Raw genomic sequence first — 65586 nt, 5'->3', positions numbered from 1 at the left:
ACATGGATGACAATCTCTTTTGGATCTTGTCAAGTTCTTCTTTATGCTTCCCACCATTTGTGTGGACCTCGACAAAGTATGCAGTTTATTGCCCTTGTGTTTGCCGAGGATGCGCCGGCCCTCGAGTTTCCTGAGTTGTGGGAGGGGGTAGATGTTTGTCTCTGGGCATCACCTCCTCCACTTCTTCTATGATATTTATTAATGGTGTTGGACGATACTCGTGAGCCGTTCTCTGTACCCTTTGGAGAGCTTGGAGACGGACTGTTAGAGCGTGTTGACGTCCCACTTGAATCCTTCTCGGATTGACGACGCTTCCCGACTGAGTAGTCCATCAATCTCTCAGCAGCACACATAGCAGCAGCGAGGGTATCAATATTCTGCCTCAAAATCTCTCGCTGCGCCCATTCCTTTAACCCGTTGACAAAGTTGAACACACGATCTTTCTCATTCATGTCTGTGATGTCCAACATTATCGCCGAGTATTCCTTAACATAGTTGCGAACAGAACCCTTCTGGCGGCACTCTTGCAACTTCATCCGTGCAACAAACGCTGTGTTGACGGGGTAGAATTGTTCTTTGAGTTCCTCTTTGAACTCCGCCCATGTATCAATCTTGATCCTTCCTGCTTCGATGTCTGCGTGCTTGGTGCGCCACCACAGCTTAGCATCTTCGGACAAGTACATGATGGCAGTATCCACCTTCTGATCGTCACTTAGTTGACATATTCGGAAGTACTGCTCCATGTCGAAGAGGAAGTTATCAACTTCTTTCGCATCTCTAGCGCCACTGTAGTCGCGAGGTTTGGGCGGCTTTATCTTCGCCGCACCAACACCCAGTGCGTCTCTGCCCACAGCGCGCGTTAAGGTAGCACATTTCTCAAGTGCTTCGTCGGCTTTTCCTTGAACAAATTGCAATTGTTCGCGGAGGGCATCTCTGTCAGCCATCAATTTCACAATTTGCTCGGCTTGCTCGTGTACAATGACTTGGAGCTCGGCCCATTTGTCCGCCTTCTCCTCGAGCCAAGCGAGCCTTTCTTCTACGAATTCCATCTTCGTGTAGCCCTCCTTGGTGCCTACACGGGTTGCTTGCGACGAGGTTTGAGCCTCGGCTCTGATACCAACTGTCACGGTCCGGGAGTTTGGACCCCGAAACGTGCGGCGCGCTCTAGCCTTTTGGCGGAAAGAACGCTAGCCTTGAGCGGAAGAGGGGCTTGTGAGCACAAAGCAACACAAGCGGGCAATAAAATCTCAGGAGCACTCACGTCTATCTGGGCGACGGAGTGCGGGTGGTCGGGGCTTGTGACGGTTGATACTTCAAAGCGGGCACAAGCGGGTCCGAACCACGAGTCCTTAGTGCATCAAGTTGGGTTGGAGGGGAGCTAATATGCAAGTAAGACACAATATCTATAAAGGTCTAACAACAAACAAGCATAAAAGCAAGGCAACACTTGGTAGAAGGCTTCAAGATTTCATTAATCATTCGCTCTCTAAAGAGCTTTAAATGACATACAAGGAGAATCCCTAGTGAACACTGATCTGACAGTAACACAATAATGGAACCTCAAGCTAAGAAAACATAACCTAAACTCTAGGAAAGCACTTAAATGGAATCTAATACATCAAAAGGAGTTGGATTCTAACACCAAGTCAGGGTCGTGTTAAGGTAAACTGTGACGCACATCTTGGTTTTGTTACAGGGCAGGGCGTGGTTATCAGAGATGAGCATGGGAATATTTTGGTTGATGTGTGCCACGAGCATGCTAGGTGGGGTGTGGAGTTAGCAGAGGCAACAACTTGTAGGTTTGCATTGGCACTTGCAAGAAGGTTGGGTTTTGACAGTGTGCAGCTTGAGAGTGACTCGATTAATGTGGTGCGAGCAAACAACAACAAGGCAGTGCATATTTGTTTTCCTCTCTTGTTCTCTTCTTTCTCAATCTCTTCCTCGCTCTCTTCTTTCTCTTTTTCTTTTTTCTTCTTTTCTTTTTGTTTCCTTTTCCTGCTCTAGTTTGGTTCCCTCATATCTCCAATAGTAAAATTTAATTCAGTTGCATTGATTCTTTTACGTAATTTTTTAAATTAATAATTTTAATATAATTTGTTTCATGTTGACTAAACCCATTAATAAAAAAAATGATAGATTTATTGTTGCATGTAATAGAATGTAGTTAGGAGCTGCATCATAAATACTTTTCCTCCGTATTTTTTTTATTCATTTAGAAATAATACAACATAATTATTTCCATTTGTTTTCTTCTCTAGATTTTTCTCTCTATTCAGATAAAATCAACATGGTATCAAAGCAAAAATAGCTCAAATCTTCCGCAAATTTCTTCCGCTATTTTTGATTGCTGCTTTAATGGAGTTTTGATGTTATACTGTTGATTGATTCGATTTTTTTTCCTGCATTTTCAGGTATGATTTTTTGGTTGTTCGTCATTTAATGCTTGATTGAGGTTGTAATTTTTGTTGCAATTGTTCTTGCATCTGTTCTTTGAGGTTGTTCACCTGATTTGTTTGAATATTTGTTTGATTGAGGTTGATATATTTTGTGGTTGAGGAATTTGATTCCTATGTTGTTTGTGATTTTGTCTAGATTGTTGTTATTAAGATACTATTGATATTTTTATATTGATTCTGAGGTTGTGAATCTTGAGGCTTCTGTTGAGGATATTGAATTATTAAGTGCATTCTTTATTTCTTTGTGGATTTTTTGGAGTAAGTTTTCTGATATAAGTATTGTTTGAGATTTGTGAAATTTTTTTAGGATAATTTTCTGTTAATCATGCCTCAGAATACACAACAGTTTGTTTTGGATCCTACTGTTGTACTTCGATGTGTGTAATATATTCATCCTTTTTATGTTTCAATTGAAACCTTAGTTTCTGATGTGTTTGATGGAAGTGGTTTTGGTGACTGGAAGAGGTCTATTGTCTTGAGTTTTTCCTCGAGAAACAAACTAAGATTCATTGATGGCAGTGTTGAGCAACCACCTACTACTGATCTAAACCATAAAGCTTGGTGTAGATGTAATGATCTGGTTCTAGGTTGGTTGTTGTTTGCCTTAGAGAAAAGTATAGCTAAGAGTATGTGGTATTGCAAGTCTACTAATGATCTTTGGGATGATCTTGAGGAGAGGTTTGGCCATACTTCCTTGATTGAGGTTGCAATTGTTGTTGCAATTGTTCTTGCATATGTTCTTTGAGGTTGTTCAACCGATTTGTTTAATTGAGGTTGATATATTTTTTTGTTGAGGAATTTGATTCCTATGTTGTTTGTGATTTTGTCTAGATTGTTGTTATTGAGCTACTGTTGATATTTTTAGATTGATTCTGAGGTTGTGAATCTTGAGGCTTCTGTTGAGGATATTGAATTATTGAGTGCATTCTTTATTTCTTTGTGGATTTTTGGGAGTAAGTTTTCTAATACAAGTATTGTTTGAGATTTGTGATATTTTTTATGATAATTTTCTGTTAATCATGCCTCAGAATACACAACAGTTTGTTTTGGATCCTACTGTTGTACTTGGATGTGTGTACTATATTCATCCTTTTCATACTTCGATTGAAACCATAGTTTCTGATGTGTTTGATGGAAGTGGTTTTGGTGATGACTGGAAGAGGTCTATTGTCTTGAGTTTGTCCTCGGGAAACAAACTAGGATTCATTGATGGCAGTGTTGAGCAACCACTTGCTACTGATATAAACCATAAATCTTGGTTTAGATGTAATGATCTGGTTCTAGGTTTGTTGTTGTTTGCCTTAGAGAAAAGTATAGCTAAGAGTGTATGGTATTGCAAGTCTACTAAGGATCTTTGGGATGATTTTGAGGAGAGGTTTGGCCATACTTCTGCTACATAACAATATGCTTTGTATCAGCAGTTATTTGATTTACAAAGATTAAGTCAGCTTGGGATGTAATAGACAGTAATGAACCTCTTCCTATATGTTCTTGTGCTTCCTGTACTAGTCTTATTACTACGAAATAGTGAAAGCCCAACAGGATTAGAGATTGATGATGTTTCTAGCTAATGAAACTCAATGACAAGTATGCTATGGCCAAGACTAATATTCTGATGCAACCTCTACCTATTATCACCATTGCATATCGATTGTGTGTTCAAGAAGAGAAACACAAAGAAAGGAGTGCAAGATCATCTACCTCTTTAGAACCTATGGCTTTTGCTGCTGGAAGGAAGTTCAATGGCAGGCCATATGACATAAATTTCAAACAGAATTCTATAGAGTCTTATAATCAGCCTTAGAATCAGAATAGCATGATGACTGGTAATAAGAGGCAGTGGTTTTGTGACCATTGCAAGATAACAGGACATGACATTGATAGGTGTTTCAAACTACGTGGCTATCCACCTGGGTGGAATAATGTGTGGAATAATAGCAAAGATTTTGGTCAACAAAACTTCAATAAAAACAAAAGAGTTGCTCATCTTGCTCAAGTTGGTGATTCAGACACCGAACAACCTCAACAGCCTGTAAACAATGTTGATTACTTGTGGACTCCTCAAATGGCAATAGAGCAATGCCGCAAGATCATGAATATTCTTGTCAAAAGAAGCAAGCACAAGAGTACACTGAGAAGGCTCTAGGGATATGATACTCTTATGGTGGCAATGTCTTATTTGCAAGTAAACTTTGCCTTATGTCTTTTGTTCCTGCTCTATGGGTCATTGATATTTATGGACACTTAGTTTAGCCCCCTCCAAAATTGACCTAATTCCATGGATTATGAGCCTTTTAGCTTTGGATTATTTTCAATTTCCAAATTTGAAATCGAAATAAGTCAAGGAGATTCCTATGAACCCTATAACACTCTGATAGGTTGTCGTACACCTGTCAAAAATAAATTCCTAACAAACCAACTAACAATATAGTAGGGTAAGTAGGGTCTAATCCACAGAGAGATGGCTATTTAATATAGCTTTCAAGGTATTGAGAAACTAAACTATGTCACGAAATTGGGATAGAAAAATAGTCTAAATTAAAATAGAAATAAAATAATTAATAAAAAGACCTAGGGTTATGGTTCACCATGTTTATCGCTCTAAATCTATCAAATATCAATAACAATTCAATCATTCAATTATATAGAGCAACTGCTAAGCCTACGGTCGGGTCTTAACGCTCTCAATTCAACATATGCAGTACGGTCGCTAACATAATCAGAATTGCTAATTGTAGGAAAACCTCTAAAAGTAAGATCTTTCGATTCAAACTCTTATTAACATGAATTAATCAAACAATTGATCAGGTTGTAAGATTAACAATAAAACACTATCAATGAGAGAAATTAATAATCAAAATATTAAAAACATCAATCAAGATTCATTGTATAAACATGGATTCCCAAACCCTAGAAATAAACTACTACTCTAGCATGAAATAAATAATAAAAACTAAATCTAATGAAGAAAGAATAATAAAAATAAAGAAATAAAATTACCTTTATAAATTAAAGTAAGAAATTCAAGAACAAATCCATGGAGGAATCCATGGAATTGTCCATGAAAAACTAGGGCTAGGGAGAAAACGAACGTAAAATAAAAAGTATAAAAAGGCATAAGGGAAAAATAATATCCCTTGAGTATTTATATTATCCTAAACCTAAATAAAAATAGGAAAATAAAAATAACAAAAGAAGTTTAATGATTGGTCAAATTTAAGAGTTGTAGTCCACATAAGACTCCTCGATCATCAAATGCGCGCACCACCCATCGGGCGATGGGTGGCTGATGGTTGGACGAGCTGCACAAGGGGGAGTTCGACCAGCGGCCGCTGGTTTTCCATCTCCCCAACCAGCAGCTCACGGCCGATCGCACAACACATCCATCGCCCGATGGCTGGGCGATGGATTGGCAGCTTCGCAGGATCAACTTCAAAGGCTTGTATCTCGAGATCAGGAATTGTATAGGGGCGTGCGATCAATCAATGGAAAGATCTTCAAGTCTAGTTTCTAATGCAATTTGAATTCATTCATTACAATCTGTAGAACTCAAGTTATGATCAAAAGAGTGACCAAAGGTCTGTTTTGCCACTTTGTAGACCATCGTTTTCCTTCGTTTCTAGCTTAAATTCATTTCCAAAAAGTGCATAACGACCCTTATGGATGCTATATTCATTCCTCATGCATATAAATCTTAAAATAATTTTGCACAAACATATATCCTTCATTGAACAACCTCAATTTATCGACTGTTCATCCTTTCATTGTCCGATTCTTCCAAAACCACTTCGAAAGCGTCCAAATAGTTATAGAAACAACCTGAAACATTAAAAAAACACAAACAAAGCGTAATAGAGCTCAAAAAGGACAACTTATGCAATTGCGGCCTAAAAAGCGATAAAAGACTCAAAAAGGAACTATAAAACTAGCATAATTGTGCCTATAAACTCTATATAAATGTGATTTATCACACTTAAGGCATGGCCATTCACAAGTAGAATAAGGAAAATGGGAAGCGGTTCAAACTCCGTAAAGGGAAGCGGTTTTAAACCCCTTGCGCTTGGGGGGGCTTCCCATTAGCCTTTTAAATGGGAAGCGGTTTGAACCGCTTCCCATTTGTAGTGAAAGGGAAGCGGTTTTGGTGCGAAATTGCTTCCCATTATGCCTTTAAAATTTAATTTTTTTATTTTGCTTTTTTCTCAGAAATTAATACACAACAACTAAACATATGTACAAAAATATATATTTCCATTGATAATTTGATGTCATATTACATTTTAATATTGTTTCCAAAAAAATTAAATTTTAATTAAAAAAAATCTATTGACCATCAAAAAAAAAAAAAAATTCTACTGAAGCCACCAGCCCACCACCGCCGTGGTATTCTCCCACCACCGCCATGGTATTCTGTCACCACCGTCGTGATGTTCTGCCGCCACCACCCTGCTATCACCACCGCAATCTAAAGCAAAAATGGACAAACAAAATAAAATAAAAAATCAAAATCAAAACACGAAAGACCAAAAAATTAGATAAAATAAAAATTGAACAATCTAATAAGGAAAGATCTAATTTAGATTAAAAAAATATATTCAAAAACTTTTAGAACTCAAAAACTTCAAAAAACTCAAAAACTTCATATAGAAGATGAAATTTGAAGGGAAAAAAAAACTAGATTGAAATTCTTACCATAAACTTAGATTTGAAAATCGGTGAGGGCTACTCGGCGGACTCGGTGTGGGCTGCTTAGGGTGCTAGGTGTGGGCTGCTCGGTGGTGCTCGGCGTCAGTGGTTATTGTGGTCGGTGTGGGTTTGGGTGAAGGCTGCTCGGTGGTGCTTGGCGGTGCTCGGGGTCGTGGATGTTGTCGGTGATAAAGAGGAGAGAGGAAAGGAGATGAGAAAGGAAAGAGGATGTGAGGGGAGAGGGGAGAGAGGAGATAGAAGTGAGGCATGAGGGGGAAAACTGAGAAATGAGAGGAGAGAGAGCGCGCGGCGTGAGAAAGAGGGAAGAGAGGAGAGAGAGCGTGGGAAATAGGGGGTTTTAATTTTTAGGGTTTTTTAGCAAATGGAAAGCGGTTTAATGTTCAAACCGCTTCCAATTACAATATTTGGAAGCGGATAACCCAAAACCGCTTCCCTTTTCAAATCTTAGGTTGTTTTTTTGGTGGGTTTTTGAAAGCGGAATTGAATAACCGCTTTCAATTTAGGGCTTCCCAATTAGATTTTCTACTAGTGATTTGGATTGTTGGAAGTGTCCACTTTGTCTTAAGTTATTAATTTAAAGACACTTCTTTCTAACACCTACCTCTTTTAATTTTCTCTTTGCCGATGTGGGCTTTTATATGACCGACATTGTTCTCTTTTTAATTCCTCTTTTATTTTCAAGCATTCAATTAATTTTTATACTCTAAATTTCTTCATTTTTTAAAAACAGTTTAAAGCATTAATAACATTGATATCTGAATAGATATAATTCAAGTAATTTTGTTTCATAGAAATATACGAAGTACACATATAAAAGTTGAAATAGTTTAAAGCATTAATAACATTGATATCTGAATAGATATAATTCAAGTAATTTTGTTTCATAGAAATATACGAAGTACACATATAAAATAAAGTTGTCTTTCAAATATGTATGTGTGTGTGGGGGGGGGGGGGGGTTGAGATCCAATGAGAAGGATCTTAAAATGAGAAGAATGAGAAGAAATCTTGATTGTGCAAATAAAACCCACGATTTGCATTCCACCTACGCGAAATGCACCTTTATAAAAAAAAATTATGCATATTTAGTACAAAAATTATGCACATTTGATTCAAAATATATGTACAAATTTAACTTTCAATATCTCTTCACAATAATGAACTTTCTCTACTCTCTCCATTCCAACTTATATAGTTAAGCTTTTTAATTTTTAGAGATGAAAAAGTAATTGCAGTTATGAGCAACGTGCAAATTCAATAATAAGTATATGAGAGAGTTTTGATCAATTTTTGTTTGTTATAAAATTTAGTAATTGACTTCTAGTTTTATGCTATTGAACCAAAAATATAAAATTGATAACAATAAAATTTCATAGATAGAATTGAATAGTGTAAATTAATCTTAGTTTAATTTATTGAAATAGTTTAGCAAAAATATATATTAGCAAAATTTATAAAACATGTTGTCCGGCCTGTGGGATCGACCCATACTAGCCAGTTGTTTGCTAACAACAAACAACCGTGCATTGGTATCATATATCTACCTAATCAAACTTACATTTTGTTTGATGATAGCAATTACAATCATAGACGAATTTTTCGTTTATATAGTCTGTGACCCACACACGTCGTTTAAAGGCTAAAATTTTTACGCACAAAGATGAAAATTTTATAACAGGCCTCGTGCATTTAATTAGCACCATTAGGCTTCCGGCAATTTGTTCTGATTTCTCCGTTTTTGCCAGTAAGAACACCCAATTGGCCGAATTTTACAATTGATGTGACAAAATCCTTGAAGAAGGTTTCCTTACTTGAACTATAATTTGCAACAATGGCGTCGGCCGGTCAACCCTTTCCGGTGTATAGTGCTTGATCTGAACTAAGAAGACCTCTTTGCTTCATCAAGTTGACAAAGTATTTATTGTCAAATTTAAATGGAGTTTCGTAGTCAATTGGTGCTGTGTTGTTATCCCCTCCTTGCTTAGGGAAATTTTTTCGCAACGACGCCGCATAAGCGGGGTCGATGTTCGTGTCCTCGTAGATACGTTTTCTATAGGATACACATCTTGCCATGCCAACCGTGTGACCACCTATACGTAACGAAAGTATAATAGTCCACAATCAAGTGTTAATAACACAATTATTCTTGGGGGATGGGATAGAAGTGTCAATTTGAATGTTTGGATCGGATTTGATGGGGTCGAGTCGGATCAATTTTAAAGTTGAGTCATGTGAAATTATTACCTCCATGCAAGTCGAAATCTGAATCGAAAATTTTTGGATCAGATCGTGTCGAATTAGGTGTGGTTTTGACAGCTCTAGATGGGGACTACTTTAACATTCAATATATATATATATATATATATATATATATATATATATGTATATATATAAAGCTAAACTTTTAGCCAGGTCACGAGGATGCGACTCTTGACATTCTAACTTTTCGCCAAGTGTCGCGCCACGTTGGATAGATTTAAATAGACCTCATAAGATAAAAAAAGGATAATTTAAAATTCTATTTGGATAGAATTTTAGGATTAAATTAGTTTTATTTTCGATAAAATACCAATATTTCAAATGTACAAATTCAATTATAATTTTATCAAAAAAATTATTAGATTATAATTCTTAAAAATTATCAAATAAATTATTTTTTGTATCATAATATTTTTCGGACTAAGGAAATAGTTCAAAGCGTTAAACATACATTTATAATATATACTAATCGGTTAAAATAATATACTTTACAATCTAGCAAATCGTATAAAGATTAAAAATTTATTTTATAATTCAATAAACAACCCGGGCATCGCACGGGGCACAAAACTAGTATATATATATATATATAATGGGGTCAAATGAGAAGTTTCTTAAAATAAGAAGGATTTTTGTGCATAATTTTTGTAATAAATGTGCATATTTTTTGAACTAAATGTGCCAAAAATAAATTAAAAAAATCGACTCAAATTTGATGTGCATATTTATATATACAACTAATAAAAATCACACTTCTTTCATTTTTAGATTAATCACAATAGTTAACTAATATAACTCATGCGTCAATGGCTCAATGCACAATGTATTTATATAGGCAATTATATATTATATTAGTAAGAAGTATTAAAATTAAAGTTGATGTAATGAAAATATGCGTAAAAACTAATCAAAAAGCAAAAATTCAAGTGATGTGTTTAGTAATCTAAAATGGAGGTAGTACATGATATCCATCGTTTAAATATACATTTTGCACTTTTTATTTCTGTTTTTTTTTTTTTTTAATTATTTTGGAATATCAGGATACTTGCAATGGACAACATTTACTAGTTAATAGTTAACAAGCATTAAGTTAAGACCACGTCTAAATGACAAGCAATTTAAAAGATAAAATACCTGTTAAAGCCACATATTCGTTCTTACTAACGCCTTTAGATTCAAAGGCAGCAAATTGTGCATCTAAACCAGAAAGAAAGAGAGGAACTACGGCGTCGGCCATTGCTTTATGTGCTTCTTTCGAATCTCTTCTCCCTAACGGCACTTGGTAACGTGGTCCTCCTAGCTGTAAATTAAATTAACCAATATAGACGAGTACTTAAGTAATTTAGGTAAAAAGTGTAACAATTCATAGCAAAAATTAATTTGAGTAAAATAAATTGTAAATAACAAAAAGAAGATATAACTTTGATAAAGCATGCATAAATCACATTTTAGAACTAAGGTAGTATGCAGGGGCGGAGCCCGGGGGGGCTGGTGGAGGCCCGACCCCCGTGGCCCAACAAGTAATATATGTAATACTACCTCTGTTACACATTATTTGCAACGATTTGACATAAAGTAGAAAGGAAAAATATTTAATCGTTGCAAATAATATGTAACAGAGGTAGTATATAGTATGGCCCCTCTAGAATAATTAATATATAACTAATATTTGTCCTACATATCATGATGTTAGTGATAGCCTAGTTGTTTTATTGGAGTTTTTCATGGTGAGAGGAGAGGTCTTTTTTTTTTTGGTTTTTTTTTTGGTAACTTTATCGTTTCTTGGCCCCTGACCTAGCTATAGATTTTTATTCCTAACTTCGCCTCTGGTAGTATGTAATACTAGATCAGTCAAGGTGCAATTTATAGATAAATATATATAATATATTATAACGGTGGAATATTATAGAAAACTTCTATTATAAACATACCCTAAAAACAGAGTCTCGAGCAACCAATGCTAAGATATCAGCACAAGATACTACCCAGGACATGCTTTTTCAATCCGAGCTTTGACCTTATCAATGACTTCAAATCCCCTTGCTGAATTAAGATTCATTAAAGCAGACTTCTCGCTTGGTGATGTTTTTGTGTCATCGAGCAAAAGTGATCCGTCACATCCCTAATTATTTACCATGTAGAACAAAATTATTATCTAATTTACTATGCAACAGGGTAATATATATTGTACTCTATTCAACATATAGTACAAATTTATATGGAGTATCTAACTTGTTTGGGTCCAATTTAGTCCAATTGGGTCTAGGCATTAAATGATCCAATTAAAAGCCCAAGGTCAAGGTTCAACTCTCCAATTGTGCTAAAGTCAAAGGTCAGCCCACAAAGCAAGCCAATTGGGCTAAGGCCCAACCTCTCCATGTATGAAGAGGTATAAAAGCCATCAATAATGATACATTCATTATTTTCATTCATAGATGCACATACATTCTCATAGATTCATATATTCTCATATATTCCATCAAAGCCTCAAGCAACAAACTCTCTTGCATAGTGTTCTCTTTCTACACATTGTACTAACTTTAGCATCGGAGGGGCCTTCCTCGGCAACACCCCCGAGGCTAGTTTACGTGTGTTTACTGTGCAGGAAACCTTCGGCCCAACATAACTTGGACCGAATCCAGTCTTCTCCGTTTCAGCGGACCTTCGGCAAGGTCCCATTGTTTTCACCCGAAACAATTTGGCGCCGTCTGTGGGGACCACTTTCAAAAATCTTTAAGCCAAATTTCTAACCAAGATCATCTTGCAATAATCTTAGTAGCAATGGCTAAGAACCGCAAGAGCAAAGGCCTCCGTCAAGGAGCGGGCGAAAAGCCTAAAACCCCTACACCATCACCCTCGCCGGACCGGAACTCTCCCAAGGGTGCCAGCTCGGGGGGAGGATCATACAAGGAGGATTCCCTTTCTCCCGTAATTCATGACTCTCATCATAGGCCGAGTCACTCTCGGTCTGGCAGGGGTAAGTCCGATCATAGGACACATTCAGTGCCCCAAAGCCAACCATCGACTGTGCGCCCTCATTCTCATACTCAGCCGAGGACCCCTTTGACGGGGCCCAGCTCGGAGGAGGTGGCAAGAGCGCTGGCAGTGCTCATGGAGGCGATGAGGGCACAAAATATGCCACCACCTCGTGATCGAACTCCTCCGCATACCCGGCATCAGCGGAGGAAGTTAGACCATGATGGTGGGAAGCTTCCTTCCTTCAGGGAACTGGAAGAGTGGGAAGAGGATTCCTGGAAAAATGAAAAACAGAGGAAAAAGAACCCTCAATTTTTAAAAGGATCCTCATCCTCAAGACCAGAAGCGCAAAAGAGCAGCAGCTCAGCTTCTCGGCCAGAATCTACTCACCGAGAACCTGGGACTGTTCGCAGAAGCGTCCTTGACCGACTCGGCGGCAAGGAACCGAGCGTGCGCAGTCGCCTCTCGTTCCCTGCAGCCGAGGCCCGGACTTCCCAGCCAGGGACGAAAACCACTCCTACCTCTCTAAGAGGGCGGAGCGCGGTCCCTTCGGCCAGGAACAAGGGCAAGGCCGTTATGCTACCCGCCAGTTCACCATTCGAGCAATGGATACTGGAAGAGCGCGTGCCTACGGTTAAAATACCGTAGCACATCACATATGACGGGACCTCGGATCCGAAGGATCACGTGGCCTCGTATGAGACTCATATGCATCTTTGCCCCAGATCCGAGGCGACTTGGTGCAAATATTTCCCAACCACTCTCAAGGGGGTCGCGCAAGCGTGGATCTCCAAGGGAGTAAGGCAAGGCTCCATAACAGGATGGGATGATCTGTCCTCCAAATTCAGGAGCAAGTTTTCCACGGCAAACCGCCGAGAGAAGACTACTGCAGAGCTTATGAGTCTACAACAGGGGGAAACCGAAAGCCTCCGAGACTATCTGACCCGTTTCAGTAACGAGTCATCCAGCGTCTCTCAGCTGGACCAGGGGCTAGCCGTTTTTGCAATGCAGAATGGCCTTCAGCCCGGAAAGTTCCTAGACTTCACGGTCATGCATACCCCGCAGACCTTGGAGGAAGCTCTTAATGCTTCGGATAAGTTCATCCGAGCCGAAGAATGGAACAAAGCGAAAACCCAACCTCAATTTGGGGGAGGGAAACAAAGGCAAATACCCTTGTCTGAAGGCCAAGGCCATAAGGCAAAGGGAAAGTCAAAGGCCTCGGAGCAATCTTTGGCCAGCGACCCAAAGAAGGAAAGATCTGCCTCATACACAGGCAGATACGAGTCCTACACTCCGCTCTCTCTTCCACGCGCCAAAATTTACAGTGTGACGAAGGAGGAGCAGAGTTACTGAAAGCCGAGACCACTCCCAGAGTGGTATCAGCGAAAAAATAAAAATCAGTGGTGCGAGTTCCACGAGTCTTCGGGACACGACACTGAGGAGTGTATCCAACTGAAGGACCAGATAGAGGACATGGTCCGGAAGGGATACTTGAAAAAATACATCGCGGATCACCGCGAGAAAAAAGAATTCGAGAAGTCAGCAAAGGACTCTCGGCAAGACCTCGAGTTCCCCCGGAAAAACAGTAAAAAGCCGGAGGGGAAATTCCCTCCGATCAATGTTATCTCGGGAGGAATATACTCTCGGAGGGAGCACAAGCGACACCTTAGAGCTTTGACTCACCAGGTGAACAACGCTGACATTCAATCTCCCCAGTCGCCGGTGCCGAACATGACGTTCACAGCCGCCGACTGCCGGGGGATTACGTTCCCTCACGAGGATCCGTTGGTGATCATCGCCACGGTGGCCAACCACGACGTCAGTAAGGTCCTTGTTGACGGTGGCAGCGGAGCAAACATTCTGTTCCGAAAGGCCTACAATCAAATTAAGCTGAAGCCCAAGCACCTTACGCCGGTATCCGGGTTCAATGGGGCTTCAACTTATCCAGATGGGAAGGTGACACTTCCTGTCACCATCGGCTGCGATGAGGCAGCCAGGAACGTCATGATTGAATTTTTGGTCATTGACGCTCCTTCAGTGTACAACGTGATTTTGGGGAGACCCATAATTCATGAGATCCAAGGGGTCGTCTCAACTTATCATCAGCTGATGATTTACGTCTCAGACGCCGGCTTCCCCGAAAGGATACAGGGCAACCAAAAGGACGCCCGAAGGTGCAACTACCTCAAGCCATCCAGTAGTCGCCCAGATGGCGACAAGGATGAGGAGGAGAAAGAAAAAGAAAGAGAGCCGCAAGACTAGCTTCGGCCCAAGGATCTGTACCCAGAGCTAAAGGGCCCGAAAGGGAAAAGACTAGCTCTTCAGCTGAGCCGCAAGACTCACAGAGCCAGCCGAAGAACAAAAAGACTGGGACACCTGCTGACATTGGTAGCAGGCCAGATTATGAAGAGTCCAGTCCATCAGCAATGGACATGGACCAACAGACTGAAACAGTTGAGTTGACCGAAGGAGACGTTGAGAAATGTGTAACAATCGGGATAGACCTTGATCCGAACACCCGTTGTGAACTTATTCAGCTCCTTCGGGACAACAGAGATGTGTTTGCTTTCTCGGCAGCTGATATGCCCGGGATAAGTTCAGACCTCATCTCCCACAAGCTTAATGTTGACCCAACATGTCGACCAGTTAAGAAAAAGAAGCGGAATTACTCCGCCAATAAGAACCGAGACATCGCAGCCGAGGTCAAAAAATTGTTGGAGGCAGGATTCATCGAACCTTGCCAAGGGCCGAAACATGGAAGTCTATGTTGACGATTCGATCGTCAAAAGCAAAAAACTAGAGGACCATGTAAAGGACCTGGCTGAAACTTTCGCCACCTTGAGAAAGCATCAAATGAAGCTGAATCCGAAGAAGTGTGTCTTCGGCGTGAAGTCAGGGAAATTCCTTGGGTTCATGGTCAGCAAAAGGGGGATTGATGCCAATCCCTCTAAAGTCAAGGCGACACTCGACCTTCCTAAGCCGAAAACGAAGCGGGATGTTCAGCGGCTCACCGGAAGAATGGCAGCCCTCTCGAGGTTCATTTCCAGAGCTTCGGATAAGGGGTTACCTTTCTTCAAAGCCCTGAAACTCCCGAAAACAAAAGAGCTCGTTTGGGAGGAAGAGCAAAAAGACGCCTTTAAACAGCTTCGAGAGCATCTGGCTCAACTCCCAACGCTGGCTAGCCCAGCTGAAGGAGAAACTTTGTACCTATATGTGGCCGTTAGCCCAGCCACCATCTGTGCAGTATTGCTGAAGGAAGAAAGTAAAAGTCAGCAACCGATCTACTTCGTCAGTCATACACTGACGGATGCCGAGACTCGCTATCCTCTACTCGAGAAAGTTGCTTTCGCGGTAGTAGTAGCTGCTCGGAAGCTGAGGCCCTATTTTGATTGCCATCAGATAGTGGTCTTAACTGATCAGCCGTTGGAAAAAGTTCTCGGCAAGGTTGAAAAATCTGGTAGGCTAGCCAAGTGGGCTTTTGAGCTCACCGAATTCAGCATCAGCTACCGTCCGAGTGCTGCCATTAAGGATCAAGCTCTAGCGGATTTCCTGGCCGAATGCTCATACCAAGAAGCGCTAGACAGTGAAAAGAAAGTCTGGACCGTGTTTACGGATGGATCTTCCACCGAAAACGGTTCGGGGGCAGGAGTAGTGATAACATCTCCCGAAGGCAAATCCTTTGAGTATGCACTAAAGTTTTCTTTTAAGGCCTCGAACAATGAAGCCGAGTATGAGGCAGCAATCGCCGGCCTAGAATTGTGCATCTCCCTGGAAGCCGATCGTGTCTGCCTAAAAACAAACTCTCAGCTGCATGGGAAGGACCTTATGAAATCTATGATGAGCTTCAGCCAGGGACATACCGACTTCGGCAGTTGGATGGAACTGAGTTGAAAAATCACTGGAACGCTGATGTACTGAAAAAATACCATGTGTAAACCCTTCGGGGCGGAACAATCTTTGTAAGTACATTTTGAATTAATGAAAGGCCTTGGAGCCGCCATTTATATAAATGTTTACAACTTTTTATCCTTTCAAAATTTTCTTTGTTCTATCTACTCTTTAAGGGTTTTTTATTCAGCCTTGTCTGAAACCTTCGCCTTCGGGTAACTGGGTTTCAGATTGCTGACAAAACTCGTCTTTTTAAAGAACACTAGTCTTTCAGCTGAAGTCAAACTTCAGTAAGACTTGTTCTCCAAAGACATGAGTCCATGGACAATTCTGGGATATTGCCTTAACTGAGCCTTGTATCCCAGAGAGCCATTATCCGAAACATTGCCTTAAGTTGGCCCTGTGTTTCGGGTATCCATTTTTCAAAGATAGACAGAAAATCAAGGATAACAGCAACAGTTGAAAATTGTTTAGTCAGCCTCGTCTGAAACCTTTGCCTTCGGGTAACTGGGTTTCAGATTGCTGACAAAACTCGTCTTTTTAAAGAACACTGGTCTTTCAGCTGAAGTCAAACTTCAGTAAGACTTGTTCTCCAAAGACATTAGTCCATGGACAATTCTGGGATATTGCCTTAACTGAGCCTTGTATCCCAGAAAGCCATTATCCGAAACATTGCCTTCAGTTGGCCCTGTGTTTCGGATATGCGTCTTTTTAAAGAACACTGGTCTTTCAGCTGAAGTCAAACTTCAGTAAGACTTGTTCTCCAAAGACATGAGTCCATGGACAATTCTGGGATATTGCCTTAACTGAGCCTTGTATCCCATAAAGCTAATATCCGAAGCATTGCCTTCAGTTGGCCCTGTGTTTCGGATATCCAACTTTCAGATGAAGTCAATCTTCAGTAAGACTTGTATTCCAGAAGCACTGCCTTCAGTTGGCCCTGTGTTTCGGATACCCATTTTAAAGAAGTGAAGAAATTGTTTATTCAGCTGAAGCCATACTTCAATTTCTGGGAGGGCAAGAAGCACTGAAAAGAAACAGAATTGAAGAAACAGAAACAGAAAAGCATTCAAAAACAAAGCAACTGAAGAAAAGAGCATCAAATTAATAATTTATGCTCAGAAATTGAGCTACAAGTTCACAAGTTCAATTAAGTTGTATCGGCAGCCGCCCACAAGCGGAAAATAACAGCTGCCGAAATACGTACATAAGCAAAAAAAAATAAACTGTTGTACGACAAGGCAAGCTGAAGCAAAAAACAAGGCAAAAAATTCAGAAAACGGCAAGTCTAAAGTTAAGCGCATGATGAACCGCAAGATTCTGAAGACGACTGCCCGAGTTCCTATGCTTCAGCCTGAGGATCAGACTGATCAGCGTTGTTGAGCCCCATGGTGGCCTCAGCCCCAGCAGCAGAAGAAGCAGGCTTTGCACTCTGCCGAGCCTCCCTTTCCCTCTGTTCAGCTTCCAACTCCATTCTCTCAGCTTCCTCTTCGGCTTCCTCAGCCTTAAGAATTTCAGCTTCGACTGGAGTTGCATACTTCATATGCGGGTCTTCGGGATTCTGGACCCATTCAGCACATTTGGACCAGTCCAGCTTCGGCTCAGCATGAAGGCAGACTCTTCGGCATACTCTAAACCCATTTCTGAAACCCATTTCATATTCCTCTTGGGTATAGACACGGACTTTGAGTAGAGCCTCAGCATCAGCCAACTTCTTCTGGGTCTCCTCCAAGTATTCCTTGGATTTCTTCAGCTCATCAGCGAGCTTGGAGGAGGAACCTTTCAGCTCATTCAGCTCCTGCTGAACTTGGGAAGCCTTTGTCTGAGCCTGGGCCACTTCAACTTTTTTGGCCATCAGTTGATCCTCAGCCTCATGGAGTTTAGCTCTCTGAGCTTCGGCAGCAGCAGCAGCCTCTGAGAGTTGGACATCTCTGGCCTGGAGCAGCTCTTCAGCAGCCATTCGGCTGGCTTCAAGAGCTTCTAGTCGTTGCTGCACTTCAGCTTGTGCAGCAGCTCCATCCTGAATACGGCTCTCAACGGCAGCCTTTAATTTGGAGACGTCCACTCCCATGTGCTCCTGGAGGAATTTTTCCCCTTCCATCAGTGGGGGAAAAACTTGTTTCTCCATAGCGTCGCAGAAGGTCTTGAGGGCTTCAGCAGCTTTTTTCTCGTACTCCTCACCCTTCTGCTGCTTCTCTTCAGCTGCTGCTTGCTTCAGCTTAGCAAGCTTTAATTCCTCCTCAGCTACCTTCTTGTCGTGTTCAGCAGCATCTACCCTATCTTGTAGGGTATCTATCAGCTCTACAGTGAGAGTCTGATTGTGCACGAACTGAAAACAGGAAGACAAGTTAAAAAAAAAAATAATAAAAATAGAGCTGAATTTCAGAGGAAATAAAAGACAAGGAAAATTACCTGCATCATCAGCAGTTGGTTAGACCTGGCTGGGTCAGGAACTGATCTGCTGGATTCGCCCATCCCAGCAGTGGCCTTCAGAGACCAGATCCTTGCCCTATCTACTTCGGACATGCCAGCAAAATCGCCGAAGTAGGCTGCAGCTCCTTCTCGGTTCTGACCCCATATGAGGTCCCAGATGTGATCTGGGATTGGAATTCGGGGGGCCGAGAAACCCATTTCTCCAGATTGCAGAGTCTGGAAGGAGGGAAAGGATGACGATGGAGCTTGATTAGCTTTGGATGGCTCAGCATCATCCTTCTCAGAGGAGTCAATTACTATGACCTCCTCTTCTTCAGGGGTGAGGACGAAAGCCTCAACCTCTCTTGCGATGTCTGCCGTGAAACCCTCAACACTGGGCATCACGGCGTCCTTATTTTTGTGCTCAGCAGCACTCTCCTTAATTGCTTCTTGGACCCCTCCCTTAGATTCGGGAGTTCTCTGATCCACCTCCATCTCAGGAGGTGGCGAAGGGGTCTTTGGAGGTGATTGGGGTGGTGGCCGGGGAACCCTCGGCGATCCATTGCCTTCCTCGGGTTCCCTTATTGCAACGCCGATGGTCATCGGCCTCCGCTGAAAGTCATGAGGGCCGATGATGGCCATCCTTCGGCGCCTTTTCTGAAGGGGCTGCTCGTCCATATCTGAGTCTGAAGACTCTTCTTGTATTTAGTCTTCGGGACGAACAGGGGCTTTCCCTTCTCTGTGTCTGTTACTCTCTTCAGACTGTAACAGACAGGGGGGAGGAAGAATGTGAGTAAAATAAAAAAAAAAAAGAAAAAGAAAAAAGAAGAAAGAAGAAAGACAAAGTAGAAAGCTCACCGAGGTCTTCAGCAAAGCCTCGTCTTCTTCAGCTGCCCTAGCTGCAGCTTCTTCTTCAGCAGCTCTGGAGGACCCTTCTCCTCCTTCGCAAGCTTCGAGAACCCGCGCAACCTCTTCGGCTGTACGGGCAGCTTCAGCTTCTTCATCCAGCAGCTGAAACCAGGGGTCTCTCTTCTTCCACCAAGGCTTCTGCCTCTGATACAGAGCAACAACCTCAATTTGGAAGTGGGAAGCGTCTAGATGAACTTCCCTATGCCTCGGTTCAGTGATAGACGGGGCCCGTTCAGTTACAACTCGTTCTCGGTTGACACCAAGACGAGCGTAGTTAATGCCAACGTTGGTCTCGTCCCGCTCTGAAAAAGAAAAAAAGGGGAAAGGTCAGTTCAGATAGGTTGGCACAGCATAAAAAAGCGAAGTGAGAGAAGAAAAAGAGATAATTAAAAAGCCTCGGCCCCAGCCGAAGAAGCTTACCATCCTTAAACTTTCGGCTGAGGCCAACAGCTGCTAGCATGTTCTCTTGGAAAACATAATGCGTATCGGGGAGCCAAGTCTCTGGGATATGCTGCATTCGGCCACTGCCCCCCCCGGTTCGGCAGCTTGCCGAAGATATGTTGTTGATCAAGGTTCGGATCCGCCCCGTTATCTGCGGGGGGACCTAGACTTCCCATTTCGGGATCAGGCTCAGCAAGGTACCGGGGAGCGCTGAAGACGCAAGGGTGGCCCGGATCTGTGGGTGCCCTAACCCAAATCCATTGACCTCTCCAGTCCTTGTCTGAAGAGTCGTTTGGCCACATGGTTAGGTATTGGGGCCGGGACTCAATCCGGTACCACCCAGAACCATGGCTTCCGTGCCCACTTTGAATATTTGGCACTAGCCGATGGAGCTTTTTGAAGCAGTGCAGGTTCGGCACATACTTGAAGAACTTGCAGACCCATAAGTATGTCATCACCCTTCGGATGCTAGTGGGAGTTAACTGACAGAGAGAGATGTTGTAATGGATCAGCAAGTCTCGGACGAATACGTCCAAAGGGAACCTCAGCCCGTACTGAAGCTGTCTTGTGTACACCCCCACATACCCCGGGGGTGGACGATGGATTCTATCGGATGCCGCGGGCATTCGGCACCAATACCCATCAGCTTCAAAAATGCCGTAATGCAACTCAATTTGCTCGGCAAATCGATATTGATCGGCATTCTCCACCCACCATGAGTAGGGGCGGTTCTTTATCATGGCCGAAGCAACTTCGGCATTCTCCCACTCTGAAAACCCGGGGAGGATATCCCAAAGGACAGCGGGAACTTCATCATCCCGTCCAGAAGCGCTCGGCCCCTCCGTTCTCTGTGGAGGAGCCGAGGAAAGGGGAGTCGCCCTAATTCCTTCAGCAGGGTCAGACTCTGGCCTTTGTCCATTCCAGGTCCCAGTCCTGTTCCTAGGATCGGGAATCGGCCTTGCTCTTCTTGGAGCACGGGCTCTACCTCTAACTCCTCTTGCCATTGATTATTTCGAAGAAAAAAGTCGAAAGAAAAGGGGAAGGAGTTCGAATTCGAAGAAAAATAAACTGAAATCAAAGGAATTTACCTTAATCTGAAGCGAAAGTTGCCGATTTACGAGTTCGTAGTGGCAAGTCTCAGTTTCTAAGCTTAATGCTCGGGGAATTTGCGAAGTTTTGATGCGGGTTCTTGGTTTCTCTCTCGAGAATTCTGGGTTTGTGTTGGTGAATAAGTGAGGAGAGATGACGCGCCTCTGTTTATATCTCCAGGAATGGGATACGAGGAGTCTGCGTTTCAATTTCTCTTAAATACTCCACTAAGTAACCGTTAAACACATGATCTTGTGATTAAACTGCCCATTATCCGTCCAACTTCCACAATCATCCACCTTAACCGTTGTTATCTCATTAATTACGGTTTAAATTCAAATTTTTGGATTAATTAAATCATTTACTTCCTTCCTTTTCCGAATTAAATCAAACCCGACCCGTCATCCTTCCAAATCGGGTCTGGGGGGCAAGTTGTTTGGGTCCAATTTAGTCCAATTGGGCCTAGGCATTAAATGATCCAATTAAAAGCCCAAGGTCAAGGTTCAACTCTCCAATTGTGCTAAAGTCAAAGGTCAGCCCACAAAGCAAGCCAATTGGGCTAAGGCCCAACCTCTCCGTGTATGAAGAGGTATAAAAGCCATCAATATTGATACATTCATTATGTTCATTCATAGATTCACATACATTCTCATAGATTCATATATTCTCATATATTCCAACAAAGCCTCAAGCAACAAACTCTCTTGCATAGTGTTCTCTTTCTACACATTGTACTAACTTTAGCATCGGAGGGGCCTTCCTCGGCAACACCCCCGAGGCTAGTTTACGTGTGTTTACTGTGCAGGAAACCTTCGGCCCAACATAACTTGGACCGAATCCAGTCTTCTCCGTTTCAGCGGACCTTCGGCAAGGTCCCATTGTTTTCACCCGAAACATAACTTATTTCTCAAACAAAGATGGTTTGAATATATATGTCATCTAAATTTTTATAAAAAAAATTCATGGCAAATTTGAATGTTATTTCATGCATTCTCCCCTTCCATACATATCAGTCTTTTGTGTTGGTGTATTGCTTCAAATTAGTCAAATAAATTAGTTATAGTTTGTAAGTTGTGGGTTTAAACCTGGCTACAAATTAGGAGTTAATAATTAGTATTGTTTAGTTGTATCCGTTAGTGGAGTATAATTAGGCATTTTGTGAATCATGTGATCATGCTCCCCTTATATAGCTTTAGGTTGTTATTTTCATTGGCTATATATAATGACTTGTATTACCGTTAATTAGTGTAGAGAAATCAATGTAATTAATAAAATATTTATCTCTCATCTCTCTCTTTAGTTTCTACATTTTGTGCTCATGAAGTCGCATAACATATGTAGGAAAATTGTGGGAGAATATAAATACACCTAGATATACCATACCATATACGTGTAAATTTAATATGAAGAAGATCAATCACTAATTAATACAAGAGCTTAATGCATGGAGATTAATTTTTTGTTGTTACTTTATTTTCCTAGGATAATTAGCCCGAAATTAGCCATGTTACATACACAAATTATGCACACAAGTTTTAAATACCATTCCTAATATCGTAAATTAGACTTACGCCAACACTACAGTCATGGAATTGAAGTCTTAGCAAAGATGCACCCATTCGAGGCTCTTTCTTTATCGCGTATTTAACCTTATGTCTAACTATGGAGAGCGCTTTTGGGCAAGAGGTTGAATAGAAGTTTTCGGACAATTGAGCTAGGGCCGATCCAAAGAGTATAGAGATCAAGAACCATTGAAGAAACGAAAAAGAAGCCATTGTAAAAGAAATCAAAGTAGGCTAAAGAAAAAGTATTTGAAAAAAATGCAAATTAAATTAAATTAGGTTTTAATAGTTACTAATATTGTCGAGTAATATAGTTCTAAACCTCTATGATCTTTTATACTCTATTAAAACTATTTTCACGCAAATTTGTTACTTTTCCAATAATCATGCGTGCAAAGCATAGTACAAATCTGCCTTATTTAGCTAATGTCTAAGAAAGGTCATACAAAAGTACATAAGATAATCTGTCTAAATCCTTACACATTAGCAATCTTTATCGATTAAATTCAAAGTTAACTAATTCAAGACATATAATTCTATGTCTTTATGCATATTCAAATTGATAGCTAAATAAGCTATTTGTGCCTTTTATTTCCATCTTTATAGCATTCTCTCTCTTCGATTGGTCATTTGAAGTTGTACTCTTTTTTTTTTTTACTTCTTTTTGGTCTTTTTGATTGTAACATTCGGACTTTCATATGAATATTATCAATCGAAGAAAATGTACAAGAAGATATTGGGAATGGGCTTAAATTACCTTCTGGGAAGAGTCTCTCTAAGCCTAAGAACTAAAGTCACAAACAAATTAAAAACGAACGTTGTATAGATAACCATTAATTTATACATTAGCTGTACAATATTGATAATCCCTGTAAGAGTACAGTTTAAGGTGAGAATTGAACCCCTCTATCTCATAAGGGTGGAAGTGGAAGGAAGGCCTCTAAGGCCCTAACCGCTAGTTTAACCATGATTTCTCTCTGTAAAATAATGTTATATATTTTTTTTTCGATTTTTTTAGTTGACATCATTTGACTTTTACACTATTCACACAACACGCTTTGACTCGCTTCTGTAATTTATAAATACGATAAATCAGGTTATTTTTAGTCCATCCATAGCTTCTTACTTATTGAGATTTGTAATATTCAATTGTTTCTCTTCTATCATTCATCTTAATTATTGTCATGCTTACTCATTCTTTGTAAAAAGATTTTAACCCATATTATTAGAAGTCAGTTCATTATGTACTTATGTAGTTGTGCTGTTATATATCTTTGGAAAATATATGTTTAGGTTACCTTAGTTTGTACTATATAGAGGTTTTCGAATATTAATACAAAATAAACAACTTTAATTCTTTTTGAGTTTAACATGGTATCAGAACCTCTTTGAAATTCAGAAATTTTATTTTATAATCCTTGTTTTATTTTACAAATTCATTCTATTTTCCCGCAAGTGTGAGATTAGGGCTTCATCGATCCAATTCATTTTTTTTTTAAATTAGGATTTTTTGGTTTTAATTTCCTGTTCGTTTTTAGGGCTACGGTTTTGATTCTTACCATTGCTTATTTTCCTCTTCCGTGCTTGTGTGAGGTGCCTGTTGTGCGGGTGTTTGGTATGTCGTGGTTGAGGAAGTACAAATGGAGTGTTGTGAGACAAATATAAGTGTCTCACAACCATTAAAATAACATAAAAGTAAAAAGAAGAGAGAGAAAGGAGGAGAGAGATAGGAAGAGTGAAAAATGTGGTGTGGGCCCTACAAAAAATTTTCAAAAATTGTTTCACGTGCAAAAACGACAAAAAAAACTGGGACCACAACTACTGAGAATATATTTTGTACCACTGAGGATTTTTATAAGTACCACTAAAACCGCATTGAGTACCACTGGGAGTGTATTTTGTACTACTGAGCTGTAATGATATTATTTGACAGTCTAATTAGACATTTGAACCTTTTTTAAAATACCACTAAAATTATATTTTGTACCACTGAGAGTGCATTTTGTACCACTGAATTTAAAAGGCAAAATTTAAATCCCGCATGAAATGACCAATTTACCCATGCGAGATACTTCTACATCTCTCTCAACCCTCCGTTTATATAACCTCGTCATGGTTACCTATATACATATGATTTCGAGATAAAAGCTTATTGGACTTGTGAAGTGGACTCTCTCTCTCTCTTGGTTGTGGGTACGGTCCAGACCAATATTTTACAAGATAAATTGAATGCCATACGAAGGTTTGTTATTAGTCTAGATGATCGATACCAATAAAAATGTATAGATCAAAATTTAATCAAATTGAAAAATTCATGAACAATAATTTAAACTTAAAATTTATATCCAAAAAACAAAATTACAATTCAAAGCTCATATCAATTCGTTGCACCATTGGCTCTCCTACAATTAGTCCTAACTTCTCCATGTGTACCCGTAAGAACTTCCATTTTACTAATTTTTACAACAGCTTTGGCATAATCATCGAAGAATGCTTGTTGATTCGAGCTATAATTTGCGACAATGGCATCGGTTGGTCCTCCTTTTCCGGTGTACAGTTGTTGATCGGAGTTAAGGAGACCTTTTTGCTTCATTAGGTTGACAAAGTATGCGTTATCAAACACAAATGGAGTTGTAGAGTCAATTGGTGCTGTGTTGTTATCCCCTCCTTCTTTAGGGCAATTTGCTTGTAGGGATGCCGCATAGGTTGGATCTATGTTTTTAGCTTCATAGACACGTTTTCTATAAAATTGGCATCTTGCTAAGCCCACCGTGTGACTACCTATATATATTTGAGAGAAACAAAAAAAAATGACTTTAGGTTATCCGTCTAAAAAATAATTCATATAATACAAGTAAAAGTTGTTACGAACAAATGTTTAGATCAACTGATAAAGGGAGTTGTACGTTTCAGCTAAACTAAGGTCCCTGTTTCGAGACTTGGAAATCCAACATAACTTGTTAGGAAGTGTTTTTCCAGTTATTCCCAAAAGTCTATCTTTATTTTGAAGTGGAGCATTGTGCCAATTAGTAATTGAAAAGTGGTAATTAAGTAAGGAAAATTATTGTTACCTGCTAAAGCCACAAATTCATTCTTATTGAAGCCTTTCATTGCGAAGGCTCCAATTTGTGTACTAACATCTCCAAGAAAGACAGGAACTAAGGTGTCAGCCAAATCTTTATGTGCTTCAGTTGAATCTCTTCTTCCTAATGGCGTTGTCCAACTTGGTCCACCAAGCTAGGAAAAAATCCCAAAATAAAATCATAACAAATTAACAATTCAAGTACATGGAAAATAATCTAAGTCTACATACAATTCTACATTACATATATTGGTGTTAATTAATGTTGGTCTAATTTACATTTTATATCTATCTTTTTCTCAACGTGTGACAAAGGGGCTTATACAGTTATACCCAATATTAGGTTAGGTATTCAAATACCAAAATAAATTGTTCAAATGCACTTGTAGAATTATTTGAAAGGACTTATATGATGATAATTAAACATACCATGACAACAGAGTCTCGAGCAGCCACTGCTAAGATATCTGCACAAGATACCACTCCTGGACATGCTTTTTCTAGCTGAGCTTTGATCGAGTCAATGACTTCAAATCCTATTGTTGAATTGCCATTTACGAATGCAGTTCTTTCCCCGATTGCACTTTGAGTGTCATCGAGCAAAATAGAACCATCACATCCCTAATTTTTTTTTGCAAAGATATAGAACATATTACACAAAGTGCTAGCTTAAATTAAAACTAATGTAATAATTAACTCTTTTAAAATTTTGATGATCACATGCATTATCCCCCTAACCCATATGCCCTGAAAAAATGTGGAATAACATATGGATGTGCATAGACACTTGACCTACATTTTTCTTCAATTTTAAGGATAATCCTTTACCTCATAAATTTTAGCTAGTAGAAGTAATTTGTTTTTTCAATATTTTTCTAGGATCAATAATTAGGAGCCACCAAAAAGTTCATGATACAAACAAGTTCATCATTGATATTATCATGCAACTCCTAAGATCAAAAATCTTACACCAATAAGGCAATCAATGAAATGAAGTCTCAACAATGCTGCACCCATACGAGCCTCCTTTGCTACCGCTGATTTAACTTGGGATTGTATTATGGTGTTTGCCTGAGGACATGATGTTACATAGAAGTTCTCAGACAATTGAGCGAACGCAGACCCGAAAAGGATAGAGATCAAGCAACATTGAAGAGACAAGGAGGAAGCCATGGTAAAGATCAAAGCAAGCTAAAGAAAAAACATAGAAAACAATTGAAGTAAATCACGTAAGATATTTAAAGTTCATAGTAATATACAGCTATACTTTAGTAATAGGCATGGTTCCAAATCTAAAATCTATTTTAAGGTGCTGTGTCATTGCCTATGGTAATGCATGCAGAGTGCAAGGCAAATCCCTTATTTAGACAAAGAGTAAATAAAGTTATTTTTGTTTTCTTGTGCTTACAAAACATCTTGCATCTAAAGTTATCTAATACCGTACATATAAAAAATAATTAACCTAATCAATTCAGTATTATGTATAGTATGTGCGTGGTATACTAAGTTAAGCTTGACCTAGTTATATTATAAGGAATATATATAGCTTTTAATTCAACTTTGATACTAGATAACACTTTAATTTTCATACGTCTAAATCTCATCTCAAAGTGTCTACTCCACTAATTTAAGATTAATGTTTACTTAACATTGTAAAAAAACTATTGTATGTGTTGAAAAATTGATAAATCTCAGATTCTCATCCAATAATCTATGGTAAACTTTAGTAATTTGACTCGTCAAAAAGCAAAAATTTCGAGTGATATAGTAGTTAAACTCCCATGATGTCACATCTTGACAAACTACAAAATTACCGGAAATTTTCAGTACTTGAATGAAATGTCACGACCAGATTCGGAGAATTATCAAGTAAATCGTGCTTTTATTGAGGGAATAACCCACGTGTTAGCCCATAAGTAAATTACCATGTTCCCTCAACATTGACAAAAAAGAAAAGAAAAAAAAAGGTGGTCCAAAATTATAAAATGCTACTTTCACTCACTCTACTGTTTCAGATTAAAGACTTATGGTATTTAATATTTAAGATAGTATCCAATAGTTCCTCCGTTTTTAGTTACTTGTATGAGTTGCATCACATTAACTAATATATATATTTTGAGGCAAATGTTTGCTATGGTGGACATGTCGAATCAAGCCAAGCTATTCTCTAATTATGACATAATAGTTAAATATTACTCGTATTATCGGTTAGTAGCCAAACTTTTCAACCCAAAATCTGTCACTGAACACATTGCCCAAAATAAAATTTTAAAGTCATAATGTATTGAATAATGCACGCATTAGATAAAGTGATGTGAATTTAGTCATGATAAATCTAGAGTAAAGGTTTAATATGTTAGTGATAGAGAATATCTATAAAATATTCTCATCCTAGGTTTAGGATATATTTTGTATAAGATTATCTTTGATATCTGTACATATCTTATAGTTACCTAATATGATTAGGTTTCTCATTGTAACCCTATAAATATTGATTAATGGAAATCACTCTAATCAATGGAAATCACTCTAATCAAGGTAACTATAAGATATGTACAGATATCAAAGATAATCTTATACAAAATATATCATAAACCTAGGATGAGAATATTCTATGGATATTCTCTATCAGAAACAATGCTACTATGGGAAATCTAACCTGGAGATGTGTTAAGATAATTCCTAATTTGTCGAGATGAACACACCCTATCTAATCTTTTGGTCCTCCTTTTCTAGAAGGAATACTCAAAGTCTCTAACAAATGTACTGACTTTTCGCAGGATTCATCTCTCATGAATTATTAGCTGGCTAAATTTTGTAAAATGTTGATTTTGGATTTGAATTTTAATTTGAAAACTGAAAAGTATTCATTCAAGTTGGACACATGCTCAATTTACAAATGCTTACTTTTGAAGATGTATATGTCCAATAAGGCAGCTTACATAACAGTTCCAAGTAGGAATTATATGGCGATTGATTTGATGGATTCGGCTTACAATATTTGTTTTAGGTTAAATACAATACTTTAATTAATATATTTGTTAATATATAATTCTAATTGTTAATATTTATTATTATTTTTAATAAAATTATGTAAATTGAATTTGTTGAAAATATACGTTAAAAAAATCGAAAACATCTTATTCTTTAACGACATTTATTCTTATATGCTAGTTAATAATAAAGGCATGTTCACGTTTACTTAGTTTCAGTTCAGTTTAGCTCTAATCAGTTCAGTTCAATTCAGCTCATTTCAATAAATGTAAACAGACCCTAAATATGAACAAAATAAAACATACAAATATTGTCAAAGTCAAATTGTTGCATCTAAACAAAATAGAGATCATAGCTTAGCTAATTAAAGTCTTAGCATAGCTCAAAAGATATACTTCCATCCTATGTATTAATACAAGTAGTATTATATTTCTTGTTAGCTATTTCAAATTAAGACACACCTTAATGAAATATCATAGGGCCTAAGTTTAAAGTTGAAATGTAATTAAGAAAAAGAAAATCTAACTACTCCCTATTAATTAATGATTTTATCCATGACAGTACATTTCATTTTGTCCACTTCTACAAATATGTTCTGCTTGGAATTTGGGCCCAACCTAACATTCTTCTTAGAATATTTAATTTACTCAAATTGTTCACACTTTAATTTGGATTGGACTAGATGCTATCATGCTATAAATTAAGTCCTTTGCTTTCCTTACAATCCTCCACCTCCCTCTTATTCAAAAACAGTGTCTAGGCTCATTAAGCCATAGCAGAAATGACTTCCTTTTTATCAACATCTAGTTCAAAGTTCTTCAATTCAAAACTACAATATTGCTTGTTTTGGCTATTAATTGGTGTAGCTTCAGCTCAATTATCACCAAATTTCTATTCAAGCTCATGCCCAAATGCACTTTCCACAATCCAATCTGCTGTTCAATCTGCTATAAATAATGAGACTCGCATGGGAGCATCCTTACTCCGGCTTCATTTCCATGATTGCTTTGTAAATGTAAGTCACACTTGAATGCTTTGATCATATTATTTTCTAGCATGTATGCTTGTAATACCCTTTAATAATGTTCTTGAATTAGTTGATCATTTCATGCAAGTTTAGTTAATTTAGAGGAATGTTCAACAAGTTTGCGTTTGCTCATCTTTGTCGGTCCAATTTCATCATGACCGATTTTGAGGTCAATGGTTTTATTAACGATTTGAATTGGTGTATTGGTTTATACCATTATTATCAACATTATTGATTGAAAAAGTTGAAAAAAATCTACATATTCAAATATGCTTATAGCAACCTAATCTACTTGTCGCATCGAACATGTTTATATAGGTAGTAAAAACCAAAAAGAATTGTTGCATATGAAACGTAAAGTGATCCTACTATAATCATTTTATACCTTTACCATGTTACCAATAAATAGTCATCTCAATGCGCGTAACATGTCACCCCTAAATACAGCTATATATTTTAACATAGCATAGATTGTCACCCCCATACTATTTTCACCATTTTGTACTTCAAACATATATATATATATATATATATATAACTAATTAACTAATTAATTAACTACTTGTATATTTGAAATATTTAAAAAGTATTTAGACATTTATATTTCTAAAAAATATTTATTTATATATTTTCTCTTTTTAATAATACTAACAACTAAATTTGTGTCAACACACCAAACTAAATAGTATTCTTGATATGACTAGCTATCGTTTGTGCATTAACCGTCCAAATTTTATTTTTTAATTGGAAGAGAATTACTTATTATTAGTTTGGATTAAGCTTAATTGCATATATCAAACTATTTGACAAATTATACTTTATGTGGACGAACAGGGATGTGATGGTTCCATTTTACTCGATGACACAGCAAATTTCACTGGTGAGAAAACAGCGGTTCCAAATCTAAATTCAGTTAGGGGTTTTGAAGTGATTGATACCATTAAATCACAAGTTGAGAATGTATGCGCCGGTGTTGTATCTTGTGCTGATATATTAGCAGTTGCTGCTAGAGATTCTGTGGTTGCGGTAACAATGCTACTCCCTCCGTTTTTTTTTTTAAATGCATTCTTTTAATTTTTGCACTATTAACATACCATGATTGACTTGATTTTTTCAAGTCTATAAAATAAATAAATGTTATAATATAATATATCATTAGATCGATACGTCATAATAATGTCTAGTTTCAAAATATGGAATATAATTTTGTTATCATTTTTACTAATTAATAATTAAAGATATTAATGGTCAAAATTACGTCTCCATCAAACTGATATAAATAAAGTTTTTAAGTCTTCTTGGGATTAAATTAAATTTCCTTACTTTTCATGTCAATCAATTAATATGACACATGAACCTATGGACATCCACCAAACTTGTCAAATCTCATGTATAGAACAGTAGTAATAAGATATAAAGTTAATAATCACGAGAAGTCATCTATTCACATGGTTACACATTTTAAAGTAATTAATCATCTAATATAAAGTTTAAAAATCTTTTGGAGTAGGTGTTTATGAAGGTGACTTCATAATGGAAAAACACATGTAATTTCCGTGTGTTATTTTTTTTTTTCTTTAATTATTTTCGTGTTAAAAGAAGGGCAGAAGAGTAATATTTAGTAATAGCTAGGGCGTGAATAGTAAAAATAAAGTTTACATGACAAGTAGTTCTCTTGAAGAGTGTTACTACCTCCGGTTCGTATTATATGCAACTTTGGTGGATTATTTGTGAGATATAAAAAATTTCAAAGTTGCATATAATACGAACCAGAGGTAACATATAAAATGAAAGGAATGAATACATTATCTATCTATCTATACTTCGTAGTTAAAATCACAAACCACACATTACTTATATGCCACATGTCACCACAAATCACTCATATGCTACATACTACCTTCTTTATAAAAAAAATAAAGTTCATGTCTTTATGCATTCTGTAACTTGCAAATTTAAGTAGGGAAATTAAGTGTTTCAACTACACCAAAATAAAGTCGTAGTCTTTTCATCTCCTAAACTTAAAATAAAGTAATAGTAAAAAAAAAAAAAAAAAAAAAAAAAAAAGGTTGAGCTAATTAGTCCACATTATATAAAGTATAATAAACAATGTTGACTCATATAACACAAATAAGCAACATATTACAAGGAAAACATTCTAAGTAATAACCCGTGCATAAAACGGGCCAGAAGGCTAATTATAGCTAAATAGTTGTAAAAAGATGGCTTAACGAGTAATATATTGACGTATCATTAAACAAACAACACTAAAAAAAAAAAAAAAAAAAACAAACAACACTATAAAGCTAGAATTCGAACTCTGTTTATCTTGTGATAAAGTGATAAATAAATAAATAAAGCTAATGTAGTTTAAAAAAAAAAAAAAAAAAAAACTTCCCCCATAATATACTAATAATTATTTTAGCTTTTTTCAATTTGACCATATATACTCAAGCAACACTCTCCTCTTTAATTCTCCACTTTAATCATATACTTTGATTTATATACCTGCTAATTACAATAGTACATTTGATTTTCATGCTTGTTTTTTATGATTTGTAACTTTAACTATTATATACTTTAATTATGATTATAAAAATAAAAATTAATAATATAAAAATATATATTTAGATAAATAAATCTAGTAAAATCTCACTTGTTTACAGTTCGACCTTAATAGTAATAAATGTGAAAATGTTGTGAATAAATAAAATAAAACAAAAAAAGTATATAGATTTGTTTCAATAGAAGCAATATCAATTTTTAAATATCATAATTGATGAAATTTAAGGTTTAGATTATGTTTTTGCTTTTTTACTTTTACTTTCTAAGACTTACATTAGAAGGAATGCATGTGTACTTGCAATAATTTTTCAATTTTTGTTCCATAATTTAGCTTGGTGGACAAAATTATACCGTGTTACTTGGAAGAAGAGATTCCACAACAGCAAATATGAGTGCAGCTAATTCCAGTCTTCCTGCTCCTACTTTCAATCTTTCCCGACTTATTACTTTGTTTTCCAACCATGGCTTTAATGCCCAAGAGTTGGTTGCTTTGTCAGGTATGTACGTACTCAATAGTTTGGCTCGGCCACATACACGTTAAAAATAGTTTATTGTAAGATGAAAGTGATATTTAAAATCTCACAACGTTCAATAAACATATATATGGTACTGAGATAAACTTTTCATATATATATACATAGTGACATATTGTTACATATCATATATATTCAGCTGTTGTCAAATAACATAAATAAATAAACTTTTTATATTCATAGTGACATATAATTACGTATGTTATATTAAGACATTGTACGTTCATGTATTGCAGGTGCACATACTATAGGGCAAGCAAGATGCACTACATTCCGACCACGTATCTATAACGATACTAACATAAATTCCACATTCGCCACATCTCTACAATCAAATTGTCCTCAGACCGGAGGTGACAACAACACTTCACCACTCGATACTACCCCGAACACGTTCGACAATGCCTACTTCAACGACTTGTTAAGCCTAAAGGGTCTTCTTCACTCGGACCAAGAATTGTGGAGTGGTAATACTACTGGAACCACGGATAATCAAGTCTCGGCTTATAGTTCAAATTCGACGGCATTCTTTAGGGATTTCTCCAATGCTATGATAAAGATGGGTAACATGAGTGTTCTTACAGGTACAAGTGGAGAAATAAGAACAAATTGTAGGAAGCCAAACTCAGCTGGTTTGAACTTGATTGACACTAAGATTATTGATCTAATCACAACTATATTTAATATGTAAGGTATTGTATGCTAAGGAAAAATAAATGCATTGTGTGTTTTGTGATCTAGTATGTTCTTAATATTTTAATGAACTAAGGAATATATGAAAAATCTTGTAACGGTTTTGAGTTTTATATATGGATAACTTACTGTATACTTCCTTTGCATTTTTAGTTAATATATTTTGACTATTGCACTATTTAGGGGCCGTTTGGTTGGGGTTAATAATCAAAGGGAAAGGGAATGAATATGCCTCATTCCCTTTGTTGATGTTTGTTTGTCATTTTTTTTCATTCGCTTTACCCATTTTTATTTTTGACTTTACCCAAAATCCTTCTATCTTGATTCCCCACCCCTCTAGCCTTTTCCATTCCCTTTCCTAAGCCACCACTACACACACCAGCCACTACCTTACCCACTTACCCCCACCGCACAACCACCTCGCCGGAGCTCGCCTAGTCCTCGTCGGGTGTCGCCGGAGCTCGCCCAATCCTCGCCGGCAGATGCCGCACCTTCCCATCTCCAAATCAAAACTCGTCGTACCTCCCTCTAAAGAATTCTCCCTTCCCGAAAAAACTTAACTCACCTACGAAAAACCCATCCTCGTCCACTTAAAACCGTCAGCCGTCACCTCCCCTACCCTCGAAACCCTAGCTGTTAGGGTTTCGAGAATAAGGGAGGTGACGGCCGACGGTTTTAAGGGGACGAGGATGGCCTGGGTTTCTAGGGTTTTTCGTGGGCGGGGGGAAGGTTTTCGTGGGCGGAGGAAGGTGGTTTTCTGGGCGGCGAGAGGTGGGGAAGGTGTAGCGACAGGCGGCGATGGTGGAGGAGGTACGACAACGAGCGGTGAGGTGGTGGTTGGGCGGTTGAGTGGTTGGAGAAGTCACTACCACCAATGCACAACCCCTCATTCCCATGCCTTTGATTTTTAAAAACAAACAACATAGTATAAAGAAAGGGTTTCATTCCACTCTCTTCGATTCCCTTTGTTTATTCCATTCCATTTACCCCGTGTGAACCAAACGGCCCCTTAGTGTGTTTACAAACTATAGTTTGATTAGCTTTTGTGACGTCACACACATATATAAAAACTTTAACCAATAATAATATCTTTAACTATCAATAAGTATAATTTAAAATAATAGAAGATTAATAATCTACTCATTGAGATGATTCCAACAAGTATCTACATGATATTTTTTTTTCTTATGTATAATTCACAAACATTGGTCAAAGTAGGCTTAACGATAATAGTGCCAAAACTCCCAATATGACACTTCAAAAAAAGGAGGGAGTATTGATCATATGGAATCATGTTTGAATCATTTCGATCTAATTAACTATTATTTGTACCCGCTTTTTATAATATACAATGTCGATAATTAGATGTACTAATTGTTAAAATTGTATGTTGGCAAATGTGATAATAGACAACATATAAGTTTTAAATGTCATCATTCTGTTGATCTGTTTGTCTTAAATATAGCTTATATACAACCTAATAACCTATATAGATCCGACAATGTGTAAGCGTGTAACCAACGTAACTAATTAATCGTATAAAAAATTAGTAAAAGAAAATGCATTATGCATAAGATCCAGAAGAACCTAATTTAAAATGAGTACAGATATAAAAATTTAATAATTTTAATATAAATGAAAAATAATTCACATATAAACCCGAGTTTATATTAAATTCTAAAACTAATGGTGCGACGCCATAAGTACAAGTTCATATATACTCCATATATACATAGATACTTTGTATTTTTGTAATGAGCAATACTCTTCTGATCTTGAACTATTGTAACTTTTGACTATAAGATTTTTTCAGCTATGTTCATTCTCTAACATTGACCATTTGTGATAAGAAAAAAAAACCCAATCTTATTCACTTGAACAATTAATATTTTGAAATGAATTGATGCTATATTGTTATATATGCACATCAAAATTTAATAAACAATGTATCTAAACTATTGTTTGGATGCCTTGATTAATTAACATAGTAGTATACAAAGTATCTAAGTGTCGTATGATTTGACCCGTAAATCTTGGGTACCTACCTAAATTTATAAAGCCCATCCTTAACAATAAACCACTTTGATGTAATATAATTCTAGCATAACAATGTGAACCAGAGCAAACGTCTGAATGATTGAGCAAACTAACAAATCAGATATTTAAATAGGACAATCAATGAAAATACTCCAAATTGTACGTGCATCATCATATTGCGATCGAATTGTCCACATACTATTTTTTTTTTTTTTTTTTGACAAAAGAGCTATCAAAGAAAAACACACTGCAACAGAAAGAAACAAACTAAAACTAAAAAAATGGCAATTGTCGTCGCCTAGCGCAACCAGGACCGAGAACCTTACGAATTTGACACACCAAAAAAGATTTAACAACCGCACGCAATTCTAGAGTGAGCCACCAAACCGAAATGTCCATTGGACCTGAATCCGGAAGCAAAGAGAGAAGGGGCGCACAATCAGAATGAATCTGAATCTTTAAGAATCCTTTGCGAACCACAGCCTGAAGTCCCCATAAACAAGCTTGTAGCTCAGACTGTAATGCCGATCCAGATAAAGAAGTCCTACTACCTCCACCCAAAATCTCCGAAGAATAAAGGTCACGAATAACCCAACCTGCCCCAGCCTACAAGTGGAGCAATCCCAAGCTCCATCGACAATCAAACAAACCGTGGGGCATACGCCAGCTAGGTAAACCCCTCAAACACAACCAAGGATTACCTAAAAGCACAGGCGAACTAGACGAGCAGGACCCCAATACAGATTTCTTCCATTCCTAAGACTGGACACAACGGTGGAACCAATCCTCGGCCAGAACTTCAATTGTCCTAGGCGAGTAAACTGCATGTCTGAACCTTAACTGGTTCCGGGAAAGCCAAATAACCCAAAGAAGAGCAAATAAAGACATAATACCCTTCCAAAATTTATGAGAATAGAACTGAGAAACGGTGTCAGCCAGCCAATCCCCAAACTGAGGGAACAACCAAAGATCCCAACAAATCCCCAATGCTCCCGACTACCATAAAGATCTCACAACAAGACAGTCTCTAAAAGTGTGCGACACCTCCTCCCATTCCTGATGGCAAAAGGCACATATCGGGTCAACCGAACAACCACGATAATGCAGAAGAGATGCCATCGGAAGAGCATCATGTAATAGTTTCCAGCCAAACACCTTCTGCCGAGTGAACTAAACTGAACTAAACTGATGATTGGAGCTGAACTGAACTGAAATTAAGCTGAAGTGAACAAACCCTAAGTCAAAACTATTATGTGAATATGAAAAAAATCAAAGTGTAACACTTAAAAACAAAACATGGAAGGAGTAGTAAGGGTGAGCACGAGGATTTCGGACCAGATATACGAAATTTGGGATATCTAATAATGTTTGAATCCATTTAGAAAATTTTTTGATCAGATATACCGAATATCATGTATCCGAAATATTATATAATAATTTTTAATTGAGAATTGTTTTAAGGAAATTACATGTACAATAACACCTAGATTTTTGGATCGGTTATTCGTTATCCGAAATAAGGATATTTAAATTGGATATCTGTTATCTGATGTCCTCAATTAAAAATATTGAGGATATTATCAAGATATCTGAAAATCCAAAAGTTGGTATCTAAATAGATGTCCAATATCCAAAAATTTAGGATCGGATATCAGATTTGAAATTAGTATATCCGATCCGATATCCTAAAATATCAAAATCGGATCTTCATATTTTTAGGGCTTGTTCACATTTACTGAACTGAGCTGAACTGAACTATTTGGAGCTGAATTGAACTGAACTGAACTTATTGGAGCTTAACTAAACTGAATTGAATTGAATATAGCTTAAATGAATATTTTATAAGAAGAAGGAAATTAAGAACTAAACTGAACTGAATTAAACTAATTGAAACTGAACTAAACTGAGCTTTTTGAAACTGAACTAAACTGAAATGAAATTAAGCTGAAGCGAACAGGCCCTTAGATCTTTGGATAGTTTTGCTCAGCCCTACTTTATACTCCACTTTGTATTGTCTATATATATTTAAGTACATGCTACCATCCACCCATCATTGTATTCAAGGAAACAATAATCAGTATTATTAATTTCTCCTAGTTCCAATATAATGGAGTTTTTCTTATCATCTTTTGGATCCAAGTTTTTCTGTTTTAAGCTTCAATATTACTTGTTTTTAGTACTCATTGGAGGAGCTTCAGCTCAATTAACACCAAATTTCTATTCAAACTCGTGCCCAAATTTACTATCCACAATCCAATCTGCTGTGAGGAATGAGGCTCGCATGGGAGCATCCTTGCTTCGGCTTCACTTCCATGATTACTTTGTTAATGTATTGCAACACTCGACAAATTGAACACTTTCTACAAATATAAACTTGCATTTGATATGATGTTATGTGATTTATAATGTTTTCACCATCTTCTTTAATTTATGGTTTATTATTACATGCAAGTTCTTTGTTTTTACGTCTAATAATACGTCAAATGATTTTGACATAAAGAATTGCACTCTATGTGGATGCAACAGGGTTGTGACGGTTCGATTTTACTCAATGACACTGCCAATTTTACTGGAGAACAAAGTGCAACTCCAAATATTAATTCGGTGAGAGGCTTTGAGGTGATCGACAACATAACAGCTCGGGTTGAGAGTATATGTGCTGGTGTTGTATCATGTGCTGATATTTTAGCAGTTGCTGCTAGAGACTCCGTTGTTGAGGTATAATAATTTTTATACTCATAGTAATACCTTTATACGTATTATACTCACTACTTGAGTAATACTCTCTCCGTTTTTAAATATTTGCTCTATTTTTCTTTTTCAGCTACTTGCTCTAGTTTCTTATTTGAAAAACTTTTACAATATTTAATTAATTTCGCCTACCAGGTGGACCCAATAATATTAATTCTATATTCTCTCTTCTTCAATCCTCTCCACTACTTTTGGTTTTTTACAATTTTTTATTCTTCCACCTACTATACTACCTACATATTTTATTACTTTCTCCAATTTCTCCTAAAACTCCGCGCATGTAGAAACGGAGCTAGTATTTCTTAAAACTATATTACGTATTAGGATTGAGATCCAATAAGAAGTTTCCTAAAATTAGAAAAATGAGAATGATGAATTGTGCATAAGTTTTTCATTAAATATGCAAAATTGATTTTCAAATTAAAAAAAAAATATGAATTTTTTGGAAAATCGAAAAATATGCACTGTTTAAAATTTATGCACATTGATTGGGGTCAAATTTATTTTTCTTTTTCTTTTTTTGTTTTTTTTTGCTCATTCAGTTCAAAAATATATGCACATTCAGTACAAAAAATATACACATAAAATCCTTCTCATTTTAAGTAAACCATATTTTAATTTGACCCCAAATCTATATATCATCAATATTCCATGGCATCATTGATAGAAATTTTATACTACCTATATTTATAACGTATTAAAATTTTTACATAAAATTATAAATATTTATGAATGATTTAATCTAGTTAAATAAACTAAGGTAAACATAATTTAAGAGAAAATTGCCATGTATAGAGGACAAATAACATTTGAGTAAAGAGAAATTAAATTGTTAGAGAATTTTTCAACTATATAAAATGACTTTGATTTGGACATTTGATGAGATGAGTGGTATGAAACTACGTAGAAGCCTATCACTAACGAATCACTAATCAAGTACTCGTAGAAGTACATGGCTGTCATTTGCATATAATTATGGTGAAAGAAACTAGTGTTTCTTGATGTTTGTTGTTACTTACTCTGAATTTCGTATGAAAAAGTGTTATTAGAGTATTACGTAGGGTTCTACCCCCGCTTAAGGTTTTGCAAGTTGATAAATAAATTAAAAATCTACATTAAGTAACCGTTAAAATAAGAACATGTGAACAATAAAATAAGTCAAATTATATGAGAATATTTTGTTATTACTCGTATTATTTTATTATTACTCGTATTAGTTATAATTACTTTGCTTCGTTATTATTCAGCTTGGTGGACCAAGTTGGACCGTGCTACTAGGAAGAAGAGATTCAACCACAGCAAATTTAACTGCAGCTAATGTCAATCTTCCTGCTCCAACTATGAATATAAGCGAGCTCACTAAAATGTTCTCTGACAAAGGACTTAATCCACAAGATTTGGTTGCTTTATCAGGTTTATTGACTAATTCAATACCTCTTTTTTATTTAACACTTTTTCTACATGTAAATTATCATATACGGGGTATATATATATTAATTATCAAAGTTGTGCATTCATATTAATATAACGTGAAATTCAATATAAAAATTAAGTGAGTAACTTCAATCGATAGATTAATCTTGTTTATTGATAATCTATTGTAGGAGCTCACACTATTGGTGTTGCAAAATGCTTGAATTTCCAAAATTGCCTCTCACAAGACTCCAACATAAACCCCACATTTGCTTCATCTTTACAAGGAACTTGCCCTAGGGATGGGTCAAGGGCTAACAACACCGTGCCACTCGACGCAACCCCAACGACGTTTGATAATGTCTACTTCAATAACTTGTTGATTTCACAAGGTCTACTTCACTCCGACCAGGAATTGTTCAATGGTACTGGATCAACAGACTCTATAGTCTCGTCTTATAGTTCAAATTCTTCAACATTCTTTAGAGACTTTGCCAATGCAATGATAAAGATGGGAAACATTGATGTTATTACGGGCACAAATGGAGAGATTAGAACTAGTTGTTGGAAGACCAACACTGATGCTTCAACCTTGATTAAAGAGAAGATTTTCGATATAATCACAACTCTCTTTGATGTTTAAGGATATATGGGATTACCAAAAGAAATTAAACTTAAACGAACCTTCTTTATATAATTAGGATTCTACTCGTACTAAATGTGTATTCTTGTAAACTAAGGAAGACTATGTATTCAAGTAAACTAAGACAATATGAAATACTATGTATCAATGTATGTGAAATACTTAGCTACTAATAAGAAATAGGAATAACCTACCAATGGTATTATCCAAGATATCATCCGTATATACCAAGATGCATGGTATATGATTTGTATGAAACACTTGGTAAATACTAATTGTAAAGCAAAATAGTATTAACATAAATATTATGGACAAAGACACAAAGTACTACCTCCGTTACAGGTTATGTGCAACGATTAGACATTTTACCTCTCTGTTTTATGTCAAATCGTTGCAAATAACCTGTAACGGAGATAGTATAATTTTATACGTTAACGTTGTGCAATTTTTTCAATTCAGGGGACCGATCAATCAATTTTATAAATAGCTTAGTACAAGGCCTTTGATTATAAGACGATCTTGTATTTAGCGTGTTCTTTAATTAAAAATGTATATAGCTAAATGAGACTATTACACTTAGGTGTTTGTCCTAACTTTGGAACAATTAATTGTGTAAAAAAAAAAAAACCGATAATTCAAAAAATATCGTTCAAGATCACACTAATTAATATATTTCATTAATACATAGCAACTATACACAATTCATTGAGGCGAAAACAAAAGTAAAAAAAATAGGAAAAGAAATCAATATCACAATACATTAAAAGAAAAAAAAATCCACTTTCCTTACAATTCAAATGCAATAGTTGTAATAAGTACAAAAATATTCATAATCTCAACCATATATACGTAGTAAAATCAATTGGTTTTGCTGCAAATAGTTCTAATTTCTCCGTTTGTGCCAGTAAGTACACTCAAGTTACCCATCTTCACCATTGCATCCGAGAAATCAGTGAGAAATGTTGAAGAACTCGAGCTATAAGACGAGACTTGAGAGTCCGTGGTTCCGGTACCATTTCCATTATACAATTGTTGGTCGGAGTGAAGAAGACCTTGTTGGCTCATTAAGTTGGTGTAGTAGGCATTGTCGAACGTTGTTGCACTTGTTTTGTCAAGGGGCGAAAGGTTGTTGTCTCCTCCACTTTGAGGACAATTTGCTTGCAAAGACGTTGCAAATGTGGAGTTTATATTAGTTTCGTTATATATACGTGTTTTGAATGTGGTGCATCTTGCTTGCCGTATAGTATGAGCTCCTACAATTGGAAAAAAAAAAAAAAAAAAAAACATTAGTTGAAATGTAACACAATTTTACTAGTAATGCTACATTGAATACATTTAATGATAGGATATAAATATAAAATGCATGCATGTCCATTATTGGCTCATTGCATGCATATTCTAATTCAATTCAATATTAAGTTCATGCATGCGCGCTCATGCATTCATGTACGTTTGTTTAAATTTTATTTTGTACATCGTGTCCCTATTTATATTGTTTATTTACCAAATGGGATTTGTTAAACATCGCCCGCGTTTTTCTACATAAAGCCCACATTTTTTAAAAATGTTGACATTATTGCCCTTGTTTTAATTTTTACCGAAAATAAAATTTTTCACTCATAAAAAATGTGGAGCAGGACTGGATCGCCGAGTGAAACCGAAGAGCCCTCAACGTCGGGTAGATGCACCGGAGAGACGCCGTTGACGCCGGAAAAGGAGGTACGAAGCCATCTAAAACCACGAATTGGCGGCTGGCGTCCTGCCGGGACGCCGTGACCGTAGTGGTGGCGCCTAGCCAGGACGCCGCCACCGTGGCTCTGGCGCCTGGCCAGGACGCCGCCACCGTGGCCGTGGCGTCTGGCCAAGACGCCGCCGCCACGGTGGCGGCGTCCTGGCCAGGCGCCACCGCCACGGTGGCGGCGTCCTGGCTAGACGCCACCGCCACGGTGGCGGCGTCCTGGCTAGGCGCCACCACTGTTTTTTTTTTTTTTTTTTTTTAATTTAATTTAAAATTTGTTTATTTTTTTTTTTTTGTGTTACAATTTTTTTCTTTTTTTTTTTGGTTTTTTTTTTTGTTTTGTTTTTAATTGTTTTAATTTGTTTTTGTTTTTAATTTATTTATTTTTTATTTTTTTTTTTACAATTTTTTTCGTTTTATGTTTTTTTTTTGTTTTTATTTTTTTGGTTTATTTTTATTTATTTAATCTAAAGTTTTGTTTATGTTTTTTATTTTTGTGTTTTGTTTTTTTTTTTTTTTTGAATACTTTTTGTTTATTTCTTTGTTTGTTGTTTATAATTTATTATTGTTTTTGCTTTTGTGCTAATGTTGTGTCAAATGTATTAATTTAATCTACTCTTATGTGATTATATTTATATGTTATTGTTGCAGGATTATGGTGGAGACGGAAATGATTATAGTGGGATTTTTGTACACGATGGTCTGTTCGAAGATGCTCAACAAGCGGTTGATTGGGCGAAACAGGTTGCAATTAGATCAGGTTTTTGTTTAGTAGTAGCAACTCATAAATCTCAACGGGATGGTAGAATGGATCGCATTTTGAGATGCGACCGTTATCGCAAAAGGGAGGAACGAGATTTCAGTCAAGCGATTCGGTTTGATACAAAGCGGAAAGGTTGTGGGTGTCAGTTCAGAGTAAAGGTTCGACAACAGCAAAGGGGTGACGGTTGGGAAGTGAAGAGTTACGGTAAATGGGGGTATCACAACCATGAGATGATCGCATATGAAGTGGGTCATCGACAGTTAAGTGGCCTAAGTCCTGCTGCGAAACTAATTGTAAAAGAAATGAGTGATGCTCAAGTGAAGCCTGCTAAAATATTAGCATCTGTGTTGGAGAAATTTCCTGAAGACCAGCCAAACCGAAGACACATCTACAACGTCAGACATAAATTGAGGTTTGAACGGTCAGAGGGAAGGAACCCTATACAGCAGCTTCTACACCAGGCACAAGCACGTGGTTACCTGTACTGGTTTGAATCTGATGAAGACACATCGGAGGTGACTCATTTGTTCCTTGTGCATCCTGATTGTGCTGATATGATTTCGTCTTGGCCATCTGTGATTCTGATCGATTCAACGTACAAGACAAACAAGTATAAGTTTCCACTGGTTGAGATGGTTGGGATGACTCCAACGAACCAGAACTTTTTGATTGGTTATGCAGTTATGAAGGATGAGACGGTTGCGAGTTACCGTTGGGTGTTGGAGAAGTTGAGAAATTACATCGGCCCAAGTGTTCAGCCATCGGCCATCGTCAGCGATTGTGAGGGAGGTCTCTTTGCCCCTATAAAGACAGGATCCCTAACATCATGATGCCGTTCCTGGACGGGTGGAATGATGTGGTTGCAGATGGTAACTGTGGATTTCGGGTTGTGGCTGATGTGTTTCAGATGGGTGAAGACAACTACGGTTTAGTGCGTCAGTTGATGTACAGTGAAATCGCCTCAAACCGAGCTGTTTATCGCCACGTGTACGGACAGGACTTGGATAGGTCTCTGCAGCGTATCCGGTGGGGAGGAGGACGTTGCGGTCAAAATCATTGGTTCGACGCGCCCCTTGATCTCTTCGCCGTTGCAAACATCTACAAGTGTGCAGTGATGCATTTCGGCCTTGGTTTGCATGGTCGAGCTTACTATCCGTGTACCACGGTTCTGCCTTGGTGTTCGCGTGAGACCGTCACCAGACCGGTAAGAGAGGTTGCTATTGGATTTCTGGGGCCGTCATACAGACATTTCATCCGACTGGACCTGTCACCCGATTTTCCGGTCCCACCGATTATACCAACGTGGTACACCATTCGTACAGCAAGCGTAGAGGGCTGGGATGCGCTATATCATGACCGGGTGCAGCAGTGGAACAATCTAGTTGCCTTTTCTATGTGACCTAATATTGCTATTGCTATGTTTTTCCCATTTATTTAATTTTCGGATTCTAATTTTCGTATTTAGTTTTCCCATTTAAATGTGAACCTGTATTTAGTTTTCGTATGCCCACTAATTACAACTTAAAATAAAAGTTATAAAAACTAAAAATATAATGTCAAATTCTAAGAACTTAAAATAATAATTATAAGAACAGATAATGTTAACTTTTACAAACAACTAGGAAAATGTTTTATAAATGCACTGCCGACATATCAATAATCTCTCTGTGACGCCCACTGCCACTGCTCAAGGGCCCGTTCCAGTTCATCAATAACAGCTCTGCCTGTTGCAGTCGTCATGTTGTCCCTCTCCTCAAAAAGTCTGTGTCCCAACTGCGTCATCTTTCCCATCCACTACACATAACAAAACACATAAAATTCAATAACGACGTATTATGAGACGTATTATATGAAAAAAAACACAACTACAAATGTTTTATGAGACGTACCGCATCCACGGCAGTGGGCGGTGGCACATCATCATCATCGGCGTCGTCGCCGTGGTGGACGTCTCTGATCAACCTCGGGTGCGAGTGCCGGTTGTACCACTCCATGTAGTGCTGGTCACACATGGCAGCCACCCCAGTTGGCGGCCGCTGCAACTGCTCAATCCATATGCGGGCAACCATCGGAAACTGCTCCCACGTGCCAATCATGCTTGCCGGCCATTGGACGACGTACTCCTTCAACGACGCAGATCGGACGGCCTTACTGGGCCATGCTGGTGGAGGAGGAACAACTTGGACATATCCAAGCTGGCGAAGACAGCGCTGCGGCATGTACGCCTCTACGATCTCACGATACTGAATCAGTCCCGTGTAGAGGGTCCTGGGTACCCTATTACTAGGGTTCTGGCCGAAAGGCATCCAGTTCACCTGCACATTTTTTAAAATTAGTAAGATTCATACAATAAACACATCAAACTATAAAAGTAGAAATAATTTAAACACTTTACCTCTAATGGGGACATCCTGTCAAGCAATAACCGTATCGATCGCAGGCGGTCAATGGACTTCTTCTCGACACGCGGACTCCACGCACAGGCACGTGGCTGGCCATCCCCAATAGGAACCGGGTCGCGGTGTGGTCGAAACGCCGGGAAATACTCGTATATCCACGTCTGTAACAACGTCATACATCCAGTGATACCTGCCGCATCAGCCCGGCTCGAGAATCCTAACTGGCGATACATGTACGCTAATGTAGCCGACCCCCAAGAAAACTGGCCTACTCTGTCGGGCTCACACGCGTCAACTATGTCGCGTGGCCTGAGCTTGTTTCCGCTCTTATCCGGAAACAAGGTACACCCGAGAAGAAGAAAAACATATGCAGCCAGCTGTGTGTCCTGCGTCCTACGTGAAGTGGGGTGCAAACATCGCTGCAAAACTGCTGCGATCTTAACACCGCCGTGATCCCACACACCAAGTGCCGCTGTGTACAGCGCAGCCCTATCCACCGCCAACAGCTCCGCCAATAAATCTGCCTGATCCGCATCTGTGACAACAGATGCTCGGTTTCCCTCTACGGGAATCCCAAGGATGGCCTCGACGTCATGCAACATGATCGTCATCTCACCGAACGGAAGGTGGAAAGAGTTCGTGTCCGGCTGCCATCGCTCAACGAAAGCCGTGATCAGCGTCGAGTCAATCCTCTCATGCATGGTGGCAGGAAGGTGGCTCACTCTAGTGGCCCTCAATCGGCCGACCATCTCGCTCTCCTCCGGCCAAGCCTCAGCCCAACTACACAAGAAGTTACAAGTCCTCTCCCGGGTTTGGCATTTCAAAATGCCGCTATCCAAAGCCCGCTCTTGGTCCTCCCAAATACGGGTAGCGATGTGTCCTAGAAAGCTAGGAATCACACTCCCGTCTATAGGTCCCCCAGCCACCTCGCCCCTCACCACCCAAGAATCATTAACGGCCCTCGACCGTTTTCTGCTAACCGCAGACACAGTGGACGCAGATGATGTGCCAGATCTACTAACAAATCTACCATCTCTACCCTTACGCACGTCTACCCTACGCGTCTCATACACATCATCAAGCCTCTGACTGAATGGACCGTAATCATCATATGGTCCACTCTGATCGTCCACATCCTCATCTGCATCCTCCTCCTCCTCCTCCTCATCACCATCATCATCTTCATCATCCTCAGAATAGTGCACCCGTTCTCTACGAGCCGAGGCCGAAATACCACGGGATCTAACGTGTCTGGGCCCCGAGCTCTCCATTGAGTTCATCGTACTTCTCATAATGTCCATACTCTTCCCAGCCCCAGAACGAAAATACGATGCCTAACACAAAATAACAAAACATGTAATATGCAATATAAACATGTAATATAAACATAAAAAAAGTAATTAAAATAAATAAATAAAACAATATACATATGATGGAAAATAAATTAAAAACATTACAAAATATTAACAACCTAAAAATAAAAAAATTAATAACCTAATAAATAAATAAATAAAAAATTGGAAAAAACAAAGCAAAAAAAAAAATTACCCAAAAAAAACAAATTGGAAAAAACAAAGTGAAAAATATAAAATTATAAAAACTTCAAAAAAGAAGAACATCAAAATTTTAAAAAAAATTTATAACAAAAAAAAGGGAACATAAAATTTTTTTTAAGTAAAAAAACTAATTCAAAAAAAAAAAAACAAGAACAATAAACAAGAACATAAAATTAAAAATTAAAAAAAAAAAAAAAGAGGAACATAAAATTTTTTTAAAAAAAACCAACAAAATTTAAAACAAAATAAAAAAAAAATCAGAAACATAAAATTTAAAATTAAAAAAAAGAAAAACAAATTTAAAAAAAAATCAAAAAAAAAATAATTATTTTCGAAAATTAAATTTCAAATTTAAAACCAAAAAAAAATTAAAAAAATAAATAAAAAGGCGGCGGCGCCTAGGCCAGACGCCGTGACGGTGGCGGCGGCGTCTAGCCCAGACGCCACTACCACGGCGGCGGCGCCTAGGCCAGACGCCGGTGCCGTGGTTCTGGCGCCTGGGCCAGACGCCACCGCCACCGTCACGGCGTCTGGCCTAGGCGCCGCCGCCGTGGTAGTGGCGTCTGGGCTAGACGCCGCCGCCGTGGTGGTGGCGTCTGGCCTAGGCGCCACCACCGCCTCCGACCTTTTTTTTTTTAATTTTTAAACACAAAATTAATAAAAAATACCTTCTCGCCGGAAAACCGCTGTCCACCCGCCGCCTGTGCCGCCACTTCCTTGCCGGGCCGCCTCGACATCGCTCGGAAAGTTTTTTAGAGAGAGAAAGTGGAAGTAGAGAATTGAGAGAAGAAATTGTGTTTTTTACTTTGAGGGCAAAAGTGACAATTCACTCTAATTTTGTGGGCTTTATGTGGAGATTCGCGGGCGATGTTTAGCAATTGAGTACCAAATAAGGCCACCATTTCTTGGGTAGTAAAGCCTTTGTCTGAAAAAGACTTGATGAGCTCGTTTATATTCAAAGTTGGGGCTGGAATATCGGAATTAGCCGTGCTAAGGCTTGCTGTAGTTGAATCTCTTCTTCCTAACAATACTGTCCAACTTGGTCCACCAAGCTGAAAAATGAAAAATAAAAAATAAAAATTAGAAACTGGAGAGATATGAGATATCTCTAACAATATTAGAGTGTCACATAAAAACAACAATTGGAAATTTCATGTTTAATAAGATTGATGATGAATATATAATTGTGATTCGAAAAAGAAATAAATTAAATCAAATTGCTAAATCAAACTAATTTTAACATTTTAAGAGTTCTTTCTAATTGATGAAAACACTTGAAATAGATACTTACCTCAACCACAGAGTCTCTAGCAGCAATCGCTACAATATCAGCACAAGATACAACCCTGGGACATAAATTCTCAACTTGAGATTTAATAGTGTCTATTACTTCATAACACTTGAAATTCTCCGGTAAAGTTTGAAGTGTCATTGAGCAAAATTGAACCATCACATCCCTGTCAATCACCGAGAGAAGATAAATCAAACTTCTTTTCTTTACTCTTTGTCAAGTCTTGTTTAACTTGTGTTGCTAATTACGGCAACCAATCTAATTAAAAACTTACTAAAAACATTCATGAGTATTACCCTAGCTTTTATGTATTATGCGAGTAGTGATTTGTGCCTTTTATCTTTTATCTTATTGTGTTACTTCATTTTTTAATTAGTTGCAACTTTTTTTGCACTATATATTCACTAGATTGTAATCAGGAAACCATCTTTAATGATATATACTAAAGTTAAAACACAGTCAAATACAAGTATGTGGGATCTTGGTATATTTATCTCAAATATTAACATTTTGTAAATTTTACTTATTGATAATTAAGTAAATTATCGATTGAAATTATTCATTGACAAAAGTGAAAGTCAACTCATTGCATAGAAGAAACAAATAAAAAGTATAAACAAAGCACAGTAGTGTTACTAAACCCAAGTAAATAATTACAATTAACTACGGAGTATTATATAGTACGTGTGCATGTCAAAACCAACTAACAATTCGAATTTTTGTACAAACGTTATTGATACTCAAAACTTTAATTAATCATATACTTGTATACGCTTAAAAGGAAGACATGCATGGAGATTTAATTATTTATTTTATTAAGAAAAGAGTTATTTCAAGCTCAAGAGTTGAACTAATCAAATAGTAGTATAAACTCAACTAGATGAAAGGAAATCTTATGCATGAACATCAACTATTGATCCTTGTAACACATAATTAAACTTTGCTACTTACATTAACAAAGCAGTCATGGAAATGAAGCCGAAGTAAGGATGCTCCCATGCGAGCCTCACTCCCCACAGCAGATTTAACTGCAGATTGGATTGTGGAGAGCGCATTTGGGCACGAGCTTGAATAGAAGTTAGATGATAATTGAGCCGTAACAGCTCCTATTAGTGTCAAAAGCAACCAAAATTGAAGCTTAAAGCCGGAAGGTTTTGATGTGGAAGACAATAGAGAAGCCATTTGTGTTATGGATAAGTGTATAAGAGAAAACAAGTGTATAGATTATGATTATGATTATTATTATTATTGTATGTAGGTTGGCTTGATTTCGAAGGAAGAATATAATGCGTACATATATAAGTGTGTGATAATACCAAGAGGAATTATTCAAGTCAATATTTCATCGCTCACTAAATTAGGTTTGTAATAAATACCATGCAAGTTGTGTTACAATAATAGTTCACGACAAACTCTTTCAAATCAAATTATATGTTTATATTCTTTTTAAGTTGTTTATAAATTAGACCATGTTTTGTTCACTTTATTTTTCTGAATTGGAGTTATTTTTACTTAACATGATATCTCTATTTCATTTATTTTCCAATTTTTAGGCGTAAGATTATCATGATGCATAAAAGCTTGATCAATACCACAAACATTTTTTTTAATACTTGTAACTAACAGAACCAAAAATTTCGTGATATACAAAAAATATTACTGCAGTTATACTTTAATGAGTTAAAAATTACTGTGCAATATTAAGCATAATTTTTTTTATAATTTACAATAAAGAATTTGCAAACAAACAATATGCAAACTAGGAATAGCTCAATGATTTACAATACTTAGTTCTTGTTTAGTTCACCTTATTTTTACTTGTTTCAGAGAAAATAAGTTCACATCAGATCAAATCAGAAAAAATAAGTTAAGACCAGATCATCGTTTTATGTACAATTTTTATCGCTAAATATCTTTAATTTCGTAATGAAAAAAATTATGAAAATTACATATTAATGAAATACACATTATTACGAATCTAATAAGATCTTACTTGATATATTTTTTACCTTACAGATTATCGTACAATTAAGGTCAAGGATTAGTCAAAACAGACACTAAGATCATATCAGACCAGATCAAATCATATTAGACCAGACCAGATCAAATCAAATTAAATCAAACCAGATCAGATCAGATTAGATCAAATAAGCAAAAATCAGGTAAACTAAACAATACCTTACTTCTAAGAGGATTTCATGAGTGCACTTATTATTGTACACACGAAGAATTCTTTCTACTCCTCAAAGAATTATACAGAGTATGTTGTTACAACAAAGTGAAGCACATCCTTTATGCAAGTGCACAAAATTAAAGATGAAAAGAGAAAGGGAAAATAAAAGGCAAAGTATAACTTTGAAATATTTTATTAGTTATCTATAGACCAATGTTTAAGTAGATTCTTTATCATATAATTATTCTAAACAATTATATCGTCGCTCAGTTTTCAACTGTTATAAGTACATTTTTTTTCATTTTTTAGTCAACACAATCTCTCATAGTACGCAATCATCTTACCACTCATAAGTCATAATCTAGTGCCTGGTTCGCGGAGGCGTATGTACAAAGCATGGTACATACTTTTCATTAAAAAACAAAAAAAAAATATATTATAGAAATGTGATGAACATAAAACTAGAGAACATGAAAATTAAAAAACATATTGTTAAATAAAGTTTTTTTTTATCTTTATGTTCTTTATTTATCAGTTTGATGTACTTTTTACTTATGACATAATGTTCACTATTTATTGTGAATTTTTTTTAAAATTTTGTCTATACATTATGGTGGATGAATGTAACTAATGGTCCTTAAATAATATTATCATATTTTTTTATTAATATTGCGGATGTTCTTTAGATATATAAATTAAAATAATATAAAGTTAGATGTTCTTTATAAAACAGCTATATGTTCTTTACAAAACAAGTATAAGCTCATTCTAATTTTTTTAAAAAATACTCGTAAAAATAAAAACTAAAATGCTAAATGTACCATGCTTGGGACATTAGCGTCTACGAAGAAAATTTCACTCATAATCAACACAATCTTATACTACGCACTCATAATATACACAATCTCATAGTATGCACTGAAAATAGCTTCTGAAATTATACTACCTTCGGTCCAAATTACTCACAATTTTAGGGCATTATTTGTGAAATACAAAATATTCCAAAGTTGCAAGTAATTTGGATCGGAGGAAGTATTATGGAGTATATAATCCTTCATTCATATTGTTTGGCTGTTTGCTCTATTTTAATTTTCTGTGGTCTTTAAGATACAATTCAAAACATGATTACATAAATATCTCCAATTTTGTGCATGTACAAAAAAAAAAAAAAAGGTAACATTCTTAAAATAAATATTGCCAACAATTTTAATAAAATTTCACATATGAGTGCGCTACTACACTCTATATATAGCTGCATGAATGCATGCAGTTTCTTACCAAATTTGGCGATTTAGATTAACCGCATCGATTACAAAAAATGGTTGGGCAGGGAAAATCAGTGCTTTGATACTACGTCAAAACTCTTCCTATAATTAGCAATTGCATTGATTAATTACTAAAAGTAGTTAAACAAAAGAAAATAAGTGTTTTGATTAGAGACTAAGTCACTAGTCTTCCTAAAATTGGAAATTTAGAATATTTAATTGATGTAGTAGGAGTAGATTTTTCAACAAATCAAACACATGTCATGTAGTCACTTGTGGTGTTCTTAGTTCTTACACATACATGTTTTGACCAACTAAATTTCTTCATGCATTGGCCCCATACAATAATCTCCTTTGATTTATAGGCGTTGTTTTGAATTTTTAAATTGCCATACTAGATATTTTGCATAATTAATCTCTAGATGATTTTTAAAAAACTTTAAATCAGGAGAAAAATTCTAATCACTTCAGATGTCCCCTCATATAAATATATTTTAATTTATATTATATTCTATAATAAAATCTTACTCTGTATATCGTAAGCATGTGCATTGTAATTTGTAATCGATAAAAATACTCAACCTAAGCAACATATAGAATTATAGAAAAAGGGTTGGAATAATAAAATTTAATTTGAACTTAGAACACTATACTCCTACAAAATTACATAATTTTTAAAATCTCTCATTAAGCAAGCATGAAACCATAAATGCTCACTCTAATACAAAGTATGAAATAGTTCCTCTATTTTCTTTTAAATGAAACTCTTCTTATTACACGCTAATCAATGTGTTTTTTTTTAATCATTTTTATTACAAACCTGTAAAATTATTAAAATATTAGTATTAATAAATTATAAATCGAGACGAATCTAACTAGATTCCATATAACTATAATTTTCCTAAAGTATAAATTAACAAAACTAGTCAAAATAGATCGAGTATATAAGTTATAGTGCTACTCCCTCCGTGTCGCAATAATCGCAACACTATGGGACCAAAGAGAGAATTTTATAATATAAAGTATAGATAGTGGAGATATATTTAATTGTTAGTAATGGAGACAAATAATAAAAAAAAAATGTGTAAGTGGGGTTGGTATGGGTGAGAAATAATAAAATAATAGTGAAACCTTGCCAAATAAGAAAGTATTGCAATTATTATAAAAATGTACAATTTTTTGTATGCGGTTTGTTGTAACGTGCGGCAGGAGTTAATCGGTCAGGGGTTACTCGAGTTGCAAGTGTTACTTGAGTTTCTCGGTCAGGGGTTACTCGAGTTGCAAGGGTTAATTGAGTTGTCGGGGTTACTCATGTTATTCGGTCAGATGTTACTTGAGTAAATCCTAATCGAGTAACCCCCTGACTGAGTAACCCCTCGAGTAATCAATGACCTAACCCCTCGAGCAACCCCTCAAGTAACCTCTGACTGAGTGACCCCTCTAGTAACCCCTGACCGAGCTCCTTAAATAACCCCTGACAAAGTAACTTGAGTAACCCCCTGACTGAGTAACCCCTCGAGTAATCAATGACCTAACCCCTCGAGTAAGCCCTCAAGTAACTTCTGACTGAGTGAACTGAAGGTTCAATGGGCACTCAAGAGGGGGGGGGTGAATTGAGTGTTAAGTAATCGTTGGCTAATTTTGCTTCTTTTCGGATTATGTGTGAGGAACCAGTTGTGCTGGTTCCCGTACGCAGCGGAATATAAATAAGCAATAAAGAAGACAACAAATTTAACGAAATAAAACAAAGCAATAAAGAACACAACAAATTTAACGAGGTTCAGCCAACTCAGGCCTATGTCCTCCTATCCTAAGTTCTTTATTAATCTACTCCGAAAAACAAAGACAAAGAACACTCTGCTGTTCCCTACTCCGGGAACCAGCAAACCCCACACTCTACTCCGAGTGTGCTCTCGACTTACACTCGTAAGCCCAATGTGTTTGAACTCACAAACACTCACCCAGCCTTTAACCCCTTTGTTAAAGACTCAATACAAGAATCAAGAACTCCCCTTTGATCTCACTTCTACGAAGCTAATTAAGAGAAAAAGTTTAAGTACTAGAATGCTCTTGTATATGACTTGATGAATGGGATTAGTGCTTAAGTATATGCTCTCAAATAATTGCTCTTTTAATTTCTGGAGAGACACACGAAATATGTGAAATAAGATGAGTTTATATAAGCTTAGATTCCTAAAACCTAGTTCCCTTAAATCACACAATCTTAGAGAATAAGATATATTGTAATTTTAGGAAAGTATTTATCTTATTTGATTTAATCACAAAGATAGAATCAATTAAGATAAATACTCCTAGTTTTTAGGTAACCAAGAATATTTCATCTTATTTCCAGCTGCACAAAATATTTTCAAAATAATCTTTTCGAAAAAATCTTTTTGTAAAATCTTTTTCCAAAACGGCAGCTCGAATATTTCGTACAGTGAACCTGGTTCCCCGACCTGGTTCCCTGAATTGAAACATGTTATGAAACCTGTTCCAACTTTGTACCAGATTTCATATCATACTTCAATATACTTTTAAGCACTTATATAACCCAAACATGCAAGCATACTACGGAGCATATTACATGAAAACCTAGATAACATATTAAAGCATAAATCGTCTTTTCTTCATGTAATCTTCAAGACTTGAATCTTCCTTGAATACTTCTATTATGAGCAAACAATCTTTCTTCGAAATATCTTCGAAAGGCTTCTATGCTCCAAGTCTTGGAATCAACTCAACTACTGCACATGTAACATGGTTAATGCACAACATAAAGTAAGTGACTGCTGTACCACGTAGCAACCATGGAAACAGTACATACTGGTTCCCTACCAGTACATAACACTTTTATCATATAACTGTTCCCTGTATAAAGACAAGTTAGTTCAATAAGAAAACTCATGTAAGTAATAACTTGTCTGGGGAAACAGTGTTCTATGTTAGCTGGTTCCCCTAACTGTATCGAACACTTTCAAGGACCTGTTTCCCTTAGCTGTTTGTCATCATTCAAAACTATCAATCAAAACCTAAGGGACTCAACAAATTCCCCCTTTTTGATGATGACAAACTTTTGAAGTTCCTGAACCTGTTAACATGCTCAAAAGGAAAACCGTCAAAAACTTCAAGGACTCAAGACTCTTTGGAACAAGTCAGTTAGGCCAACTGGTTCCCTAAACAGAAAATAGAAAATACGAAATAAAAAGACTCAAACTGACTCAATCTAAACTAGCTAAACCTTAGGCTTCAACTTCAGACTACTTCCCCCTTTTGGCATCATTAAAAAGTATCCACAAGTAAAAGCAATGTGCACAAGTTAATGTGCTTATCCATACAATGGCATCAACCACCATTCAAGCATTATGCTGCAAAAAGAGATTAGCCAAACAGTTCATACCATAGCAGAGTTAGTAGTTCATACAAGCCAACAAAGTTCAACCAAAGAAGCCCAAATCCATCCAAAAAGAAAGTTCATGGAATGGAGAGAAGTAGACAGACCAACAAAATCAGTTATTTTAGAATAAACATGAGGGTGAGGAAACAAGAACAGAAACAGCATCACTCCTCATCATCATTCTCGTTCCCTTCCTCCTCCTCGAACTTTGCAACATCTTCTGTATTATCATCTGATTCCTCTTCATCCTTGTCACCATGCTCTGCTTAAACCAAAATCATTATATTACTAAGCATATTCTTGTGATTCCCCAATCTGTTTCAAAACCACTTCCTGACCTGCTGGTTCCTCTATTTTTTTTTTTTTTTTTTTTTTTTTTTTTTTATAAATCATGAGAGATCCGCACTTATTCATAAAGTTCTCCTTGTTGCATAACGAGTACAAGACTAGCATCACATCAATCAAGCAAAGATCTCCACCCTTTTGTGGTGTGAAAGGTTCTTGCTGGTACCCTTTTTCTCTTGGTTTCCGGAAGAGAATTAATGGACTGTTCCTCCTACACTTTCTCAGTGAACTTCTTTAATGAAGATTGAGTTACTCTACTTCGTACCATGGTCTTAACAATGAGTGTCTCCTCATTGTAACCAACAATCTCTATTTCATCCTCTTCACTCTGACTTTTCCGAATTTCCTCCAACTTCGGGCTTAAGGACATTTGAGCTTCCTTCTGATGTTCCCCCTGAGACTGAGCTGGTTCCTTGAGTGAACAGTAACCGAATGAACAATGATGAATTTAAAGCATACGAGAGAGAGAAAGAGAATTTCGAGTGATGATGATTGATGATCTGCACAAAGGGTTAGTGTATATTTTTAACAATGAAGCACAAAGAGAGAAGAAGGAAAGAAAAGAGTTAGTTGAGCCAATAAAAAGCAACTGTAAAGGATATTTTTTTTTATTTTTTTTTAAATTGAAATCAAAAATTTGGTAATTATCTTTTACCATAATTATCTCAACCAACTATAAATAAGGCATATGATATGTTTGCCTTTTATATGGGATTAAATAACTGAAATAAGATAAATTCCTTCCAAAAGGAAATATCTTATAGTAATCTTCCGAAAATAAAAGATATTATCGGATGACATATCAGAGCTGGTCTGCTGTTTCCCTTTGCTGGTACCTGTATAGAACCATGTCACGCTGTTTCTGGCAATTCAGCCTGATTTCACCTGTTTCTTACAACAATGATTCTCAATCTTTTTGAGATTTTGAACCATCTACACAACACTTGAAAGATATCAACATAAGTATGTACACACACTATACAAGAGAATACCATTCTAACCAATCATTGAAGGAAGTAATTGAAGCCAAAACCTAAAATCTAACTAGACCTAAAAGGACTCTTAACCTACAAAAAGACTCTCTACACAAAGGCTTTGTGAAGATATCAGCAATTTGATCTTCACTTTTACAAAACAACATCTCCACCAATCCTTTTTCCACATTGTCTCTTAAAAAATGGTGTCTTATTTCAATGTGTTTTGTCTTGGAGTGTTGCACAGGATTCTTTGAAATATTGATTGCACTAGTATTATCACAAAAAATAGGAACACTTTTATAAATAACACCAAAATCTTTCAGCTGGTTCCTTATCCACAGTAGCTGGGAACAGCATGAAGCTGCAGCTATATATTCAGACTCTGCTGTGGATAGGGCCACTGAATTTTGCTTTTTAGAACCCCATGAAATTAGACAAGAGCCAAGAAAGTGTGCCATACCTGATGTGCTCTTTCTATCAACTAAGAAACCAGCATAATCTGCATCTGTGTATCCAATAAGATCAATGGTACTGCCTTTGGGGTACCACAATCCCAGATTTGCTGTTCCTACAAGATACCTAAGTATCCTTCTAACAGCCTTCAAGTGAGATTCCTTTGGATTGCTTTGAAACCTAGCACACAAACCAACAGAAAACACAATGTCAGGTCTACTAGCTGTTAGGTAAAGTAGAGAACCTATCATTCCTCTATAAAGAGAAGCTTCAACATCTTTTCCCTTAAGATCAGCATCTAATTTTGTAGATGGGGGAACAGGTGTATCATAAGCTTTGCTGTTCTCCATGCCGAATTTTTTCAGCAACTCTTTTAAGTACTTTTGTTGATGGATCATTATTCCATCATCCATTTGCTTAATCTGCAGCCCTAGGAAGAATCCTAGTTCTCCCATCATGCTCATTTCAAATTCACTCTGCATAAGATTAGCAAATTCATCACATAAAACCTGATTAGTAGCACCAAATAAAATATCATCAACATAAATTTGTACTACAATCAAGTGTTTCCCCCTGGTTCTTATGAACAAGGTCTTGTCTACTGTTCCCCTCTTGTAATCATTTGCCATCAAGAAATTGGACAATCTTTCATACCAAGCCCTCGGAGCTTGTTTCAACCCATATAATTCTTTGTCCAACTTGTACACATGTTGGGGGAACAGTGCATCTTCAAAACCAGGTGGCTGCTCCACATATACTTCTTCCTTTAAATATCCATTGAGGAAGGCAGTCTTTACATCCATCTGAAACAGCTTAAAATTCATGTGAGCAGCATAAGCAATTAAAATCCTAATAGCCTCTAGCCTAGCTACTGGTGCAAACGTCTCATCATAGTCAATTCCTTCTTGTTGATTGTACCCTTGCACCACTAGCCTTGCTTTGTTTCTGACTATAGTACCAAGGTCATCTAACTTGTTTCTAAAGACCCATCTAGTGCCAATGACTGATCTTTCCTTGGGACGGGGAACCAGGTGCCAAACCTGGTTCCTCTGAAACTGATTTAACTCATCTTGCATAGCTAGTACCCAATCAGGATCAGTCAATGCCATTTTATAGTCAGTAGGCTCTACATTAGACAGGAAAGAATAGAAAGCAAAAAAGTTTTGAAAAACATTTGTTCTCGTTTGAATCCCCTTATTTATATCACTAATTATTTGATCAGTGGGATGAGAAGATTGATATCTATAACTTTTAAAATTAAGACTGTTTTGTGCTTTCTCATTAAGTTGGGAACCAGCATGTTCATGGATCTCTCCTTCTTCTGAGGAGCCAGGAGGATTCACATTCATGCTGTTTCCTCTATCATTACTTACCTCAGGTTCAGGGGTGGTACCTTCTTCTGTTCCCCCTGAACTCATTACCTGTCTATTATTTGAGGAACCATCAGGACTTGGTTCCCCTTCAGAGTCCTCATTATCTTCATTTTCTTCTCTAGGCACTTCATCATTATCATCTGGTGGAGTATTTGGTAGGCCTAGATCTGCTTGCACTTCATCCGTGGGACCAGTATACTGGTTCCCCGTGAAATTCATCAATCCAATCACTTCATCAGGTTGTACCTGCGCAATCTCAGAAGACATGTTAAATTCATCAAAAATGACATGGACACTCTCCTCAACACGAAGAGTCCTTTTATTAAAGACTCTATATGCTTTGCTGTGAGAAGAGTATCCAAGGAAGATTCCCTCATCACTTCTAGGATCAAATTTATCAAGCTGGTCCTTCCCATTATTATGCACATAACATTTACATCCAAAAATGCGAAAATATGTAATGTTGGGCTTTCGACCTTTAAGCAGTTCATAGGGAGTCTTATTTAACTTTGGTCTAATGAGACCTCTATTCAATATATAGCAAGCAGTGTCAACAGCTTCTCCCCAAAAACTCTTTGGGAGACCACTCTCAATGAGCATCGTCCTCGCCATCTCCTCAAGAGTTCTATTCTTCCTTTCTACAACACCATTTTGTTGAGGTGTTCTAGGGGCTGAGAAGTTGTGATTAACTCCATGTTCCCTACAATAATCAATAAAGTTAGCATTATCAAATTCAGTACCATGGTCTGATCTTACCGAGACCAGCTTGTGGGTGAGCTGGTTCTCCACTTGTTTCACCAATGTTACCCATTCTTCAAACGTTTCATCCTTTGTGTGTAACATCATTACCCAAGTGTACCTAGAATAATCATCAACCATAACACAGACATATCTATGACCTCTTCGACTTTGTACTCTCATGGGACCACACAAATCAATGTGTACAAGTTCGAAGGGTCTGCTGGTACTCAAAACAGTTTTAGACTTAAAAGAAATTTTGACCTGTTTCCCCCTTACACATTCAGAACAAACTTTATCAGCTTCATACTTAATGTTAGGAAGGCCTACAACTAAGTCACGTGTTTTAAGTTTGTTTAGAAGTGTTAGGCTAGCATGTCCAAACCTCTTATGCCAAATCCATTGATTATTGTCAGAAACAGCTCTCAAACAGATGGACTTGTCTTGAGGGATTTTATCTAAGAAGGTGATGTAAACATCATGCTTCCTGGTTCCCTCACATACAAGTTCTCCTGTTTGTGAGTTAACTATGTGACATAGGTTGGCTTGAAACTCAACTATATTACCTTTGTCACATAATTGAGAAATACTCAAGAGATTATGTTGCAAGCCTTCAACATAATAAACATCATCTATTGCGTTAGAAAGTGTCTTACCAACCTTACCTAAACCAGTGATGGTTCCCTTGCTGTTATCCCCAAAGGTGACACTTCCTCCATCAAAGGCCACTAGTGAAAGGAATTGATCTTTATCCCCGGACATGTGTCTTGAGCAACCACTGTCCAAATACCAATAGGTGTCTCCCTTCACTCTAGCCTGCAAGAGCAAATCAAACATTAGTTTTAGGAACCCAAACATACTTGGGTCCCTTTTCAACAACATTAACATCTTGTTGATCCTTTCTTCTCCACACATATTTTACACCCTTGCTGTTCTTATTAGCACTAATTTTCTTAGCTGGACATTCATGTATCTTATGTCCATTTTTACCACAATGAAAACACACATGCATCTCTTTAGTCATGACATACTTGCCTCGTTGATATTCTTTGATCCAGGTGGTTTCTCTGGGAGACCAGTTAGTCCTGGTTCTCTGTCTAGTATAACCAAGACCAACTTTTCCTCTGTTTCCTCTTGATGAAGTCAGGTAATTTAAGGATTCTTGAGCATTCAATAATTTGTCCACATGTCTATGACTATCATTAAGTTCTTTTTCTCTGGTTTCAAGTGTTTTAGTTAACAATTCGTTTTTCTCTTTAAGAAAATCAAAGTTACTTTTTAAAGCTTCGAATTGTAGATTAAGCTTTGAAACCATAGAGTCAATAGACATGTCAACAACCACTGGTTGCTTGTCCTTTTTCAGTTGATTGATTTCCGCATGCAAATCACAAATATTACTTTCATACTTATCAATCGTATTACTGACATCTACACTGGTACCTGTAGGGGAAACAGTGAACTGTGCAGCTTTAAGTGAAGCAATTTCCTTGTGAGAGTTTTCCAGGTTGTAAGCCAATGTTTCAAAGGCCTTCAACAAGGAAGTTCTAGTACACGAATTTGCTTTACTTATAGCTACTGAAAAATCAAGAGTATCACTAGTGGTTGATAAGTCTCTAGGGAACCAGGAGGTCAGATCCTCTTCACCATCAATTGGTTCAAACGATCTTTCCTTTTCTAGTTCCACTTTACACTTGTCCAATTCAACCTCTAGTTCTGCTACTTGATTTTTTAGTTCATAACAGACTCCTTCTAGATGATCACAACTAGCAATAGCAATATTACATTCACCACGTTTTTCTTTTAATTCTCTTTTGCAAGTTATGTATGTTTCACTTAGTTTATAGCATTCATCTAGTAAGGAATCAATACAAGCAAGCATATTTTCTCTATCATATTCATGCATATCTTCTCTAATTTGCTCTAAGCTTACCTTGCGTTCATGTAGTACATCCTTCTTTGCCATAAAGCATTTGTTGAATGTACTGGTTCCCCCTCTGGTTCCTGGACCAGTGCTGTTTTCCTTGATGTTTGTAAAGGCAGTTAGGCAAACATCTGAGTTGGGTGATCCTTCTTCTTCATCTGACCCTGAGTCAGAGTCTCCCCACATGGAAGCTATCATGGCATTCTTGTATGCTTGTTTATCTCCGGATTTAGACTGTTTGTCATTCCACTTAGGACAATCTCGAATAAGATGTCCTTTTTCTCCACACTTGAAACATCCTGTAGAAGAAGAATTAGAGTTAGATTTTTTATAGTTTTTAAAATGCTTACCTTTGAAATTCTTTCTTTGATCTCGAAGAGATCTCTCAAATCTTTTTGCAATCATGCTAATTTCATCTTCATCATCTTCTACTGTTCCCTTAAGCGCCATGCCTCTTGCTGGTTCCTTCTCAGACTTAGAGTCAATCAGCATCTCATGAGTCATAAGGGAACCAATCAGCTGTTCCAGAGACAAGGTAGACAGATCCTTTGCTTCGTATACTGCTGTTACCTTGGCTGTCCATGCATCTGTTAAACTACGCAATAATTTTCTCACAAGATCCTCGTCAGATAAATTTTTACCAAGAGATCTAAGATCATTTACAATAGTCATAAACCTACGAAAGCAATCATTGATTTTTTCATTTTTATTCATGGCAAACAATTCATATTTAGACATGATTAAATCAATTTTAGACCGTTTTACCTCACTGGTTCCCTCAAACGCAAGTTTAAGGGTGTCCCATATCTCCTTAGCACTACTGCAGCCAGATATACGATTTGTTTCGGTCTCACCTATTGCTTGTTGTAGTATTGACATTGCCTTAGCATTCTTCTCCAGCAACTTGTAATCAGCAGTGACCAATTCGCTATCTTTCTTGGGAACCTGGTTCCCCTCAACATCTGTCTTGAGAATGATATTAGGACCATTTTTAACTACGAGCCAGCATTCATAATCAATACCCATGATAACATTCTGGATCCTGTTCTTCCACCAAGCATAATTATTTCCATTAAACTTGGGTGACTTGTTGTCATAACCGATTGCACTTAATTCTTGAGTACTCATTCTTAACTCCTCTAGATGTTACTCTTTCGAGAAGCTTAGGCTCTGATACCAATTGAAGGTTCAATGGGCACTCAAGAGGGGGGGGGGGTGAATTGAGTGTTAAGTAATCGTTGGCTAATTTTGCTTCTTTTCGGATTATGTGTGAGGAACCAGTTGTGCTGGTTCCCGTACGCAGCGGAATATAAATAAGCAATAAAGAAGACAACAAATTTAACGAAATAAAACAAAGCAATAAAGAACACAACAAATTTAACGAGGTTCAGCCAACTCAGGCCTACGTCCTCCTATCCTAAGTTCTTTATTAATCTACTCCGAAAAACAAAGACAAAGAACACTCTGCTGTTCCCTACTCCGGGAACCAGCAAACCCCACACTCTACTCCGAGTGTGCTCTCGACTTACACTCGTAAGCCCAATGTGTTTGAACTCACAAACACTCACCCAGCCTTTAACCCCTTTGTTAAAGACTCAATACAAGAATCAAGAACTCCCCTTTGATCTCACTTCTACGAAGCTAATTAAGAGAAAAAGTTTAAGTACTAGAATGCTCTTGTATATGACTTGATGAATGGGATTAGTGCTTAAGTATATGCTCTCAAATAATTGCTCTTTTAATTTCTGGAGAGGCACACGAAATATGTGAAATAAGATGAGTTTATATAAGCTTAGATTCCTAAAACCTAGTTTCCTTAAATCACACAATCTTAGAGAATAAGATATATTGTAATTTTAGGAAAGTATTTATCTTATTTGATTTAATCACAAAGATAGAATCAATTAAGATAAATACTCCTAGTTTTTAGGTAACCAAGAATATTTCATCTTATTTCCAGCTGCACAAAATATTTTCAAAATAATCTTTTCGAAAAAATCTTTTTGTAAAATCTTTTTCCAAAACGGCAGCTCGAATATTTCGTACAGTGAACCTGGTTCCCCGACCTGGTTCCCTGAATTGAAACATGTTATGAAACCTGTTCCAACTTTGTACCAGATTTCATATCATACTTCAATATACTTTTAAGCACTTATATAACCCAAACATGCAAGCATACTACGGAGCATATTACATGAAAACCTAGATAACATATTAAAGCATAAATCGTCTTTTCTTCATGTAATCTTCAAGACTTGAATCTTCCTTGAATACTTCTATTATGAGCAAACAATCTTTCTTCGAAATATCTTCGAAAGGCTTCTATGCTCCAAGTCTTGGAATCAACTCAACTACTGCACATGTAACATGGTTAATGCACAACATAAAGTAAGTGACTGCTGTACCACGTAGCAACCATGGAAACAGTACATACTGGTTCCCTACCAGTACATAACACTTTTATCATATAACTGTTCCCTGTATAAAGACAAGTTAGTTCAATAAGAAAACTCATGTAAGTAATAACTTGTCTGGGGAAACAGTGTTCTATGTTAGCTGGTTCCCCTAACTGTATCGAACACTTTCAAGGACCTGTTTCCCTTAGCTGTTTGTCATCATTCAAAACTATCAATCAAAACCTAAGGGACTCAACATGAACCCTCGAGTAACCCCTGACCAAGCTCCTTAAATAACCCCTGACAGAGTAACTTGAGTAACCCCTAACCAAGTCTTTTGAGTAAATCTTGACCGAGTAACTTGCGTAACCCCTGAATGAGTAACTCGAGTAATCCCTGACTGAATAATTCGGATAACCCCTCGGGTAACCCTTGTCACAAGGTATGACCCGCTAAATCAAAAAGTTGCTAATAAAAATGACTTAAAAGAAAAGTATTGTGACGAAACAAAAGGAGTACATTTAAAAAAAGAATGGGGAGTATTAGTTAATTTCTACAAACTTTTTGAACTATTGGAAACACTAAAGAGTATTGATTGGGCCTTTCATTATATAAAAAAAAAATCACTTGGTTTTTGCACTTGTAGTGTCCCAACTTTTCATGATGATGCATGTAGCCTTTATCACTTAGCCCAATAAAATGGTGCTATAAATGGGCCTTTGTATGTAGTTAGCTACAATAGTAACATACCAAACTAGTTGGACCACAATCAATTTATAATACCAAGAGTTAACATGCAAAATAATCTTCACAAAAACTAACCAATCTTTACTAAAATGAAGCTTGACAATAATTACATTAAAATTATATCACAATTCAGTAATCCTTACAAAGATTGTAAATCACCCCAATATTTTCTATTTTCTTAAGAAAAATATATATATATCAAGCACAACATTAAAACTCTTAGCTCTTTCCTTATATTTTTTTTTTTTTTTTTTGAGCTTAAACATAAATTTTAAATCAGTTAGTCTTCCTACAATTAGTTCTAATTTCTCCACTTGTGCCCGTAAGAACACTCATGTTACCCATCTTCACCATTGCATTGGCGAAATCCGTGAAGAATGTCGAAGAACTCGAACTATAAGATGAGACTTGAGAGTCAGTTGTTCCACCATTCCCACTAAACAATTGTTGGTCGGAGTGAAGAAGACCTTGTTGGGTCAACAAGAGGGTGAAGTATGCATTGTCGAATGTTGTAGGGCTTGTTGTATCGAGAGGTGATAGGTTGTTGTCGCCTCCATTACTAGGGCAATTTGCTTGTAGAGATGTTGCAAGTGTGGAGTTTATGTTAGTCTCGTTGTAGATTCGTGTTCGGAAACTAGTGCATCTTGCTTGCCCTAGAGTGTGAGCACCTACAATATCATGCAAAAATAAAACACATTAGTCAAAAAAAAAAAAAAAAAAGACTTAGGCCTGTTTTGATTGACTGAAGTCAGCTGAGCTGAACTGAATATTTTATAAGAGAAGGAAATTAGGAGCTGAACTGAACTGAACTGAACTGAGCTGAACTAAACTGAATTTCAACGTATGATAACAGGCTCTAATGATATAGGTTTATATATTAAGAAGTAATATTATTACACTCATTACCCATGCATGTTGGATCGATAGATAAGATTAATACCATAGAGTTGCATGCGTGTTAGTATTATAAGCCACGCAAAGAAACTTCCTAATATAAATTTTTACTTACATACTATTATAATAGTGTGACGGTCTACTATTTATGCCTTAACCTTTAGCATTTTATTAAATTACTTTGTAATAAGTACAGTTGTATAGGTTATGTGTTCATGAAAAAATATTATTTATAAAAAAGAATCTAAAATATGTGACTAATATATATTGTACTAGACCAATTACAAAGAATGTAAGAAAGTAATGTGTTATAAAATGAATAAATACCGGATAAAGCCACTAATTCTTGGGTGGTAAAGCCTTTGTTGGAGAAGAATGTAATGAGTTGGGAAAGATTCAAAGTTGGGGCTGGAACATTTGCATTTGCTGCACTTTGACTTGCTGTTGTCGAATCTCTTCTTCCTAATTGTACAGTCCAACTTTGTCCACCTAGCTGAAATTAGGGAACAAAAGTTGAAAATATAATTAGATCAAGTATGTCATCACTTTCCTTTTTAACATACATTTATAAAAGTCTTACCGCAACCACGGAGTCTCTAGCGGCCACAGCTAATATATCAGCACAAGATACAACACCGGCACATACACTCTCAACTTGTGATTTTATCGTGTCAATTACTTCATAACCTCTCATTGAGTTTGCATTTGGCCCGGCTGTTTTTTCTC

The 65586-nt window shown here is 37.0% G+C and overlaps 4 protein-coding genes and 2 pseudogenes across 4 annotated transcripts in view; 1 reads left to right on the top strand and 5 right to left on the bottom strand.

The window, feature by feature from the left end:
• Positions 1–10425: 10425 nt before the first annotated feature.
• On the bottom strand, positions 10426–22909 carry LOC110690766 (annotated as a pseudogene).
• A 2060-nt stretch (positions 22910–24969) lies between these two features.
• LOC110690632 (cationic peroxidase 1-like) lies at positions 24970–26978 on the bottom strand. Its single transcript, XM_021867480.1, has 4 exons — positions 26748–26978; positions 26208–26399; positions 25768–25933; positions 24970–25477 (listed from the first exon to the last, which is right to left on the bottom strand). Exons 1-4 carry the CDS (start codon positions 26949–26951, stop codon positions 25074–25076), a joined length of 966 nt encoding a protein of 321 aa, XP_021723172.1. The 5' UTR covers positions 26952–26978; the 3' UTR covers positions 24970–25073.
• Positions 26979–29406: 2428 nt separating this feature from the next.
• Positions 29407–40434, top strand: LOC110690628. The gene is made up of 8 exons (XM_021867476.1): positions 29407–29787; positions 30634–30825; positions 32696–32861; positions 33134–33584; positions 37725–37956; positions 38154–38345; positions 39626–39791; positions 39983–40434. The coding sequence occupies exons 1-8, from the start codon at positions 29554–29556 to the stop codon at positions 40432–40434; spliced, it is 2085 nt and encodes a 694-aa protein (XP_021723168.1). The 5' UTR covers positions 29407–29553.
• A 414-nt stretch (positions 40435–40848) lies between these two features.
• Positions 40849–49428, bottom strand: LOC110690631 (annotated as a pseudogene).
• On the bottom strand, positions 44487–47686 carry LOC110690629 (protein MAIN-LIKE 1-like). The gene is made up of 4 exons (XM_021867477.1): positions 47559–47686; positions 45331–46668; positions 44825–45250; positions 44487–44729 (listed from the first exon to the last, which is right to left on the bottom strand). The coding sequence occupies exons 1-4, from the start codon at positions 47625–47627 to the stop codon at positions 44589–44591; spliced, it is 1974 nt and encodes a 657-aa protein (XP_021723169.1). The 5' UTR covers positions 47628–47686; the 3' UTR covers positions 44487–44588.
• A 14618-nt stretch (positions 49429–64046) lies between the features above and the next one.
• The window catches only part of LOC110690630 (cationic peroxidase 1-like), a 2719-nt gene continuing 1179 nt past the window's right edge, over positions 64047–65586 (bottom strand). The window contains exons 2-4 of the mRNA XM_021867478.1: positions 65441–65586; positions 65188–65353; positions 64047–64634 (exon numbers count right to left, since the gene is read on the bottom strand). The exon at positions 65441–65586 is cut by the window's right edge and continues 46 nt beyond it. Coding sequence (XP_021723170.1) covers positions 64243–64634; positions 65188–65353; positions 65441–65586 — 704 coding nt within the window. The 3' untranslated portion in view covers positions 64047–64242. The remainder of the gene's footprint in view (positions 64635–65187; positions 65354–65440) is intronic.

Source organism: Chenopodium quinoa, unplaced genomic scaffold (assembly GCF_001683475.1).
Source record: "Chenopodium quinoa cultivar QQ74 unplaced genomic scaffold, ASM168347v1, whole genome shotgun sequence".
Lineage (NCBI taxonomy): Eukaryota > Viridiplantae > Streptophyta > Magnoliopsida > Caryophyllales > Amaranthaceae > Chenopodium > Chenopodium quinoa.
Note: the sequence above shows the minus strand (reverse complement) of the source record. Positions and strands in the feature narration are given on the sequence as shown.

Excerpts from the sequence above, each read along its gene's own strand:
- LOC110690632 (XM_021867480.1), bottom strand. The coding sequence starts at position 26,951 with ATGGCTTCCTCCTTGTCTCTTCAATGTTGCTTGATCTCTATCCTTTTC. Across the intron at positions 25,934-26,207 it reads CTCGAGACTCTGTTGTCATG|CTTGGTGGACCAAGTTGGAC; the intron begins GTATGTTTAATT and ends ATTTTTTCCTAG. Across the intron at positions 25,478-25,767 it reads TGAATTTGTGGCTTTAGCAG|GTAGTCACACGGTGGGCTTA; the intron begins GTAACAATAATT and ends AAATATATATAG.
- LOC110690628 (XM_021867476.1), top strand. The coding sequence starts at position 29,554 with ATGACTTCCTTTTTATCAACATCTAGTTCAAAGTTCTTCAATTCAAAA. Across the intron at positions 30,826-32,695 it reads CTAGAGATTCTGTGGTTGCG|CTTGGTGGACAAAATTATAC; the intron begins GTAACAATGCTA and ends TCCATAATTTAG. Across the intron at positions 32,862-33,133 it reads AGAGTTGGTTGCTTTGTCAG|GTGCACATACTATAGGGCAA; the intron begins GTATGTACGTAC and ends CATGTATTGCAG.
- LOC110690629 (XM_021867477.1), bottom strand. The coding sequence starts at position 47,627 with ATGTCGAGGCGGCCCGGCAAGGAAGTGGCGGCACAGGCGGCGGGTGGA. Across the intron at positions 45,251-45,330 it reads ACAGGATGTCCCCATTAGAG|GTGAACTGGATGCCTTTCGG; the intron begins GTAAAGTGTTTA and ends AAAAATGTGCAG. Across the intron at positions 44,730-44,824 it reads CGCCCACTGCCGTGGATGCG|TGGATGGGAAAGATGACGCA; the intron begins GTACGTCTCATA and ends TGTTATGTGTAG.